General features: G+C 34.9%; 3 protein-coding genes and 3 pseudogenes across 3 annotated transcripts; 2 read left to right on the top strand and 4 right to left on the bottom strand.

Annotated features, from left to right (window-relative positions):
* The window catches only part of LOC120183318, a 13,446-nt pseudogene extending 13,324 nt beyond the window's left edge, over positions 1-122 (bottom strand).
* A 6,512-nt stretch (positions 123-6,634) lies between these two features.
* LOC120183322 (homeobox-leucine zipper protein ATHB-14-like) lies at positions 6,635-12,491 on the top strand. The gene is made up of 18 exons (XM_039188045.1): positions 6,635-7,083; positions 7,874-8,033; positions 8,401-8,519; positions 8,613-8,703; positions 8,827-8,922; positions 9,003-9,116; positions 9,192-9,275; positions 9,484-9,636; positions 9,731-9,805; positions 9,887-9,993; positions 10,160-10,349; positions 10,474-10,662; positions 10,753-10,833; positions 11,024-11,164; positions 11,388-11,734; positions 11,865-11,976; positions 12,101-12,241; positions 12,311-12,491. The coding sequence occupies exons 1-18, from the start codon at positions 6,857-6,859 to the stop codon at positions 12,455-12,457; spliced, it is 2,574 nt and encodes an 857-aa protein (XP_039043976.1). The 5' UTR covers positions 6,635-6,856; the 3' UTR covers positions 12,458-12,491.
* Positions 12,492-19,144: 6,653 nt separating this feature from the next.
* LOC120183349 (DNA-damage-repair/toleration protein DRT111, chloroplastic-like) lies at positions 19,145-50,074 on the bottom strand. Its single transcript, XM_039188065.1, has 4 exons — positions 50,069-50,074; positions 33,873-33,876; positions 21,375-22,245; positions 19,145-19,742 (listed from the first exon to the last, which is right to left on the bottom strand). Exons 3-4 carry the CDS (start codon positions 22,233-22,235, stop codon positions 19,446-19,448), a joined length of 1,158 nt encoding a protein of 385 aa, XP_039043996.1. The 5' UTR covers positions 22,236-22,245; positions 33,873-33,876; positions 50,069-50,074; the 3' UTR covers positions 19,145-19,445.
* Positions 30,339-38,680, bottom strand: LOC120183334 (annotated as a pseudogene).
* LOC120183348 lies at positions 39,196-55,499 on the top strand (annotated as a pseudogene).
* Positions 55,500-56,204: 705 nt separating this feature from the next.
* LOC120183362 lies at positions 56,205-62,756 on the bottom strand. The gene is made up of 12 exons (XM_039188079.1): positions 62,627-62,756; positions 62,402-62,545; positions 62,045-62,227; positions 61,217-61,299; positions 60,889-61,087; positions 60,043-60,164; positions 59,424-59,490; positions 58,116-58,166; positions 57,412-57,464; positions 56,950-57,160; positions 56,626-56,796; positions 56,205-56,354 (listed from the first exon to the last, which is right to left on the bottom strand). The coding sequence occupies exons 1-12, from the start codon at positions 62,699-62,701 to the stop codon at positions 56,292-56,294; spliced, it is 1,422 nt and encodes a 473-aa protein (XP_039044010.1). The 5' UTR covers positions 62,702-62,756; the 3' UTR covers positions 56,205-56,291.
* Between the last annotated feature and the right edge of the window lie 9,333 nt (positions 62,757-72,089).

Below are 72,089 nucleotides of genomic sequence, written 5' to 3'. Positions count from 1 at the left end.
TTGATGATAATAAGGAGGAAGTTACGATTGTGAATGAACATGTTGAACATCCATTATATAATTCATATAACCCTGAAAAAGAAAAAGAATAAGAAGAAGTCCCCGAAGAAAAAAAGAAGAAGAAAATGCCATGGGAGTATAACTGGAATATGCCAGAATTACTTCAGATACCAGAAGAAGAGTTGGTAAAGATAGTAGTTGATTGTTACACAAAAGTTATTCGTATCAAGTAGTTGATTGTTACACAAAAGTTATTCGTATCAAGTAGTTGATTGTTACAACAAATTATCTAGGTACTTAACCAAACATTTTCAAACCAACAAAGAGTATATATGTTAACAACACTTGCTCAAACTTACCAATTTATGTTGTTTATGCACACTTTCAGCACGCGGATGCAGGTAGACAACGTCTCGCATATATCGCTCTAGCCATAAAATGCCAAAATCACAACCCTACTGCACCTCTATCTCTATCTGTGGGAGGTAGAAACTGTTTACTTCCTGTCGTCAAACGTTCCAACCACATGCATACGAGAGGACCACAATCCCCTCTGGCTCCATCCGTTTGTTGTGGCGCTGTCTCGTCTATGATCATTGTAACTTTGAACTTTTTTGGTTTCTTATTTCCAGAATTAGTCCAATAATCAATCGCATCCAAGTATTTAGCCAAATGAGCGCTCCATCCCTTACAAATAATATCTCTCATATCAAACAATGATATGTAATTCAACAATGATATACTATCGTCTTCAGAGATAAGCTAAACACCCTTAAAATATTCAAAAATAAATACTAACCTTATCGACCTCCCACCACGCATGATAAAGTTTAGCTTTTCCATTACCCAACACATATGAAGCGTCTATCTGATCCTTCTAGTGAGCTACGTGAAAAGACGAAGGCATAATAGTCCATCACGTATTTTTTATTTTCTTCAATTTCCTTATTATCAGAAGACATGACATCCATGCATCAATATGTTGTTTTATAAAAAAATACATGTATTAGTGAATTTAATAAATTTTAAAAAAATTAATCAAAATGCAATATAAGAAGAATATAAGACTTACCCCCATTCAAAATAGCCATTGTCTTCAACCCCTAATAAAACAACCCACCAAGACCGAACAAGAAACAAATGTATATCATCGTCGAGTTTGCATATGTCAGCGTAACACCTATGACTCCGCTCGTGTAGATAAAAATCAATTGCGGTCTTAGCCCAAAGGGTATTATCCTTAATTGTGTCCGGTAGTGTTCTCCTCTCCACTTCAGATACTGGAATGGTACTACCGGTAACTGATACGAAAGCCAACTCGAATCCATCATATCGGGCACGTAAGGGGGTTTATCAATATGTCAACATAATATGCTATGTGAATCGGGCTCTTGAACGGTGGGAGGGGCCTCTTGAAAGATAGGGGGCCTCTTGAACGATGACAGGTGAATCATGCTTCTTCTTACGGAGTCTTGGACGTATTGGGGTGAAAGGAGACGTAATGGAACGTGCATGACGTCTGATGCGTGAACCCCGTCGTGCAAGAAATCTACCTTATCGGGCCACTAAAAATAAATTAATACATAAATCAGTAAATAAACAAATAAATAATACCGAAAAAAGGTTATTTGCATTTTTAGTATAATATTAAACAAACTTATCTCATTGCGTAGAGTATGAACCTCGTTCTGCAACGATGCAACAATCTCACGTAGAGCGGCTACCTCATCACGTAAAGTAGATACCTCACCACGTAAAGCACCATTGTCATTGCGTAAAACCTCTACCTCACCACGTAAAGACCGTACCTCATCATGCCATGCACAATTATCGTCACGTAAAGTACCGACCTCCTAACGCAAAGCACTGACCTCATCACGTAACTCCCCTAACTCATCCCGTGGAGGTGGAGAACAGGGAGATAAATGTCGTGGCATCTTTACCGGTCGCCTGTCATGAGGTGATGATGGAGAAGAGGCTCGATGATGTGATGGAATAGGTGATGGCTCTCGTTGTGGAGGTGTATAATCGGCTTGATCAAGTGATGGCTCTGAGTGTCGAGCTGTAGAATCGGCTCTATCAGGTGATGGCTCTCAAAGTGGGGGGTGCTCATCATCCGTGCCATAAAAAAAAAGCTTACTAGCTTGCCACCAATCAGTGGCAAGCTCAGCCTCTGTGTGTGTTTGCCTCTGTAATGGATAGTTGGTCTCCTAACAATATAAAAGCTCAAACAAAGTTAAACGTCTACTAGTAATAACTTGTTTATATATGGTAGTATTTGTGTTAACTTACATCATTCATCGTCGTATATGGTAGTAACTCTTCCCAATCCAACAGCCAGATCCTCCTCCAGGAGATAGCTGTAACACCCTCAACCCGTACCCAACCCGGATACGAGTCCGAGGTGTCACATTGACTTTTCAAACTTTGACTCTTGACGAAAAATCAAGGAAATTTAAAACTTTCATTAAAATAACATTATTACTTTACACAGGTTAACCAAAATAAAACAAAATTGATCAGAGCATTTGTAACATACACTATTCTTACATGCCAACCATATACACGTCAAAAGACATACTTTATCCGTTACTTCTGATCTGATCTTCTAGCAGTGCTGCTGTTCTTGCCACTCTATTTCCGCTCTTCCTGATTCTTGGTACCTACGTGTAAATCACTTACACGCTAAGTCATAGACTTAGTGAGACATATAAATATAATAATAATGCATTCAGTATGAATCTGAACATGTAATCTATCCATTCAATCCTGTCGTATACAATTCAATGTAAACAATAATAATATGATAACATATAACAATAACAATGTAATTACCTTTGATAACCTTTTATAGGCCCATGTACATTTTTGAGAACTCAAGGTATTCGAGTACATTGAGGTTGTGCACTATGTTGTCACCACAACTCGTATGGGTCCCACTAGGGGCTATGAAGTTTTGTCCCGAAGGACCTATGTATTGTATTTGTCCCGAAGGACCACTCCTTAAGAACCATATATATTCCAGTGGATCGAATCTGTCTCAAAAGACACTGTAAATATTCCAAAGGATACATATATGTCCCGAAGGACCACGTAGAACCCTCGACTCTTGGCATGCCAACTATACCTATAACTCTCATATCGTATACCATGTGCATTATTCTTATATTTCATATGTTCATGTATTCATGTCATTTCTCTTGTGATCATATAACTCATATCCTTTACCATGTCACATGTACATTTGAACTTATTCATATATATCATTTATCAACTCATATGAACATATATACTTTATGCATGTATCATAATAATTATCATGTATGCATGTTTATAACTATTGTGATATGAAAATCAACATAGGAATTAGACTTATCACAAGTCTTATTCCATGGTACCATACTTCTAATATATACTCACCTTAGTCTTACTTTGACTCGATTCTAATCCTTCAATTGTTCCGGAACGAGATTATGTTCTAAATCTACATAGTAATACATTGATACATATCAGTATACTAATTGATATATTATAAACTATCGTTCCTTAGGCTAAAAAGAAAGCTATTTCTAACTTTTAATGAAGGCATGCATCAATACATGGTGATCGATGCACTACACCATGTATCGATGCATCCCTTGACAGGTGCATCGATGCACTATCCATGCATCGGTGCATAAATCCTATTCGATGTTTGTATTTTAAGTAGGTGCATCGATGCACTCCTTATGCATCGATGCACTAATTGCATTTAATGTTCATTTATTTAAGAGTGCATCGATGCACATTGAAGATGCATCGATGCACACAACCCAGAAATGATACTTTGAGCACGAAAATCCCTTCTTTATTCTATCATCTCTTCATATTTCATCCCTTTTTCTATTCTTAACTCTTATACACCTATTTAAACTAATCTATACTCATTTATTTCATCTTAAACCCCAAAATCCTATCCTCCTTATGAGATTCAAGAATTATACAAACTTTGCAACATGATTTAATTCCACTTCTAACACTTCATATGTCTTAACTAGATTGATTACAAGTCAAATCCAACTTCCAATTCAAATTATCAACTCTATATCAAAATTTCATTCAATAACTCCAAATCTTTAATCTCTCCTAACTCTTTTATCTTTTGATTTTAAGATAACTTAAGTTTTCCTTAAGCTTAGTTATCATCTAACAATCAAAACCCAAACTTTAAATTAACAAATAATCAACAGATCAGAAAGCTTTCCTTTGCTTGGCTCTCTTTCACGTATAAAGAAAAAGAAGAAAAAAGAAAGCTCTAGAGAAATCTCTCATTTCCCACGTGTATATATCCATACCATATCCCATTTTTAATTCGTTTTTTGGTCAAATGACCCTTTTGCCCTTTAATACCTTTTATAATTACTAGCATCTTTAAGGTAATATTTCCAAATAAATCATTGAACTATTCAATTATCCTACTTTAATCACCAATTTATGAAACTTTACAATTTGGTCACTAACCCGCTATTGAGGATGTTATAATAGCCCTAGGAATATTATTTGAATTTTTTATTGCATATGTCCGCATGCTGGGAAAAGCCTCAAATATTCAAATCTACAAACAATATAATACACAAACATTAGTAATTGTTAAATAATTAATTATAATTTTGGAAACATTATATAGAAATTCTTACCTTAAAGGCCCAAATAAAGCCTAAAAAATGGGCATTTCGGTCCTCAAAGGCAGACAACAACTTTTTCCAGGTAGCTTTTCATAGATATGAACCCCACGGAAACACATTCTATGCATTTAGGTCATTTACCAATAATATTAGGTCCTCAGAAATAGGTTGTATGGCCTCCTTGCCTAAAAAACTGGCATGCAAAAGTAATAAAAGACATACTCGGACAACATCGAGGTCATCTATCCGAGTAAAACCATCTTTAACAAGTAATCTTTTCAAGTCGTCGACGTGTAAACTGGGCTTCGCCTTTGCCAGCTCAGGAAAAACCTGAGATAACCATGATGGGCGGGCGATATGACTAGTGTACCGACATACTTCATCGTGTTCGAAGCGTAGACTAGTGATTAAGAAAAACTCCTCTCGCCCAAAACAAGTATACGTCGGTGGAAAATGAAACCATATCTCTTCATCACCACGTTGTATCCTTTCGAGTAGATTGTTAGTCATGGTCTGAAGAAACAAATGGGTCAACATAGCATCTACACCTGGATGTTGTACTTTCAGCCATGGCCTGAAGCAAGTATCCTCAAACAATTTTCTTTGTACAGGTGTAAGTATTGACGCAATTGTAGTGGATAGGCTTAATTTATTCCTTAGAGTTAATGAAGCCGAAAAAAAATTCTAACAAAAACAATAAACATACCAAGTTAGATATACCAAAAACTACAAATTATACACTATAAACAAACATTATATTAAACAGTGGAAATAAAGCCAAATATGTTTAAAACTAGCACGATATTCACCCAAGTCATTATTCTATCATAGTTCACAAAATGCATCAGATAACATTCCAGAAGTAAGCACTTATATAAATATTTAAAAGGACAACATATATGTTTAGTGCAGGTTCAAGGACAACATAAAAAGTAGTAGTTTATTCTTGAAACTTAAATTCGTAACACTGTGAAGTTAATATTTGTCTTTGTTTTTTGGTTGAAGTAATGCAATTCATTTAAGTTTTAATTTGCAAAAGAATAGTAGTTTCTGAAAATAAAAATCGTAATGCGAAAATGAAAATCGCAAGTTTCAAAAACTATTCTTCTGCAAATTGAAACTTGAATGAATTGCATTACTTCAACCAAAAGACAAAACAAAGACAAATGCTAATTTCACAGGATTAAAGACTAAACAGTTTAGCAGTATTGGCAGTAACTGAATCATTTACTAAGCAATCTAAGTGAAATTGTTAATCTATTATTGAAATTACCAGTAAATTTATCATCAATTTAAATATGAAAAATCTAATAATAATACAAAAATTTCAAAATAAAAATAATTAAAAAAACTAACCCTCGGTGGTTGATTTTCCATTTGTGACCGTGAATGCTTGTAAGGATGGCTTTGAGAGATGGAGATAGATAGATTTCGCCTGAGATGGGGACAAATTTCGTCGGAAATGGGGACGGATTTTCGTCGGAGATGAGTACGGATGTTGCCGTAGAGAGTGAGAGATGGATATGAGACTTAGTTGTGCTTTAGGGGTTTAGGTTATGATTTGCGATTATACTGCTTATATTTGTTTTGCGAAATTAATATTGTGTTTCGAATTCGAAAATAAAATTCGCGTTGCGAAAATAAACGCGCTTTGCGAATTTGACTTATGTGTTACGAATTTGACTTATGTGTTTCGAATAACAAATTCGCGTTGCGAATTAACGCGAATTTGTTGGTCATTTTCGTAAATCCAAAAAAAATTAATTAAAATCGTATATTATAAGAAATTTTCAGTCACTGAAATTATTTTCTCTAATAAAAAAAATATAATTTAATCACTTATTTGGACATTAAGCATTTATTTTACTTTAATCTCTTAAAGAATCTCGAGATTGCTATATTTAAGATAAAGACGTCATAGTTACCCAGGAGTTTCAACCTCTACTTTGTGCTTTGACAGAGGAGAAAAACCCTATACAACTCCCCATTATCATTATCTGATGAAGGAAGAGGAGGCTCTCCTGGAGGAGAGAGCCTACCTGTGATTTTCTAAAACACCACCATTTCACTCTCATTAAAACCAAGCATTCAAAACCCAAATCTTCATTCTTTGTACCAACTCTGGGTTTCTCTTGTTGGCGATCCCTTTCTCTGTATTATTTAAAACAAAAAGCCTTTTGGGGTGTGTTTTTATGTGGGGGAAAATGGCGTTTTCCATGCACAAAGAGCCACTGAATAGCAAGCAAATTGATAGCAGCAAGTATGTAAGGTATACACCAGAGCAAGTTGAAGCTTTGGAAAGGGTATACAATGAATGCCCCAAGCCTAGCTCTTTGAGGCGGCAGCATCTCATTAGAGAATGCCCTATTCTTTCCAACATTGAGCCTAAACAGATCAAAGTCTGGTTTCAGAACAGGAGGTAATTCATTTCATTCCTTACTCCTTTTAACCTTTTTTAGTGTTATTTGAAAAACAAAAAGAAAGATGAACGAGAAACGAACAATCTTCACTGATTTTGTTCTATTTTCGTGATTATATCTAAATTTCTCACCTTTTCCTGAGATTTTTTTATCAAATGTTCTTCAAACCTTTATTTTTATTTAGTAATTTTCATATATAGTTTCTATTCCTTATACACTTATCGTATTTAGTATCTTGTTGGTTAAAATTTTGACCACATGTCCTTCATTGTGCTTGAAGCATCAGGACAGAGTTTGGGATCTTCAAAGAAAAAACTGTTTTCGGAAACACAGTTATGCATAAGCTTTAAAAAGAAAAAAAATTGATCTTAAATTTTCACAACTGCATTTAGTTCTTATTAAGTTTTTTAGAAATATTTTAAAGAAGAGTTTGATTATTTTCTCCTTTTTCATTGGATTTTAATTGTTTTAGTATGTTTATATATTTCTTATTAGGTAAGCTTTTGTATACACATAGATAGGTTTATTTAGAGCTATGTTACTCAGTTTTGGTCGTGGTGTTGAGTGCTGGATACGAGCACGGTTAAATTTTCCAAGTTTTTTTTTCATGTGTTTTGGAAGTGCCTTTATTTCCTCATATCTAAGGTCATAGCTAAATATGAGCTTCTTTCCCATTTCTCTCATTCATCTTAAACATATATACAGGTAAACAGATACAGAAAACGTGTCTTATTTTTAGGAGGATTTGTGGATTTTATTCATTGAGTTTGATGAACTCTTTTTGCTTAGATGCCGAGAAAAGCAGAGGAATGAAGCTTCCCGACTCCAAACGGTGAACCGAAAGCTGACTGCCATGAATAAGCTGTTGATGGAAGAAAATGACCGATTGCAGAAGCAGGTCTCGCATCTTGTTTACGAGAATGGATATATGAAACAACAGCTGCGGACTGTAAGTGTGTCCATCTTTATTATTTTTAGCTACAATTGTTTGAAATGTTTTGGCATCCTATACTTTGTCCAGTACAATGTTTTTTCCCGTCAGCTGTGGCTTTTCATGTTCTTGATACCTTGTTTATATCAAAGCTGCGTATAAAACATTTATCAAACTTCCCCAATCTAACAGATGTACGTCAATTCCGTGAAAAAATAGTCTGATATTACTTAACACCCTGTCAACCTGAACTACTAACGTGTCAACTGTCAACTTTGTTATTTCTTTTTTTTGATATGATTTTTCCTAAGTGTTCCTTCAAAGTACATGACATCACATTACACTTTTCACGAGTTTTTCTTCTTATTTTTATGATTTGAAACAGGCTTCTGCAACGACCACGGACAATAATAGCTGTGAGTCCGTGGTCGTGAGCGGTCAGCAGCAACAACAGCAAAACCCAACACCTCGGCACCCGCAGAGTGATGCTAACAACCCAGCTGGGTAAGCTAGAAATGATGTCTCCTTCAGTTTAAACATGATTATGTCCTTTCCGATTGGTCTTATCTTCTGTGAACTGTGTTTTCTATTTGCTAGTCTACACATAATTGCTGAGGAGACCCTGGCAGAGTTCCTTTCGAAAGCTACTGGAACTGCTGTCGACTGGGACCAAATTATTGGGATGAAGGTACTGTTCGTTATTAGCTTTTTTCTGTTTTATGTAATTTTTGAATTTTTATTTTTTCCTTGATATATTTTGTGCCTCCCCGTTATTTTTGAAATCTAACCTCAGTGTTTATGTTTTACATAGCCTGGTCCGGATTCTATTGGCATTGTTGCTGTTTCCCGTAACTGTAGCGGGATAGCAGCACGAGCCTGTGGTCTTGTGAGTCTCAAGCCCACTATGGTAATGATCCTCCCAAAAATTTCAAAGCCATTGCTGTGATTCATGCGGTAATGTCCGGTATATGATGGATTTTATTACAGATTGCTGAAATCCTTAAAGATCGTCCATCGTGGTTTCGTGACTGCCGATGCGTTGATGTATTGAGTATAATTCCGACTGCGAATGGTGGAACAATCGAGCTCATCTATATGCAGGTACGTTATTGTAGATTCTGCAATTCTTAGTAAGCCATGAAGCTGATTTATGTAAATACTGGTTTGCTTTAACAGACTTATGCGCCTACAACATTGGCTGCAGCACGGGACTTTTGGACTCTGAGATATACTACGAGCTTAGAAGATGGCAGTCTCGTGGTAAGTTATATGCTAGTCTGTATAATTTACCTTTGGTCTCTTACTGTTTAGCAGGATTGAGTTCCTTTAAGACCAACTCGTTTTTTAATAAACCATGTCAAACTTCTTTCCTTAGTGAAATAGCTTGTTCTTCATTTGCATGCTTGTTTTAATCCTCAATGTTTAAGGTGGTATTTAATGTGTTTGTTTTTCTTGTAATCATGAGCAGGTATGTGAGAGGTCGTTAACATCTACTGGTGGCCCTACTGGGCCTCCCACTTCATGTTTCGTAAGAGCTGAAATGCTTCCTAGTGGCTTTCTAATCAGACCTTGTGAGGGTGGTGGCTCTATCATTCATATTGTTGATCACGTTGATTTAGATGTAAGGATGTTCAATTAACAATTCATGATTTTTAGTAAATTGAAACTGATTTTGCTAGTTGCGTTACTGGTTTTAGTACCTCTTTGTGCACTAGGTTTGGAGTGTTCCTGAAGTTCTCAGGCCACTTTACGAGTCGTCCAAAATTCTTGCTCAGAAAATGACAATTGCTGTAAGTTCATGATGGAGACCTTACTTCTATTGATGTGTCTGATATTTCTTTTCCAAGTTTAACTTACTTTGTGTCATGCAGGCCTTGCTGCATATACGGCAAATTTCTCAAGAGACAAATGGAGAAATTAAATATGGTGGTGGTCGTCAACCTGCTGTTTTACGCACTTTTAGTCAGAGACTTTGCAGGTGCGGCACTCACCATGATACTGACACTTCTAACGAATCTATTACCGTCTATATTACAGTTCTATGTCACCAAGTCAAATGGGATGGGACAAAGTGTCCAAAAGTTTTAGTTTTTTTTTAATTTGTCATTTCTAACATTCACTGATTGTTGTTTATATGATATTAGGGGCTTTAATGATGCTGTAAATGGGTTTGTTGATGATGGTTGGTCGCTTATGGGTAGTGATGGTGTTGAAGATATGACCATCATGATAAATTCATCTCCTGGAAAATTTATCGGGTCTCAATACAATGCCTCGATGTTCTCATCTTTCGGGGGAGGTGTACTATGTGCCAAGGCCTCAATGCTGCTTCAGGTGATTTCCATGATGCTGAATATCATTCTAGATAATTCCCTTTCATTGCATTATCTTTGTCTTCTGTCATTACTCATTTGGCTCTATGATGTTAACTTGTAAATCTTGCACTATGGATCTGTAGAATGTCCCTCCTGCATTGCTTGTTCGGTTTTTGAGGGAGCATCGGTCTGAGTGGGCTGATTATGGAGTTGATACCTACTCCGCAGCTTGTCTTAAACCTAATCCTTGTGCAGTTCCATATGCTCGAACAAGTGGCTTTCCTAGTAGTCAGGTCATTCTACCTCTTGCACAAACTGTAGAACATGAAGAGGTGATCATTCTCATCTATTATTTTTCATTTGCAATTAATTCTATTTGATCAATTTTCTTTTAATTTTTTTCTGTAAAATCTTTGCTGTAGTTTCTCGAAGTTGTTCGTCTAGAAGGCCATGCATTCACACCTGATGATGTAGCTCTGACACAGGATATGTACTTATTGCAGGTTAGTGTTGTGATGTGTGAAGTGGTGCTTATTTCTACGTTGCTTGAACTTGGTCAGTTTGATTGTCCGTATGTGTTGGACACAGGTATTTCATGAAAAATGATTTGTCGGTGTGACAGGTTTATTTGCACCCAAGTAGGAATATTTATTTCGGTTTCTTCCTCGCTATTCCTAAAATTCGACATCGCAGCTTTGCAGCGGAATCGATGAAAATGCAGTCGGTGCCTGTGCACAGCTCATCTTTGCACCTATTGATGAATCCTTTGCGGATAATGCTCCATTGCTCCCATCCGGATTTCGAGTCATACCTCTTGATCCCAAGACAGTTATGGTGATATGTCAACCTAATTCTTTGAGATTTTTTAGCATACTCGTACTTGATGTTTAGTTTTTGAAAAAATAAAATAAAACCCGATTCGGAGAAATTCTCAGATGTATGCAACTCGATTATTGTTTGTGTTTGCTTAAAACTTATGCTATATTGATTAAGTTTACTTTCCCATTCATTGTTATACTTATTTTCCTGTCTTTTGTCCACAATTTTTGTATTGTAGGATGGACCAGGAGCAACTCGGACATTGGATTTGGCTTCTGCACTTGAAGTGGGTCCTGGCATCAATCGCCTGTCCAGTGATGGCGAGCCAAACAATTATAACCTTAGGTCGGTCTTGACCATTGCATTCCACTTCACTTTTGAGAACCACTTGAGGGATGATGTGGTTTCTATGGCACGCCAATATGTGCGTAGTGTTGTGGGATCGGTTCAAAGGGTTGCCATGGCTATTGCACCATCCCGTGTTAGCTCGGGCTTGGAAACAAAACCCCTACCTGGTTATCCTGAGGCTCTTCCTGGTTCTCCTGAGGCTCTTACTTTGGTGCATTGGATTTGCCGAAGCTACAGGTAAGAGTTCCGGTTTATGCAATATGATTTTGTTTTTGTCTTAATCTTACTCGATCAATCTTAACACTACCCATATTTGTTATGAATCATTGTTATTTTTGTTGATGAGCCTGTGTTGCTTGGAACTCAGGATTCATACGGGAGATGAACTCCTTGGAGCAGATTCACAAGCTGGTGATGCTTTGCTGAAGCAACTGTGGCATCATACAGATGCGATAATGTGTTGTTCGTTGAAATCAAATGTAATGAACATTCTCTTTTCGGGTTTCTTTTAGATAAATGCATTGGAGCCAAATTAAGGTCGAGTAATTGCGTTTATACATGGCTATCAGACTAAAAGAAGTGGTGGAATTGTTTGTATTTCAGGCATCACCTGTTTTCACCTTTGCAAACCAGGCTGGACTTGATATGCTGGAAACTACACTGGTGGCCCTTCAAGACATAATGCTGGACAAAATTGTCGACGAAGCTGGTCGAAAGATTCTATGCTTGGAGTTCATGGAACAGGTAAAATCGACATTGAATTAAGTGATTGGTTAATGGTGTTATAATTGCTTATATATGCATATGGAGCAGGGTTTTGGTCATCTCCCAGCAGGGATATGTGTATCGAGTATGGGAAGGCGGGTGTCGTATGAGCAGGCTATTGCATGGAAGGTTGTAGACGAGGATGCCACCACTCACTGTCTTGCCCTCATCTTCATTAACTGGTCTTTCGTCTGAGATTTACATGTATCCAAGAATTAAATTATATATATTATCTGGTTTTACTACTCAAGAAGATATACAATATTTATGAATGAAGATATTGGCAGGATTTTGAAATGAAGTGTTTATGGGATTTTATATGGGCGTTTTTGGTTATTTTTGTAGAAATGAAGCCATTTTCCATGCCTACCTGCCTATTAAGCATATAACTCACTCACGGGCTTTTACATCTATGGGGCACATTACATACATACATACATACATACCATGTATGCATATGCAGACGGGACATGTAAAAATACCCTGTTGTGTTAGTGTGTGAGAAAATCGAGGTAATGATTTTTAAAGGAGTCCATGTTTTCGTGCATTGCATTCAATTGCCTACTTAATTTTACTTTATATATATATATATATAGATACATATTGAGGTAAAATATGTAGAAACTATAGAAAATCAGGTATGCTTTCATATCAAAATATTTACAAATTACAACCTTTTTATAGGTTAGATCCTAGAGTTTTTACTCCTATTAAGTTGCATAACAAACTACAAATTTACATTTCAAACTAACAAACTAGAAGCTATCTACAAATAACAAACTAAATCTGCTCAGACTTATCTACTACTCACACTTCCCCTCAAGTTGATAAATATACATTGTATAATCCTACTTGTAAGTACAGTCATCAAAATTTACCTTTAGCAGTGCCTTAGTAAGCACATCAGCTAATTGTTAATTAGCGGAAACTTAGGACAGATCAACCATTGACCTCTGAAATGAAATGCCTATCAATCTCCACGTGTTTAGTTCGATCATGATAAATTGGATTCCTAGCAATCATTATGGCAGATTGATTATCACTAAAAATGCAGAATTTGTCATCTTGACTCAACTCCAATTCTTTAAGTAGTCTCAACAACCACATCCCTTCACACATTCTAAGTGCTAAAGTTCGGTATTATGCTTCAGCACTGCTTCGAGAAACAACAGTTTGTTTCTTGCTTCGACAAGTTACTAAGTTTCCCCATATAAAAGTGCAGTAACCAGTAGTCGATCTTCTCTCAATCAGCTCCCCAGCCCAGTTAGCATCAACAAACACCTTTACAGTCCTATCTTCAGATTTTCGAAATATTAAACCATGGCTAGGAGTAAACTTTAAATAAAGTAATATCCTATGGGCAGCAGCGAGTTGCTTTTATCTAGGATCGGTCATATGCTAACTAATAGCATTAACAAGAAAATATATAGCGGGTTGTGTTAAAGACAAGTATATGAGTTTACCAACCAGCTTTTGGTATTGCTCCTTGTCCACGGGAATCCCCATTTCATCCTTCTTCAACTTCAATCTTGTATCCATCGGAGTAGTTGCAGGCTTACATCCTAACATTCTAGTCTCAGTCAAAAGATCTAAAACATACTTTCTCTGATTACTGATAATCCTTGAACTTGATCGTGCTACCTCCATACTTAGAAAATATCGTAATTTTCCCATGTCCTTTATTTCAAACTCATTGTTTAGTAGCCATTTCAACCTGCCAATCTCACAAACATCATCACCAGTAATAACAATTTCATCTATGTAAACAATTAAAAAAACACGTTTTTTATTAGGTATTATTTTCACAAATGGTCAGCCTGGCATTGCTTATAATTGTAACACCCTAGACTAGTACGACACACAGTCGACCAATTAGGGTGCTACACGGAACCACCGAAGTGGCTAACCAACATTTTCTTACTTTCTCTGACTTTAAAGCAACCATAAAATAAAAATAAAATATAATAAAAACTTTACATTGGGGAGCTCCAAAATAAAATATTTACATTATAAAATAATGCATACCAACTTTAAACTGAATCTACGATCAACTAGACAATAATGTTTACAAATATACATGCCCTTTAAAAATGCTGAGACGTACTCTGATTTGGTCTTCATTCACTATACAACTCCTCGACTGCTCAATCTACTAACCTGCCAACGAAAACATCCGAAGGCTGAGCTAACTAGCTCAACGCCATAATAACAGCTAAATCATACTAACTGTATATCGCTAAAAGGTTCAAGCTATCAAGTCTACCGCTTTTCTTTAGTGAGTATACTGTATACTCACTCTATACTCTATAGTATACATCATGGTGCGACTGAAGATTTTGTATATTGGAGCTCACATACCCCTCTAGTTTACCGAGGATGAGGCCCTCGGAATCTCTGAATCGAACACTACACCCTCGACTAACCCACCCCTTGCGAGTGTCAGGCCTTGGCATTAGTTAGTCAGCTTAAAGTGCCTTATGCACTCCCTAAGGATATATCCAGACTGAATTTATACTTTCGACACTGCTAGCTTTTCTAAAAGAACTCGGGTGTCCTGATCGTTTCCAGAGCATTCAAACAAGGCTAGTCTTATTTCATCATACTTTATCTCATTTTTATGTTTGAATTAATTTTACTATTATTTTCACTTGTAGTCTTATTTGAGAGTAATTATAAGTTTTTGGGAAACCTCACTTGCTTTTATAACTCTTCTTGAATTAAATCCCAAAACATAACCCTGGGTATCGATACTGGCCTTATAGTATTGATACCCTCTCTTCAGTATCGATACCATACCCAAAGGTATCGATACCCCTTCTAAAATGCCTAGAAAGAAAAATGAAGTATCAGTACTCATATGGGAGTATCGTTACTGGGACCTTGGGTATCGATACTCCCTAGAGTACAAGTACTAAAAATGGCTACTAGAATCTGATTTGCAAACCCAGTATCGATACCATCCTATGCGTATCGGTACCAACCCTATAGCATCAATACATATCGATACTCCCTTTAAACTTAATAATTTTTTATATTATCTAAAGAACAATATCGATATTAACTCATACAATATTGATACCCCTGTTTGAAAATGTCTTATTTAGGCTCGAAATGGCCTCTCAAACTTCCCAAACTTCCTACTTAGATGTTTCCCATTTGTTATTAAGTCTTATTTGATCATTAGGGGTCATAAGAAGGCTTTAATACAAACTAACAACATAATTTATGAAATCCACCATGAAAACTTACTAAACATGCCTCAACTAACTTTCTAGCTAAAACACATTTATAATGATTTAAAAATGGTATAAGGAAGCTGTGAGTGTGTTACCTGACTTCTGGGTTGCTAGAATTTCTCTCGAATCAAGTAGGATTCACTTTCTCCTTACCTCTAGCCCTTGAAATTTCTCCCTACCTCTAGCCTTTAAACTTTTTCCCATCTCTTTAGCTAATCAAATATAAGAAACGGGTTTACTAACTTATCTAAAGCTTAAAACAAGGTTAAAGATACTCCAAACAACTCAAATTTACTAAAATAAACTTGAATCCTTTGATTTTCATAACCTTCCTAAAAACCCATTTTTGAAACCATGTTCAAAACTTGATATTAGTGGCTCAAATGGAGCTTGAAGGGTGATGATTAGGATTCTTACCTTGGTTGCTCCAAACTAGACTTGGAATTCTTAAATCTTCTACCTTTGCTTGCTCTTGGAAAGGAAAAAGGAAAGAGAAAATGAGATAGTTTTGGGAAGCTTTGTTTTCACGTGAAAATCACTTGGTTTAAGGGGGTTTTATCCTTTAAAACAAGCCATAGGTAAACTACACTTGTGGTCCATCAACTTTTAAACCCAACTTAAACCACCACTCAGCTTTAACTTTTGGGCCTACCTTAGGCCCAATACTCATAAGAACTGGATTAGGAAATCTAATGGGCTTGACTTACGTGTTTGGGGTTGACCAGAACTACTGACCCAAAATTTGGGGTATTTCAATAACCATCCTTGATAAGTAACTTTGTAAACCGATTAAACCAGGCACGCGGAGACTGTTTAAGACCATGGATAGCCTTTTTTTTAATTTACACACCTTTTGAATCTCTGAAGCCGTTTTTAAGCCCGAATAAATCTTCATGTAAACTTCTTTCTCTAACCATCTATTGAGTAAACATTCTTTATATCTAGTTGATAAAGACCCCATTCATTATTGACTGTCAGACTCAACAGAACACACAGTGTTTAACTTAGTGACAGGTGCAAACGTCTCCTTGCAGTCAATCCCATAGGTTTGTGTGAAACATTTTTATACAAACCTAGCTTTGTACATTTCTACAGTGTAATCAGAGTTATACTTCACATCAAACACGCATTTGCAACAAACAAGTTTATTTCCTTTTGGTAAATCGACCATCACCCATGTGTGATTCTTTTCTAGAGTTTCAAGTTCATCATTGACGGTTTTTTTCCATTTAGGATCTTGTAATGCCTCCTCTATGGTTGTTGGTATTTGCTTTTCGTCCAAATTGATTGTAAAACTTTTAAAAGAGGATGCCAACTTCCCATAGGCAACAAATCTGTTTATTGGATGTTTAGTACACTATCTATCACCCTTCCTTTTAGCAATAGCTAAGTCATCATTATTCTGATCAAGAGAAGAAACAACATTACCTCTGTTTTCTTTGGATAAAACTGGACTGAGTATCAATTCTTGGCAAGTACTAGACTGAAAAATAACCTCCAAGACAATTTTAGGTCTTCTTGTATAAGCAAGGATTGGATCAGTGGAAGCTTGAGTATTTGAAGGAGTTGTTGAAGAAGGTTTAGAATTCATTAGAAATAATTCAGTAGGTGTAGGTATGGAGGTGTTTAGAATAGAAGATGGCGAAAGTTTTGAGGGTACTAAAGGTAAATGAAAATGATTGTAATGTGAAACAATTTCATCATCTTGAATGGTTTGAGAGGGCTGGAAAACACCCATATTCTCCCCCTAATTTTAAGCTAGCTCAAAAATGGAACTTGTTCAAAAAAGGTGAAATCCATGGAAATATGAGTTATGAGAAAAAATAGAATAACATTCGTAGCCCTTCTTTAGTGAAGAATATCTTAAAAAGATGCATTTAATAGATTGAGAATTCACTTTAGATCGAGTTAGACTACAAACACTCGTAAAGGAAGAGGGGATGACATGGGTTTGAAATTAGGATACAGGACCAAAAAATAGATCGAGGGGTTTGAAAATTTAGAACTTTACTAGGCATGCGATTAATTAAATTGGTTGCAGTTAAAAGTTCCTCACCCTAGTAATGTTTTGTAATATTAGAAGAAAACAATAAAGCTTTAGCGACTTCAAACAAATGTCTGTTTTTTTTCTTTTTCAGCAATACCATTTTGTTGAGGAGGGTCAACACAAGAACTAATTTGCACTATCCCCTTTTCTCTAAAACAAAAAAGCTCCTAATGTTGTGGCAAAAGACTCTCTCCATTATTATATTGAACAATTTGTATTTGACTTTAAAATTAGGTTTCAACCATATAATAAAAACGTATGAAGACAGTGACAGTTTCTGATTTTTCTTTTAGTCAGTAAGTTCAGGTACTTCGACCATGATCATTAATAAAAGTGATAAACCATCTACAACCATTAATATTCTTGACTTTAGAAAGGCCCCAAATATCATTATATATTAGGAAAAACTGTTTAGAGGACGCATATGTAGAAGCAAGATAATGGCATTTTGTGTGCTTAGCAAGTTAGCATATTGAACAATGAAAAGTATTTGGTTTTCTATTAATGAATAAATGTGAGAATAACTTGGCTAAATAGAAAAAATTAGGGTGATCCAACTGAAAATGCCATAGCAGCATATCATTAGACTTTTCCGAAGCAATAGAAAAACTAGAGGAAAAAGAACCATTAGGATTATTTGGAGAAGATGAAATCTGCTGTGTTTGAAGAGTGTAAAGTCCATTTGGTTGTCTAGCATTGCCAACCATCCTCCCCGAGTTCGTTGCCTGCAAAATACAAATTTTATCAGTCAATGTGGCTACACAATTCAAATCTTTTGATAATTTACTGATGGAGGTGACATAGAGAACATCATGTAAGATTATGTCCTTATCCACAAAAATCGAACTACTCCCTGCAATGGCAGACAAAGAACCATCTGTTGTAAGAATAGAGGACCGAATATGTTGAAACTGAAACTCATCTTTATTCCCAGTCATGTGATCAAATGCCCCCAAGTTAGGAATCCATGTTGGAGTTTTCGTTTGAAGGGACCATCATGTTGACAAGTAGCAAGATTGGAGGTGACAGGTCCAGAAAATTGACGAAACAACTTTTGAAGTTCTTCAACATGCTGATTGGTAAAGATACTCATTTTGTGACATGTAACAAAATTAGGTCAGAAATACCATCAGAACCCGAAACAGGTTCTGTGATAGAGTTGCTATTATTTGAAGATGAGTCGGACATCGTTAGGTTGAGGAATCGAAACCTAAACCGATACCATGTAGAAACCGTAGAAAATTAGATATATTTTCACAGTATTTTTTCATATCAAAATATTTACAAAGTACAACCTTTTTATAGGTTAGATCCTGAAGTTTTACTCCTATTAAGCTGGATAACAAACTGTACAAATTTAAATTTCAAATTAAAGATAATATCTAATCCTAACAAACTAGAAGTTATCTATAGATAACAAACTAAATCTACCCAGACTTTTTATCGGTTACTTAACTATTTAATTAAAATATTTATATTTATATTTCATTACTGTTAAATATTAGAGAGAACAAAAATGTGATTTGACATGATAATAGTTTAAATCTCAATGGAATCTGTTTTGTTCTAAATGGAAAAAATTCAATAAATGTTCCCCCGGATATAATAACAGTTTAACAATATATCAATAACTTGAAAAAGTAATCCACAGCCCTAATGAAATACAGAATGACGCCTAAACTTAAACTTACGACTACCCCATGCAAAGTGCTGGGGGTTTAGCACTACAAGCATTCAATATGAGACGTCTACATGAAACTCGACCTAATTCAAAGTTCGGATGCTACTAGCATCCATGTCATGATATAAACAGACTCCAGTTCGAGACCTCATTCTCTGCTATTAGCATTACTTGGAAACGTAACAGTCCATTGACCTTCTCTGGGACTTTAATACTGCATCAAGAGAAACCTGGAATTTCCCCCGGCATCGGAGCCAGCTCATTCTTACTAAATCTCTCTTCGTCATAAAAGCAAGCTTTAACAACCCTACCCCCAAAAAAACGACCATCGAGGTCAATTAATGCTTTAGTTGTTTCCTCTGATCTCTCAAACTGAATAAAGATTCTGACGGCTTCATCGACTGGGAAATTTGGCTCTGTTATCTCAAATATCAGAACTCGGGTAACCGTTCCATACTTGGCACACTCGGATCCAACCTCATCTTCTAATTCATCATCTACCTCACCGGGGCCAACCTTCAAAAAGTTAATAGTTAGCCACTCTCACTATTATTGATTGTAGTCATTAAGACAGCAAAAATATATATCCTCTGTTGTCCCATATCCATGTCTAAAAATATGTCAAACATGGATCTATTAAGAAAACCAAAGAATTGGAGCAAATATAGTTCAAAATGACAAGGGACAAAACTAAAGGAAGATTAAATAAAACATAAGCAGCACTGAATTACAGACAAAATTAGGGGATCCACAACCAACATTATCATTTCTACTAAATCCTAAAAAAAAGATACCTTTTATCTCACTAATATGAATCAATGCAATGCAAGCTAATCATCAAGTTCATAAAGCATCCAAGGCTTCACCATAGCTTGGTATAAACAATTGATTTTTTCGTACAAAAAATAAAACCAAAAGAACAGAAACTCTAGCAGTTAACATAAGAACCAGATAGTATCTGCTATTCCTGCAGAAATTCTTGGTGGAAAGAATCAATGCATTTGGTAAAATATTTAATTCATAATTACAGATGCAATGATTGTTCCACTCCATAGTTACTAATAGGACAACCCAAGTTAGAGGACTAGAAACCAAAAGAAAAGAACAAGAAACACTTAATCTTCCTCCTCAAGCAGTCTCTTGCTAGGAGAGCCTATGTGAGGTATATAATTAAAAGTATATCAGATTGAAACAAGAAAAGTCCAGGAGTTAGTGCAATGCGGCAAGCAATGAAAGGACTACAGGGAAAATGACGATAGCTACAATGTGCTATGAGCATCACCTAAGACCAAAGAGAGCACCTTATAACAATATTCAACCAAAGAGTTCAAGTCAAAATTGTATAACAGCAACTTTGGCTATGTTACTAAGAATCTTCATTTTTCTTGGAATACTCATATCCGACACAATGGACATGGCTTGGAGATATTATTTTCCAGAACCCTCCAAATAAATGAAAAACTTGAAAAAATTGTTCAACACTTAAACCTAAGTCCAAGTAACACAGCTAGGAAACACACTTTGAGCAGTGAAGTGCAGGTAAAACAAGGACAAAACTGCAAGAAGCAGCCTCAAGAAATTTACAGTTCAGAAAGGCAATCGTCAAAAACTGCAAGCAACAGAAAGCATAAAAAAAGGATATGCCAGAAATCTATGCTATGTCGACTCTTCATTTTTCACAAAATACCCATATCCTACACATTCGAACATGGCTAATGTGCAACTTATCCCCCAGAACCATCATGGAAATCTTTTAAAAATAATATAACCATGAGTCTGAGCGGCATAGACAGAAAACACACTGTGAGCAGCAAAGTTTAAATTGCAACCAGATATGATAAGTAAAACGAGGACAAAATTGCAGGAATGAGCCTAGAGGAATTTACAGTTCACTCACTAATCACTATGATCAATAACAGAAGCATCAAGAGCTTCAGAATATTAGGATATACTAGGGAGCTATGTACTCCGAGTCTTCATTTTTTCAACATACTCATATACGATGCATTGGGACATGGATTACGGATGACATAGGTGGAAAAAACACATTTGGCAGTGAAGTTTAAATTGCAATAAGATACGGCATGTATGTAAAACATGGATAAAAAGGAGCATCTAAAGGAATGGAGATGAAGAATTAGGCATTACCATGTTCCTAAGCAGCAAAACACGAGTAGGGGGGCCATTGAAACTAACACTCTTAACCTTCTTGTCAGGCTTGGAAGTCTCACTGGCATTCACAATTACACCAGCTCTCCTATCAGTCTTCTTGGCCATCAATGGCGTAGTAATCCCTTGCTCCTTTTTCCCAAGACCCTGGCCTTCTTTCCAGCCCATTTTGGCCATCATTCTTTGGGCGGCAGTCATCTGCCCGCCAGCCCCAACTCCCAGTCCACTTGTCTCCGACTTTCCAATAGTGAAACCCTCAGCTTTTCCCGGCGGCGGAGATGGGGACCTTGGAACCCCGCCGCTCATAGCCGCACGCCTTCTCCAAGCTTCCTCGCCTGAAATATTCAGCCTTGAATCATTTAAATCTCTCTCTCTTTCTCTTTCTCTTTCTCTTTCCCTCTCTTCTCTTTCCCTCTCCCTTTCCTCCTCTTCTCTCCGCCTTCTCTCCAATTCCCTTCTCATCTCCTCCTCCATAGCCTTCCTCTTCCTCTCCCTCCGGTATTCCTCGTAGTCATTGGGCCTGGCCGGATCATACTCTTCTATTACACTGGAAGTGACGCCCACAAGTGCAGGCTGTTGTTGCGCCATACAATCGGTTGACATCGCCGCGGGAGAGGGTGAGATGGAGGAGGGAACGGAATAAGGGGTGGTTTTGGGAACGGGATTTTTTGGTTTGTTTTGAGATCTGAGGATGGTCTGCGGCGGAGCAAAGCCGGAGAAAGGCTTGCGGAGAGTCGGAGGAGCCATCTTCGTGCTGCTTGACCAAACCGTAGTGTTACTGCTCGGCTGGTTATCCTCATCGGACGGCGGCGGAAGATCTCCGTACAACCCACCAAGCATTTTTTTACTCCTTAACTTTTCCCCGTAGAATAACCAGAGATTCAGAAAGCTAAATTGCTATGAAAATTCAATAATAAAATACTACTATATAATGTTTTTGGAATTCAAGGCAAATAAATTAGATTTTCAACTCTGACGAAGATGGGTATCTAGGCGACTTCGTTTCGTTAATTTCTTCTTACTACTTCAATGTAAATTAAATAGGCAATTTGACCTAAATAACACTCCAACAACAACGAAGTATTACATGTCATACACCATTTCTTTAAATATTATCAATCTATCATTTTTTTCTGATAAAGTATAGATTGAGTCACGTTTTCACAGGGTTTTATCTGAACTGACGTTACGGTAAAAAAAACGTAGATCATAAAACGAACATTCGCTATAAAATTTAACACGTACATGGAAGACGCGGATCATGAGGCGGCCTTCCATTATTCATGAATTATTGAGCAATCTATTATTACCTAAGCTAACTTTTTCAATCACCCTCCCCCTCCCTTATAAATACTTCTGAATGCAAACATCAAATCACACTGAAACTACTTTCACATTATTCTTTCTATCAAGCTAAATAGATTTTGTTATAGTTTTTAGAAGATAAAATTATTTTTTATTATATTATATTCATTTTATATTTATTTTTTGACCAAATTTTATTATACTAATTATTTTGTATTATTTTTTACGGTTTTAAAATGGAAGGCGAGATTATATCTCGAGACATTTTTCCAACACGATAACAATATTAAATTATGTTATTTAAATTATTATGATTTTTTAATTTTTTTAGCATTAGTTTATATTTTATTTCGTATATTATTTATTTAATTAGGTGTATTCGGCTATTGTTTTTGCATATATAAGACTCTCATTCTTTCAAGCTCTTAAACTAACAAAATGCGGCGTATTTCAACTATTATTTACCATGATATAGAAATTCGGGAAGATGAAACCAACGTTGTCTTCGCATCAAATCATTCAGTCAGAATATCCTTCAAGAGAAACATCACTCTTGAGGAGCTGATCACTAAAATTTCAAGAAATGTTTATGTTGGAAGTACTAGAAGACTATACTCACTTCAGTACAGATTTCTGACTACACTATTTCCGTTAACTTATACAACATTCGAACTCTCTAACGATGACAATGTTTCTATGATGGTTGATGCTCAGAATCAAAATTCAAACGTTGATACACAAATGTATGTCACATTTATTGAAGTGTTTATGGTTCGTGATATGTAATTATGCTCCCACTATGGGCTGACTCAACAAGTTGATAGCCCAACTCAAGTAATGCGTAATAATTTTAAATCGTCAATGAGAAATCCACATCCTGGTGTCATCCCATCAAGTTCAATAGGGAGACATTCATCAACAACTTGTTACGATCTCCACCGAGGTGGCTCCACGAACAATTCATATGGTAATGTTGAATTATGTTTCGATATAAAAAAATTTAAGGCAAAATTTTTTTGGACTTGAATTGAATTTATTCAAAGTTTTAAAAAGGTTTCAAAAATAATTCAAAGTCCATTAAATTCGGATTTGAGCAAAAATGCTAAAGGGTGTAAAAGTGCATCCATGCACCCTTGCAGTGCATCCATGCACCCTTGCAGTGCATCCATGCACCCCTGCAGTGCATCCATGCACCTGCCACTAGTGCATCGATGTACCATGCAGTGCATCCATGCACCCCTGCAGTGCATCCATGCACCTGCCACTAGTGTATCGATGCACCATGCAGTGCATCCATGCACTCCATTTCGAATGCACTTAGTGCATCGATGCACCCTGCTGTGCATCCATGCACGAAGGTTGCAACGGCTAGTAACGGCTAGTTTATTTGAATTTAATGAAGGGGGTATCAATGCACCTTGATAGTGCACAAATGCACCATGTTATGGGCAGCCTTTTTGAGTAGAAAAATCATCCCCAAACGGCTTCAAAATATCCCCAACGGCTATATACAACATCAAACACATTCCAAGCTATAAATATAAGCTAAGGACACTTGAAGAAGAGAGAGAACAACTATTTAAGCAATCAAACACAAGAGAAGAGTTTTTCATTCTTATTTCATCTTTCTCTTGTAAATATTTTGTTCTTGTGAGCTCAATCTTGTAAACACATACCTTAGAGAGGTTTTCTTGTTTACTTATTTTATCCTTTTGTAAAGGGGAAAGGTTCTATCTTATCCCGTGTAAAAGCTAGGGAAAGGTTCTAGTTTAGCCCGAAAAAACTAGGGAGTTGTAAGGTTATCTCTTTGTCCTCAAAAGAAAGAAAAAATTAGTGAATTTTTTGGAAAATCCTTGGTGAGGAGCTAAGGTAGTGTACGTAGACTTTGGTTTAGAAAGTCGAACCACTCTAAATCTCTGTGCAATTTTCTCTTTTTGAATCTCCTTACTGCCTAAACTCAAAAATCGTTTCGACCCCTCTTTGCAAACCGTTCTGGTTGTCGAATCGAGCTTCCGAAAATCTCAACAATTGGTATCAGAGCCTAACTCGTTAAGAAGTTTTAACCACCTTGAGACGATCCTCGAAGAAGCTCTACCAATTCCCGACAGAATCGAGAAGATGGCTTCCACCTCCGGCTTGTTCCACATAGAAGACTCCCTACCAACGGACAAGCCTCCATACTTCAATGGAGTCAACTATCATCATTGGAAGAAATTAATGAAGGTATTCATCTAATCCAATGATCTTTATGCATGGGAGATAATCGAGAACGAATACTCTTCTCCAAAGAAGAAGGAGAAAAAGCGGAGTGACAAAGAACGGAAGAAAGCTCAACTTAATGCCTAGGCCATGCACATGGTGTTGTGTGCATTTGGTCCTGAAATCTATGAAGGAGTTTCTTCATGTTCAAGTGCCAAGGAGCTTTGGAATAAGCTCGAGGAAATCCATGGAAGCAAGAAAGAAGAACCAACAAATGTGGTGTCTCTAATGGCTTGTGAAGAGCTCGAGGTATCTTCTAACTCAATTGAATTTAATTCATATACGTTTGATGAGTTACAAGATGCTTTTAATAGGTTATATTCGAAATTTGAGACCATGAACTCCAAATATAAGAAAATGATTTCAAAATTTAAAATCGAAAATGATTTTCTTTTGAAAACAAAAATAGATTTTGAGAGCCAAAATGAAATTTTGAAAAAGATTTAGAGCTTTTAAAAATAAAAATTGAAAGTTTTGAAAAAGAAAATTTTGATTTAAAAGTTAAGCTTGAATGCTTAACAAAAGAAAAAGAAATCATTTTAAATAATTCATTTAGTTCAATAATGACAATATGCTCACATTGACATTATCATGGTCACAAGGAACATACTTGTCCTTTGAAGAAAGGAAAATGTTTTAAAATTAGGCAAGTATGGGTTCCGAAATGAACAAGGGGCATTGAAACTAACGTTTAAGGATCCAAAGCAATTTGGATACCAAAAGCTACTTAAATGTCTCTTGTAGGTGCGTGGGAGCAATGGTGATGAAAGTGGTGATATTCAAGATGCTCTAGCCACACGTGAAAACGGAATGGGTAACCTCTAAGCTTAATACTTTTAATTTTGGATATTTGGTTGCTCATTTATTTTTAAGCATGCATGAGTTTTGGATTTAAATGATTATGTTTTGTTTTAATCTCATGTATATTAAAAACAATTAGTATGATGAACATTTTTAATGATTTAATGATTTTACATAATTCTTAGTTCATCATAATGAAATTTTGGTCAAAATGGGTTTTAATGCAAATGATATCTCTCTAACAATTGATATCAATTTTTCAAAAAATTTGATTTTACAAATTTTAAAATTTTGACCTAAATTTAAATGTTTGTGCATGTGATTTAAATGAAAATGATATATCTCTAACAATTGATATCAAAATTTTCAAATGCATAACATTTTTGGAAAACTTTATGCATATGCACTTAATTTCAATAATTAATATTGCATAAAGTATTTTAGACTTGGATGTATTGAATTTCATGAACTACTAACATGTTTGTTATTCTTTGTTGAAATTCAATTTTGTTTAAGTGTCAAGTTCTTAAAGCTAAATTTTGTTTGGAAAGCATTTATTGAGGGGGAGCTTTGATTTTTCATATGAGTTTTAAAATGTCAAATTTACTACTTACTCTCCAAAGTTATTTTTAACTTAAAAGATTGAATTATTTTTTATATAACAAAAAGGGGGAGAAGTTTGGTTTGAAAAATTCAATTTCTTAATGAAAAGGGGGAGCTTAACATTTTCATATATTTTCAAACAATTGGTAACAATTGATATCATTTTATTAACAATTGATATCTTTTCTCAGTAAACATTTTATTAAGGGGGAGTTTTGCCAAAAACAATTTTTCAAATATTTTGTTATATCAAAAAGGGGGAGATTGTTGAATTATGTTTCGATATAAAAAAATTTAAGGCAAAATGTTTTTGGACTTGAATTGAATTTATTCAAAGTTTTAAAAAGGTTTCAAAAATAATTTAAAGTCCATTAAATTTGGATTTGAGCAAAAATGCTAAATGGTGTCAAATTGCATCCATGCACTCCTGCAGTGCATCCATGCACCCCTGTAGTGCATCTATGCACCCCTGCAGTGCATCCATGCACTCCTGCAGTGCATTCATGCACCTGCCACTAGTGCATCGATGCACCATGCAGTGCATCGATGCACTATGCAGTGCATCCATGCACTCCATTTCGAATGCACTTAGTGCATTGATGCACCCTGCTGTGTATCCATGCACGAAGGCTGCAACGGCTAGTAACGTCTAGTTTATTTGAATTTAATGAAGGGGTATCGATGCACCTTGATAGTGTGCATCGATGCACCATGTTATAGGCAGCCTTTTTGAGTAAAAAAATCATCCCCAAAAGGCTCCAAAACATCCCCAACGACTATATACAACATGATAACAGATGCAACTGGATGGTTCGTGTATCAAAGAGGAAGAGGAAAACAATATATAAGAACTAGCTGTATACAAAGGTCCTCATACATGATGTGCTAGAGGGATCAACCAGGACTATCCCAACTTGGACTCCGATATTATCAGTTAAACCATTATGCCCATGTTCAAAGCAAGCTCCCATACAGCTATTGCGGTCTTGATTTCAGCTATACAGTCTCAATATTGGTACATCGTATCCTACAGGAAAGCATGGAAGGCAAAGCAAAATGCCATTAAAAAACTTTACAGCGAGTGGGATTCATCTTACAATGAATTACCAAGTTGGTTTAGGGTAGTACGCAGACTGAATCCTGGGACAATAGTGGGCTTTGAAACTTGTCATGCATACCACAAAGATCGAGTTCTTCATGATCGATGTCAATTCTACCGACTTTTTTGAACTTACCCATACTGCATTAATGTTGTGAAATACTATAAACCCGTGTTTCAAATTGATGTGACATTCTTGTATAGAAAATATAAACAAGTTTTGTTATTGGCAGTTGTCCAATATGATAATTTCAATATTCTTCCAGTTGCTTTTGCCCTTGTTGAAGAAGAAGATACAAATTCTTGGATTTTTTCCTCAAAAACTTACGCTTACATATTTTCACGAGGGAAAAAATATGTGTCATTTCAGATCCCAGAGCTGGGATCAAAGCATCAATGGAGTCTTTGTGTCCAATGTGACAATCACCCTATGTCCAACATCGATATTGTATCTGAAATATTACTGCAAATTATCATGGAAAGTTTAAGAAGAATGATGAGTATCAATTACTTGTGCACATGGGTATGTCACAATGTCTAATTTCATTTCTCGATCATTTTCATTTTTTATGAGAACTTAACAGTAAGTACTACATTTGACACTCAAGTTAAGAACTATTACCTCAAACGTTTGAGTCCATGATTGAAGATATACGAGGAAAAAACAAGCAATGGTACAATAATATTAGCCTCATCAACAAAGAAATGTGGGCAAATGCATACGATGGTGGATATCGATATGGACACATGACGACCATCTTGGCTGAGGCTATCAATTCAACCTTAAAGGGGGCGTCATTTACCAGTAACAACTTTGGTTAAAATGACTTATTTTCGTTTGGGAGCACTTTTTGCAAAACTCAAGGACAAGCTTTAACTTGGATGCAAAACAGTCATACTTATCACCTAAGATTAGTTGCAGATCTACAAAAAAGAATTACTGCATCAAATATAATGTCTGTAACAAGCTTCTCTCAAACCTATTAATTATTTCTTGTCACAAAAATGCCACGACCTTTTCAAATGATTGAAGTTAACTTGTTCAGAGTTAATCTACAAGATAAGTGGTGTGATTGTGGGTTTTTTCAAGCTCTGAAGTATTCATGCTCCCATGTTATATTAGTTTTCTCTTATACCCATCAAGACTATAACCATTTATGGATCCCGTATACCGACTTTCAGAAGTATTTTAGGTATATAAATTTGAGTTCCCCCATAGGTAATGAGAAAGACCTAAATGAGGTTCAGAATTGGCTTCCAATTGTACCAGATATGTTCTTATTAAGAAGATATGTCGTCCAAAATCCACTCGAATTAATTGTGATACGAATATTCGAGAGATATCCAAAGAAAACAAAAGATGTGGGCGTTGTAGAAACCTAGGTCATAATAGGAAAAAATGTACATCTCTTTTATTATCACGTAACCGTTGATGCTGTGACGATGTGATTGTTGTTTATGAAGCCTCAATTTGTGTTATTTCATTTTCGTTTACTTTTCCTTAATGTGTTACTCAAGTGAAAATTAATTAAAAACATTACAAACTAAATAATAAAAACAATTAAATACAAACATTAAATACAAATGCTACAATTCAAACAATTGAATAATAAAAAATTAAGAAACAAAATAAATAAAAAGTCCATAATTAAATACAAACATCAAGAAACAAATAAATAAATAAAAAATACATAATTAAATGAAATCATTAAGAAAAAAAGTCCATAATTAAATAAAAACATTAAGAAACAAATAAATAAAAAAACAAGTCTATCGATGTCTGCGTCTTGATGTGTTCCACAAAGCGGTGACTGTCTATTTCGATGAGGATTTTTTATATAAGTTGCTCTTCCTCCTCATTCTCATCATCATCAGCAACAGCAGTAACAACTACATTTTGTTGATGAGGGACGAATGACAATGTAACACCTCTATAGAATAAGAACCCTGGAGGTGTAAGACTAACCATCCCATTGCTCATAGAAAACTGCAAAAATTGTGAAAACATCTACATCGATGAATGCGAAAGCTGAGCTGAAAATGTCTGTGTTTATGGTGAAGCATTACCCGCCAAATAAGCAGCATATGAAAACACGTTGGATCTAAAAGAATGAGAGTATATCCGTCATGAGGTATCATAAAACCTTGCGGTGGTAGCATCTGAAATGGCTACGGTGGCATATGAAAAGGTTGTGGAATATAAATCGTGGCTACTGTGATGGTTCTGGTGCTACAACTGAGGATGAGTCGGAAGCGTATGTTCTTCATCGACGAGTCGGGGGACGATGATGCTGTGACGATGGACGTTTTTCTTGACGTCGACGAATGCTTCTGCCTCGTGCTTCTTCGGAAAGTAAACACGACTTCCATTCATGTTGAACCACTGATAATATTCATCTAAAACCGAATAATGATCCACATAAATCGACTCCTTACAGGGAATGAGTCCACGTTGGTCCTCCCAGATCATTACCCACTCGATGTGCTTTATCAGCCAGTTGACTTCTTTTTTGCCTCGTCTATCGATGTTATGCATATTGTCGAGATTCCTAGGTGCTTCAAGAATAGATTGTACAAAACCAAATTGGCGGAGCACATGATCAATAGGAGCCACTCGACCATAGCATAACTTATCAGATGGATCACCTCCATCCATACATCTAATGGGTCACTCAAGTGAGGTGAGATACAACGTCTCATTTCTTTAGTAGAATAAGGAGTCCATTGTAATTAAAACAAATATATACAATTCTTATCAAAATAATATTCTAATTATATAAAGATAATTAAAGGTAAAAAATAAAATATAAAAACATACCTTTGTACTAGCCTTTTGATCAATAAGTATCCGAATTTCTTCCAATTTGTTCGATATATTACAATGATCTTTCCTTATAGTTGACCACCTATTCAGTGTAAAAAAATTCATTATATACTAAAAAAACTATTTATATACAAACTCAGTATTGAAATTACCTCAACAATAACGGGAAGACTAACGGGTTTTTCACGACCGGACATAAAAAGGGCATGCGCTACCACGCTCGTGATTGCAGAAGAAGGAGACATCCGCCGATAGCATTTTTTTATTATCAGTTGCTCAATATATTTCTCTACACATAGATGCCAAAATCGTATAGCCCAAATGAATGAGCTGGCAACTCGAAAATCTGCATATGATGCAACCACATACAATGAACTTGGTTGCGAGATTTATCGGGCATCAAGATCCATTATATGAGTTGCAATATGCAAGCCTGAGAAAATATTTGAGCATGTTCCTCAAAACAATCATTGCTCAACCATTAGAAATTTCTAACCAACCATGATAACAATATTTGACCACCGTTGAAATTAAGCGGGATACCTTCAAGATACTCATCGTACAAGGAATAACAATCACCATCCGCCACACCAAAATAACATCCCCATCTACCGAAAGCCCCAAATATAAGGAAACATCTTCCAGCGTAGTAGTGCACTCCCCACACAGAAGATAAAATGTGTGTGTCTCTGGTCTCTACCTCTCAGTCAGTGCAGAAAGAAGGTTGGATTTAAGATTACAGTGCCCTTCATATTTCGCTATGTAACTGAATTTAGCCTCAGGTAAATACGGTCAGATACGACTTGATATCTCTAATTTAGCATGACGAATAACTAATTAAATAAATAGTATACAAATTAAAATATAAACTAATGCTAAAAAAATGAATAAAACATTCACAATAAATAAAATAACATAATTTAAAATTATTATTGTATTGGCAAAATGACTTGATATATGATTATCATCTAAAGCAGCAATCGACCTGCCATTTTGTAACTACAAAAAGTAATAAAAAATTAATACAATAAAATATAATAAAATAATAAACTATTAAATGATTATAATATAATAAAAAATATAGCTTCTAAAAATGATAACTATATTTACTTAAAACTTGATATAACGATATATAGAGGGAATAAATAGAGTGTTTTTTTGTGTGGTATGGTGTTGGATGAGGGGGTATTTATAGGGGCAGGGGGTTGGGCGATATTTAAGGCGGGACAATTGGATTTAAATGCAAGACACTGATTAGGATATGCGTCTTCCGCCACGTGTCTGATTCCTAGCAAATACGTGTTTTACCACCGTGGTGCTAGCTCGGATAGAACCCCACGAAGGCTTGGATTATGATGCCCGACCGTAGTGCAAGTTAAACAAAACCTTAAAAAGACGCACCTCAAGATCCACGCTTTGTCATAAAAAATGTGTTAGATCGATAATATTTGGAGAAATGGTACCTAACAAGTAATATTTAACTATTAAGGTAATTATTTTTATTAAATTTCCAATTAAATACTATGATTTACATATTTTTATACTTCAAAAAAATCAAACCAAATCAAATAATTTAGCTAGTGATTATTTGTTAAGAAAGTATGAGTAAATTTTAAAATATTTATTTTCAGATATAAAATATACTTTTTAATGAAAATTTTCAACAAAAATGATATAACCTCAAATTTAAATTTAATATAAAAATAAATGTCTAAATTATATCTAAAATTGACTTCTAGTGTATAAAGAGTTTTCATTAAAAATATGTGCCTAATATTTTTTCTTACACTTTTAGGTGTCTACCGCTAAAAAATTGTTAAGTAACATGTGTCACGTTCAAATTTAAAAAAAGAAAATTCTATAGCGCTCGACAAACGACGACAAATACCAATAAATTAAATTGTAAAACACTAAAAATATAAGGTACTCAACGTATAATTATATTTTAGCTAAAAATGTAATCGTACTTTTAAATAAATCACAATTTTAATTTAATTTTTTTTAATATTTGTTTTTATATAATTAGTTCAAATAGTAATCTCAATTTATAAAATCCTATTTTTTAAAATAAGCTCTGATTCTCTCATCGACGCTCTGTTGCTGTCGATTTTATCTTTCTCTTTCGATCGAATCGTTGTTGTCATCGTTGTTTGCGTAAACAACTCGTTAAGGTAAGCTAGATTACTTTTATTTTGATTCAAGTTTTGTTTTTCGTCCAAGTTGTCACTAAAGGGTATCAACATTACTAAAAAGGTGCGTTTAGTTTACGAAATATAAGATTATCAGTGGAAATAGGATTACCGGCGTGAATAAGATTACTGAGAATGTTGTATTTTTTGTTTGGTTCGTTTAGCAGGAATGTAAAATTACGGTGTTTGGTTAAAAGAATAAAATATTATTGGAATATATATTTTACCAAATTGTCCTTATTATATATTTGTTTTTTAACAAGTTGAATTCTACTATAATATTATATTAATTTATATATTTCTTTAAAAATTTTAAATTCATAAAATTTTAATTTTTTTTACAAAATTGAAAAAGATAAATAGGTTTAATGAAAGGGTAAAATTTTATTTTAACCCCTGAACTTCATATAATTATGGATTTTTTTGTAAATCTAAAATAGTTTAATAATAAATTTGTAATTTAACCTTCGTAGAATTTTATTATTCAACGATAGAAGAATGATATTTTTGAGGAAAAAAATTAAGGGCATTTTAGTCCAAAAAGCCGGTAATCCTACAATACCTAAGGGAATAGGTAATCACATTCCCGATAATATACCCCAAAATACCATTGTTAGTAATAAAAGATTGTCGGGGCTGAGAATGTTGGCCAACCAAACGAGAGAATGAGATTTCATTCCCCGATAATTCCAGATTACCTGAACCAAACACCCCTCAATGCCATATAAAATGCCTGGCTTAAGTTATTTGCCAAGGCTGTAACATCATAATCCCTATTCTGGTAATCATCACTATCTCTCCTGTCTTGTAATGTAGTCGGCCTTCTGTTAAAATTGATCAAACCAAATAAAACTCGGAGAGAAGAAATGTCATAAATAATATATCAAACAAAAGAGTTAGCAGGTAACAACTTGAAGAATCTTTCTATGCATTTTCCTTTCAGTGTCTCCATTTTTTGGCTTGCAAATCAACAATTCAAGTTGAAAAGACTCATCCAAAATCATGCCCAACACTCAAAATCATTCATGTTTCCAGGTTTGGTGATTGATTTTAAAAAGAAAGGCAAGTCGTTCAGTGATAAAAATATTAAAACCAATATCCTAAGCAGATCATAACTTCACAAGAGTTCATTTATAACCATCCAGCGATAAAGAAAACCGACCAAGAACACACCCAAGTGACTACATTAAAACAAATGTAATAATTATCCAGAACAAATATACACTGCTCAGAAAGATTAATAATCAGTGTACCTAAAACATTTTAACATTTCAAAAAGCTTTCAAAATTCAGTTTAAGGGTTCAAAGAATCATTCTATTTTAGAGTTGAAAATAGGACTCCATATGTGTATACATACATCACCCATGCTTTTTCTTCTCTCGTACCATCTGTTTACACTTCTAATTCTATATATAACTTGCCCCTCAACCGACTCATTATAAGAGAGTAAGTTCTAAATATAGGCTAATGGAGCAACCGAAGAATTTCAAAGCTCCTAACAATTCAGACAAATAAGTTTGCCATCATGAACAACTTGCATAGGGATACTGACCAGAAAAATAAGGCTTATGCAAAAATTATTTTCAAATCCAACATTATATTGATCTCCAACCAATAAATTAATAACCGTTCTTCTAGCTTGTTTAATTTCATTAACCTTCATCCATGCCATTTCAAAACAATAGTGTTTATTGATAATATTGCAGAACCGTTCTACTACAATACTATCACCCTTCTCCAACTATAGTAAGTGACCATTTAGCAGGTTATACATTTATGTCAATGGGGATCAACACAGCCATAGGGACAATGGCGATATCAAGGTTCTACCTTGCAGAATTTTAGTTCAGTCATGCTGAAAATTTCAATTCATACAGAAATGGCAATTGTAGATGACATCCGCATAAATGTGAAATAAAACAACAGTCAGAGAAAGATGACATACCCTCAAGCCCACTGGTACACATTTTCAATAACATTACGCTTTGATAGAACATTCTTCTGCCAATCAATCCATTCACTATTTTCCTGTCAAAGAAAAGCAATTAAGAACAAGGCCATTGAAACGGGAAAAAACATTTTGCATCTGGTATTCTGGTAGCAATTGATAAAACTTTTCGGTTTTCCTCTTAGATCAGCCCAGAGTTTAGAACTTGGAGATCTCCAGGTTCAAAGCTAGGGTAAACGAGAGGAGTTAATGACATGGGAGAAGGCTATCTCCCAATACTTGAGCTTTTTCAAAGTTGACAATAACTTTTTCTACCGGCGACAGTGTTAAAGTAAAATGGTAACTCTTTTTCCTTTATACATAAAAAGTTACCTATTACATCAGTTTTTTAGCACTTCCATAATTATAATTTCATGAAAAAATTTCTCATATTTTTCTGGAGGTTTGCAATTTGGTATGTATTTTGTTTCAGAATCCCATTTCTTTGTCCTCAGCTGATAGAAAGTTCTTAACCTAAATATTGTTTATAGTTCTACATTTCATGCAACTCCTGATTATGGATGATTAATGTTCGTCCCAAAATCAAATGCAAATGCAGAATTCTTATTGAATAGATCGGATGTTAAATATCACTCAATAGGAGAAATCAAGGTCTGCTTCTGATTCTCAAATCAGAAATTTAAGACATTTCAAGTTCAATTAAGTGTTGTAAATTGCAAAACTACACATAACACCGAAAAGTGAAAAGTAACTAAGAAAATGAAATGAAGGCTGTAGGAAAGATTTAAAACCTGTAGATATGCCTGAATTTCACCATTGCTATTTCCAAGCTGAACAAGTTTGTTACATATACGAGTCAAGTGACCAATATTCCCTATCTTCGGTGGTGCTCTACCTTCAGCACTAACTGTTGGCTGCAGGAGATTGGACCAAAGGAAAACCAAAAACCAGTTCAGCATTAAAATAAAGATGAGAGCGGGCAGAAGGTAAAAATTAACAAGTTCAAACAATAAAAATGTAGAACAAAAGAATAGGCTACAGAACAGCTCCTCCAATAAGATGGGATAACTACCATATTTGGATCAGAAGCTAACATGCAATTCTTTTCGGATTCAAGTATTTTTTCCCAAAAGGTTACATTCACGAAGAAGATTTTCTACAAGTGGAACATTTTTGCTCTCTAAACATGACAATATTATGTTCTCCACAAGATGATGTAAGAAATTGTTGTATGGATACCTGCATACAGAACCAGAAGGAATGAAAAATAGGATCCAATCGGCAAACATATCACTGAACAGAAGGAATCTTAAACTTACTCAAAGAATAAGTTCAGAATTCTTTGCACAGCACCTAGTTGAATCAATTCCTTTTCAGCAGCTTCACTTCCAACCATCAGCAAGACTGAAATAAGCTCTACAATCTGGAGAATCACATGTAAATTATAAATAATCCCATCAGGTTTCTTGTTGTGCAATTAGTGATCCATGAATAGACCCGTAAGAGGATTGGTATAGAAATTATGAAGTTCCCATCAGCTAAAGCTGAGTCATGCAGGAACCAAAAAGGAAAAGAAAGATTCAATCCTCAAAATCCACAGAAAAAGTAACTTTAAAAACAAAGTAACTTTAAACGGTGTTTCCCAATTGGGGGCTGTAACTTTCCATAAGTTGTTAATAAGGTTGTCTCTGATGATGAAATATCCAAAAGCTTCAGCAAATTACCTGCAGCATGTTGACATGATTTATTAGTTCTCCTGTGAGATAACATTGATGTATAAGTTCAGTCAAAATGAACTACTTAAGCATCTTAATAAATTATGAAGAACAGACAGGTCAGAATCCCCAAAGTACAAGGCTACAAGCCATATTTGTTTCCGGAAGAGATAAGCATCTGACACATTCAGATACATATCTGACATAAAGGGACAGATCCGAGAAATGGAAGGGCATGGCAGTGAAAAGGACAATAAACTGTAGTAATCCTTGATTGGAAAGAGAAGCTGTGTTGTGGATTAGATTAAATTGAATATGCAATACAACTACAAGAATAAGCATACAATTGAAAAGTTCATATACAATTTTTTGTTGCAAATTACTTGTATTTTTATCTAAATTAATGAAACAATTTTTTATTGCTGTATCCCACGGTATTCTATCCTAATTTTTTAAAGCTTTTCATATCAGCTTTTCCAAATTGTGTCATACCAAGTCCCTAATTTTTTCCAGTGATTCCTATGTCATGAGGAAATAGTGGGATGCAGATGCTTTTTCTTCCTTTCCCTCTAGTAGTTGAGAATATGCTTCAAAAGAGTAACTCTAAGTGGAATATACATATAACAAGAAATCATATGCTATGAAAATAAAGCCACTGTAACCTATTCAGTTAATTCATTTTCCAACTACGAACAAGGTGAGTCTGCAAAAGGATTTTGTCATGCAGCTAATAGTAAATAGAAGAGATGGATTCACCTAAATTCTCCAGCATGCCTTCAACTGTCTTAGGGTTTGCAGATATTGTTGCACCTTGAGAGACTTGGTGGTTGTACGGGCGATAAACACCCAATGTTAGAGTCTTGGGATCTAACAAATATATGGACAGTCAAGGAATTGACCAAAACAGATTTTGGTCTCAAGTCTTCCAAAGCATGACGAAATAATCTTCCTATGAAACTTCAAGAAAGCACCGGAAAAAAACACCAGAATTAGATAATTTATAAGTCGCCAAGTCGGAGAACACTTTTAGCAAATCTAATAGAAAAAATGAGAGGGAAAAACAACACTTACTTTGGGCCTGAAATTTTGGCAGCAAGACCAGGAGGAGCAAATCGTGTTATAGCGCATAAGGTTTCAGCTGCATTTGCATGTACCTCAGCAGAATCCTGTAAAATACATTTTAACAAATTTCAATGAAGACAGACCCACATTTCAAAAACAATAAATGAAATAACACCTTAATCACATGCCCTTGATAAAAATGAACAGTTTCACCTTAATCACATACCATCTCTATCATTCTTAAATTGGTATTCCTACATATGAACTACGTGAATAGAACATGAAATTCAACACAAGGAATAGTAAGTTTTAAATACTGTCAAAAATGTGAAGTAGAATAAGATTTAATAATTTGTTATTTCTTCCGCGCATTTTTACAAACATATCTTAGTGTGAGTATACATTAGTAGTTCCAAAAGTGCTCTGAAGTAGAAGACAAGAAAATGTTCGCATTTTATCACTTCAAATATAAGCCATTATTTGATGCTAACATATTTTCAACCTAAGGCTCCTCACTTGCATAAGGGTGGAACTGTGGAAGGAATAGAAAGTGTCAAATACTTGGACAAAATCAGAGATAAAATCCTAAAAAAAAGGAAAAATAAAAATGAGAAGATAAAGCCAGGGCACAAGTTAAAGAAAACATCCACCTAGCCCACACATAAAGGTGAGGAAGAGAAGTAACAACCACATTTTACCAAAGTAGAAGAAAAGTACGTATTTTGGTATGCTCAAACAGTTAAAGGCACTTAAAGTGCTGAACTTGTCCACAATAAACTCCAATATATTTGTATCCTCTATCCATTGCATTGACTCCATGTAGTTAGTGTACATATGCTCATCAGCACCAATCAGACGTATTAAAACCTGCTGAATAAAGAATTTTCTCACAAGCTAACTAAAATCCTCTCAGTAGGGTCAGAAGTGGCAATCCAAGGTCAAATTTTATTTAATTCATCCCAAACAAAAATACTCTGATAACATTGAATTTGGTAGATAAACCACATGCATAAGAAATCCCGATTAAATGAGTGCAGAGAATAAAAAGGGTAAAAGAACCAAAAGCTTTTTATAGGTCCATGTACGTTTGTGTGGGGGGGGGGGCGAGAGAGAGAGATGCACTAACCTCCATTATGGAAGTTATGCCAATCGGGTCAACTACCATCTCAACAATTTCCTGATGACCCTGCACAGCATCGGGAAGGAAGCGAATCAAGATCAATGATATAATGGTAACTACAAATCCAATTCACAACAAGACCGGACAGAGCATTACAAACAAAATAAGCACCAACAACTGCAACACAACCACGTAGGTGATGCTAGAAAGAACAGCGAACTGCCACCAAAATTCAGCAAGCTGATATTTAGAATCCTCTTCCTAATGAGGGAACATATATATTTTAGGGGGAAACCATGAGTTTCCTACCAATTTGGAATGTGCAACAGGGAAAACACCTCCAATACTTAAACAATCATGGACAAAAGGTTAACAATACTACAGGTATTCAATTGAACTTAAGGATTGAACTATATTTGAAGTTGATTTTGAGTGTCTAAAGATATTTTTGCTCAAAATTAGTGTCCAACATTCTTCTTGTTACAATTTTAAGTGCACACCACTGCCACTTTGCATATATCTTGGTGGAGTTACGAATCATCCCAAAATTTCAATTAAACTCTATCGAATCAAGATTTATTTGTTTAATTAATATTTTTGAACATATAAATGTATATGTTGACAAACTTTAAATGAATTTGTTGATGAACATTTCTACGAATGTTAACCATATATATTCGTAAATGCTAAATGAATCGAATAAAAACACTTTAAAAATAAAAAATAAACACAAACATAATATTAAATTTTTAAATAAATATGAACCTAATATAAATACTTTAAAAAAATAAATAAATTGAACTTAAGGATTGAAATACATATAAAATTAAATTAAGGTGTTAATGCGTTGATCGGACGAGTGGGGTAGAAATGCATATATATAGGGTTTGTCCTCTCCTAATTTTCTACATCTCTAAAAGCTTTGATCTCTTTGTTTTTGTTCCCGTAATCAAAGGAAAATGGAGGCGATCGAAGAACTGTCGGAGCTTTCGGAAGCGATGAGGCAAGCGGCGGCTGTACTAGCCGATGAAGACGTCGACGAGACATCCTCGTCGACCTCTAAACGCCCATCCACTTTCCTAAACATCGTAGCTTTGGGAAGTGTTGTATGTTCCTTCATCCGATTATTTCTTTTTAAGCTTTTGAAGCTCTCTGTTGGATTTCCAAGAATTTTCTATTTCATTTATATGCTAAAGATTGGAATCTTTGGCTGCTTTGGATGGCAACGGAAAGAAATGAAAGCGAACTAAATTTGTTAATTTCTTTATGGATAATTTTCATGTTGGGTTCAATTTGATTGATTTCACCTAGGATGCGATACCTGTAATAGGACGATAAGCTAATAAGTATATTTGCTTTCTTTTTCGTTGGATTGATAATGCTGATGTGGTTGAGAAAAGCGAGATTTGTCGGGGAAATATGAGAGCAACACCATGGCTAATATTATATTTATTTTTCGAAAGCTGCGCTTTTACTCTTGCTGTTCAAACTTGAGGGAGTTTATTAATTGCTAATTTTTTTCATTAATTTGAACTCTCTTTTATTTTGCTTTTCTATACTCAACGTCACAGCCTATAACAGTTATGGATACCTTAGGTGTATTGATTCGAGTATGAAATATATTTTTCTTGGAAATTTTAGGATTACATCAATTACCTGCTGCATTTCTATGTTTTTGTCTTCAAAAGTTTACGATGAAATCTTGTATTGCTACCCACTGCCTATTTTCCAGGCATTTTGTGCCTAAATTGTGATAATATAGGCCAAAGTCAAAACTTTCTTTACTGTATGATATTGGTTAGCTTCTCATTTTGTGCCTTGATTGATTATGTTTTCCTTTTTTAGTTCTTTAGTACTGCAAGAAGCATAACTAACTGATTATTAATATATTATCCATGTTAAACGTGTGTTTATTTAATCACAGGAAGTATCTTATTGATTAAACCTTCCTAAAAACGGATGAAATTGCTAACCTGCATCATAATTAACCTGTTTCTGTCCCACGCGGGATGTTGAAGTCTCTTTTTTGACTCAATTGCTTTTAAAATTTTGATTTCCCTTTTTCTGAATGTACCAAATAGGGGGCTGGTAAATCTGCCGTCTTGAATAGTCTAATTGGACATCCTCTTCTGGTATGTTTATTTCTTTTAGGCTTTTTCATTTTGTTGAAGATTTTTATTTTCACATGACTTTGCTTATAATAGTAATTATTGACAGCCAACTGGTGAAAATGGTGCCACTAGAGCTCCATCAGTGTTGATTTGGCTAGGGATAGTTCTTTAAGCACTAAATTAATCATCTTGCAAATTGACAATAAATCTCAACAGGTTTCTGCAAGTAAGGTCTCCTTCCCTATTTCTGTTGTTTCTTTTTCATTTGTGTGGTACAGTGTTGCTTGTTCTATCCTGGAAAATACATCATCATTCATCATGCACTCTGCATATTGGTCTTGTGTCCTCTCTGACCTCTTTTCATCTTTCAAATTGGTGCACCATAGGTGCACTTCGGCATTCTCTGCAGGATAGGCTAAGCAGAGGTTCATCAGGCAGGACTCGTGATGAAATATATCTGAAGCTCCGTACCAGCACAGGTTGGCCTTCATGTTATTGAATTGTATTATCAATTCTAGTGGTTTTAGAATATGTATAAGAAAAATCTTTTCTGTCAGAGGTTGATGCCTCAATTGAATTTTTCTTCTCAGATGTTTTTAAGATTGTTTTTCTTTTCAAATGATACTGTATGACTTCATTCTTTTATGTATTAGTGTGCCCTATCAGAACTGAATTTATTGATGCCAATGGATGGATTGTTTATAATTACATACGGATTTTAGTCAGAGTCCTAGCTAACTTTATTTTTTTATGATGACCTTTATGTTTCTTCATTTTCCTTCCTCATATTAATAAAACAGCACACCTGATAAAATCTTTATTTGGTTTATTGAATATTATCATCCATGAAAATTGATCTTTGAAAAGAAAATATTATATTCTGTAGAGAAAATGGTGAATGTTTTATTTTGTCTAAAAACCAATAAAAAAATCATTGTTGTGTCATAGATGAACACTTTATCAGGGAAAACACATTTCATGAATGATTTTAAGCTTGCCTTCCCCTTGCCTCCTTTTCTCACTTGAGCATGCTTATGATACATTCTTTTATATGTGTGTGCGTGCGTGTGTGCCTGTGTGTGTATTCATGTCCAACATAAATCTTCTTTTTTACTTTCTAGCATTTTTACATTTTCTCCCCTTTTTCCTTGACACAGCCCCACCATTAAAGTTGATTGATTTACCTGGACTGGAGCAAAGAATTATGGATGAATCATTGGTGAGTGGCTGAGTGGTATTTTCTCCTGGTTTTAAATTTTAACAATAGGAAATTCTAATGTGTTATCTATTCCTTGATTGTCATTTTATTTACCAGTTTTTGAGATGCTTGGTTGATTAGTTACTAACAAATTCTGACTTTTCTCCTCAGCTCCGTGAGTATGTTGAACATAATGATGCTATTTTGCTCGTTATTGTTCCTGCTGCTCAGGCACCAGAAATTTCATCATCTAGAGCCCTCAGGATAGCAAAGGAATTTGACTCAGAAGGTGGGAATTCTTGGTGCTTGCTTATTCTAATTAATCTTTTCTCCAGGCGAAAAAGATAAAAAAGAATACTTTTCACTTTTTTTTTTCCTGGATTCTAATAGTTTACTGTCAATTCTTAATTGATTGTAGGTACCAGAACTGTTGGCATTATTAGTAAAATTGATCAGGCTGCTTCTGACTCAAAAGCCCTTGCAGCAGTTCAGGCTCTCTTGTCAAACCAGGGGCCACCTAAAACTTCTGATATCCCGTGGGTTGCTCTAATTGGTCAATCAGTTTCCATTGCTTCAACTCAATCTGGAAGTGCTTCATCTGACAATTCTTTAGAAATGGCTTGGAAAGCAGAGAGTGAAAGTCTAAAATCTATTTTGACTGGAGCCCCTCAAAACAAGCTTGGGAGATTAGCTTTGGTTGATGTACTTGCTGGCCAGATACGTAACCGTATGAAACTCAGGCTTCCAAATCTAGTTTCTGGGTACTTGCTTTCCCCCCTTTCTTTATGTTCCATGCTTACTGTTAAAGTGAGTAAGGAAGTCTGCTAAATTTCTGCTCTCGTTTGGTTTACTGCATTCTAATACTGCCTAGAAAGTAGAAATGCTGGTTTGGTAGACCCTAGTTTGCTGCTGAATTTTTCTATTTCAACTCCCAAGGTTTAATGAGAGAGTTGCCAAAGACAAGTGCCAATGTTTTGCTTTCTGAATTTGTGCAAACATATATTTGCCTCTAAGATAAACATTGTATTTAAAATGTCTTGGTTGTACTATAAAAGGTATGTGTACCACCCCTATTCAGCTTAGTATGATATTAAATTGAAAATTGTTATCAGTTCTACTGTTGTAAAATATTAGCTTATTAGATGTATTCACAAAGATAGCGGCATGATGGGCAAGTGAATTATCAACGTTGAGGTCCTGTTCTATTATTATATATCACATATATGTGACATTGATAGTATCGCACCAAAACCATGCATTTTGAGTATGATCAGTCCTAATTGTGGTAACTCTTTTGTATTGGTCAGAATCATTTTCCATTTGGGTTCATACATGTTTTCCTTTTTTTTTTTTGATAGGAATAGGAAGCCTCGTTAAAACCTCCCTCATAGTTGACCCTTTCCTAATAGAAAGGATCAAGTAGTGGAGGGAGGAAAAGAGTGCCTCATTTTATTACCAAACCAAAATACATAAGACTTAACAATACAGCAGATGATTTTACATTAGACTTAACAACTTCTGCTACTTCAAGAACCTACAGCCATAGAAAAATGAACTATAACTAAAACATACAATCAACCGATCCCCTGCTTTGCTAAACTATCTGCCTCCCCATTACAAGACCTTGGAATTAACCTAATTAAAACCACCTTTTCAGAAAGGATCACCAGAATTTCTCTAACAAGAGGCAACATGAAAACTGGTGCCAAAGACGGGGTGTGAATCCACTCCACTGCTGACTTACAATCACTCTCAACAACCAATCTACTGGCAGCAGACCATCTTGAAGCTAGAAAAATTTCGATACCTCTTTTAATAGCCTTTAACTCTGCAACTGGTGGGGGACCTTGACCAATATTCTCTGAAAAAGTCAAAAGAGTGCAGCAATTCCAGTCCCTTAAAATGCCTCCAATACCTCCAATCGAGTCATTTAACCTAACAGCTCCATCAACATTCATCTTTAAGAAATCAACAGGTGGAGGAAGCCAGCCAATAACAGAATGATCTTTAGGTTTAGGAACAGAAATACCATCAGCAAGTGATGGATCCCCAATTAGCAGATCTTCCTGAATAGGGAATTTAGGATACTTGGCTAGGAACCATTTAGATAACCTAAATCTCACAAGGAAAAAGAGAGACAGCCTATCAAGGTTTAAACCTTCAAACACAATCGCATTCCTTGCTTTCCAAATAGACCAAAAAACGACTCCCGGGATAAACTTCCAAATCAATGAATTCAACCTCAAACTCCCCCACGAATTAAGTAAGGAAGGAGGGTCCTGTGGTAGCACAATAGACAAGTCCCAGAAGCTTGCCAGTTTATTCCATAGTTCCCAAACTACAAAACACGAAATGAATAAGTGTTGCACAGATTCCTCATGTTCCTTGCAAAAAGGACAGAGTATATCTTCTTCTAATGACATTCCTCTTTTAACTAACTCCATTTTAACTGCAACCTTCTGATGAGCTAACTGCCATAGGAAAGCTTCTACACGAGGCGGAGACAAACCCAACCACACCCCTTTTGACCACAAATCAATACCCCCAACTTCCTTACCAAGAGCTTTCCTGCACGATTTCACTGAGAATAACCCATCACCACTTGCTGACCAAGAGAGAAAATCTTCAACCGAATCAGTAAGTTTTATTTCCTTTAATTTCATCATCAGATCCAACCATTGTTCCAATTCCCAATCAGACAAATTCCTCCTAGTAATAATGTTCCACTGCCAACCATTCAACTCAAAGCTTCCAAAATCAGCAACCCTACCCCATTTGTTAGTTGAGAGTGCAAAAATTCTAGGGAAAAGAATTTTTAAAGGAACCCCATCCCATGGATCAATCCAAAAAAATATGGACTTACCATTGCCTACATGTTTTCCTTTTTAAATATATATTATTTCTTTTAGTGAAATTGTTAGAATTCCTCTTTTTTTTTCCTTTTTTCTTTTTCAAAACTTATATTCTGTTGCAAGTTGCAACAAAAATTTCATACTAAACTTGGTTTTTAAATATATACATTTTTAAAATATTCCATATTCCATATTCCATATTCCCAGACCCCTTTTTTAGGTTTGTAACTCTTCCTTTCTTAACATGCCAGGCTTCAAGGGAAGTCTCAAATAATCCAGGATGAATTAAGGAGGCTTGGTGAACAAATGATTAGTACTGCCGAAGGTACGAGAGCTGTCGCATTGGAGCTCTGTCGGGAATTTGAGGACAAATTTCTGCTACACATAATGGGTGGTGAAGTGAGTTATTACTTTTTGAAGTGAAATGCTCCTCACTTTGCAACAGAAGGCTAAAGAACTATCTGCAAAATTAATCTTTTTCAAAAAGAATCTTTTTTAGATGAATCTATGAAGTTTGTCCCTACATGTAAGTTGATAATCCTCTGTTTGTTTTAATTCTGCCCCCAAATATTCAGGGAAATGGTTGGAAAATTGTTTCTAGTTTCGAGGGCAGTTTTCCCCACAGGATTAAGCAGCTTCCTTTGGACAGACATTTTGATATAAACAATGTCAAAAGGGTAGGTTCTATATCAATTTGCCTTCATTTTCGTGCCTTGTTAAGTTGCTATGTATCAGTCGTTTCTTTAACTTCGTATTGTTATTTTTCTCTCAGGTTGTTCTAGAAGCAGATGGTTATCAACCCTATCTGATATCTCCAGAGAAGGGTTTAAGATCTCTGATAAAAGGAGTCTTGGAGCTAGCAAAAGAGCCATCTGTTCATTGCGTTGATGAGGTACATATATATTGTGGCTCTGAGCCTATGCTTATGTATAAAGTTTTTCTTCATGTTTGTTTCCTGTTTGTTGCATTTTGCTGAATATATTTTCTACCAATCCAAACATAGGCCTTTTATGTTTTCTGAATTTGTTTTCTCAAAGTTTTATGAGTGCTTGCCCAAGTTTCTGCTACTATTTGATAGGTGAGGAAATAAGGTTTTGTTCTATAGATGTGTTGGGGATTATTCCTTAGCAACCTAACTATGAAGGCAAGGCACCAATAACCTAATTTAACATCATGTATTTGTTTGATGTTTATGTGGATATAACATTATGCTGTTAATACAGTGATCTGGCTCCAAAAATAGTCAGTTTAGCAATAACCTTAAGGCATAAATTGATTGGAAATACATAAAAATGTATACCAAGTTATACATCTCAGCGTGTTCTATAATACATTCATTTTCACTAACAATTAAAATGTTATTGTTGGAACTTTCTCCTGCGTGACGAATGCTATTGAAAATTTTCAAGTTATAGCTGCTGGAAAAGAATTTCCCTTGTGTGATATTCACATCAATGTGTTGTTTTCTCTCTTTTTTCTATTCCTTTTGGGTGCTTGTCAAAACAGGTTCATCGTGTGTTGTTGGATATCGTTAGTGCTGCTGCAAATGCTACACCTGGTCTAGGGAGATATGCTCCTTTCAAGAGAGAGGTAATAATGCATTGCTTGTGTTAATATATGCTTTATGGTTGTTTAGACAATGCATGTGAAATACTTTCTTTTCCTTTAAAAATTAACCAGGTTGTGGCAATTGCAAGTGCTGCACTTGATGGTTTTAAAAGTGAATCAAAAAAGATGGTAGTTGCACTAGTGGACATGGAGCGTGCATTTGTTCCCCCTCAGCATTTCATTCGCCTGGTGCAGAGGCGGTATGCTAAGATAATTTTTCTTTACATCTAATGCAATTTTTTTGTGTGTGGCTTTCTGGGTTCTTTCTTCAATAATTGAAATAACTTCTTTTGTTTTCTTTCCTTAACCATTACTTTTCAATAGAATGGAGAGACAACGACGAGAAGATGAGGTGAGAAACCGGTCCTCCAAGAAGACACCTGATGCTGAGCAGGCAATTCTTAACTGAGTTTGGACTTTCTAAGTGTCTGTGATAGATATTTTATAATAATAAGCTTATTGGTGACTACATTTCTCTGATAGACTGATTGCTTTCTTCATTTCTCTTATTAGGCAATTGGTCTTCAAACCGGTGGACAACAATCTGAAGGAAACTTAAAATCGTTGAAGGATAAATTAAGCAAGAAAGAAAAAGATGTACCGGAGGGATCAGCCTTAAAGACTGCTGGACCTGGTGGTGAGATAACAGCAGGTTAGTTATCAAACTGATCATCTGGAAAATATTATCTTGAAATTTATTGTTTAATCCACTATTTGAAGTCATAGCCTTGAACTTCTTCCCTTTCCTGCAATGCCATTGCTAAATGGTATTCCTATTGATTGAGTTGTTTGATCAGAAGAGTTTTGTGCTAGTGGAATATCAAATTTAAGGCAGTGATCTGCTAAATAATGAACATATCTCTGACTTGATGTATCTCTCAGGAGCAGAACCACAATATGTAAGCAAGGGAACTTCACCCTCCTGAAATTCCCAAAACAAGCAGGTTTTAGTTTGAATCTATAGAACTTTATGTCTATTTGGCAAAATTGCTCTCCTGAAAAAGGCAGAGATGGTTTTGAAATTCTAGAAACATCAAAGGTCAGGATTTTAGCAATGGATATAGAACACTTCACATGTAAAAACACTATCTTCATTTTTGTAGCAAATTTACTAGTCTTTAAACTCATAACAGTGCTACTCATAACCTGTCAATAGTACCCGTTATGAAATGTTCAAACCTCACAACCCCCTCAGATGGCTGCAAACATGTATTCATTCGACCTTTATGATTCGATAGGTAGAAAGGACAGGAAACTTATCATCTAATATTACGCTATAAAGTACGAAATGAATTTTAATGACTAGATTATCAAGTTTTCCATCCTTCCTACCAGTTAAGTTTTGTTTTTGTTTCACAGAATCTTCTAGTTTGATTTAGCTGGTACGAAAGGTGGGAACAGTTAGGAGGGATAAATGTGTAAACAAGCTTTTTCATGTACAAATACTATGCAAGTTTGATTGCAACTATTGGCCATTTATTGGGCTTATTTTGGTTTAGCATCAATTTTTTGTTTTACATGCAGGGTTTTTACTGAAGAAAAGTGGGAAAACAAATGGATGGAGTAGGCGATGGTTTGTTTTGAATGAGAAAACTGGCAAGGTTACTGTTTTGTGCTTCAGTTAATTTTGGTTGTTTCTATCTTAGCGTGGGAGTGTGTGTATAGTTGATAATCCATATTATTTTTTCTTTGTTCAAGTAATGTTGCTTAACGGTTATTTTTGCTGCAGCTTGGTTACACAAAAAGACAAGAGGAAAGACATTTCCGTGGTGTCATTACATTGGAGGTATGAAGTTGATGTTCGGATCTCCTCTTCCTTGCATTTGTGAGCCCTAATTTACACACACATGTTTTCTGATTGTTGAATCTTCTTCATTACTGAGAATCTCTCCTTTTGTGATTATAGAAATTAATTTTTGCGTCAAATTTTAATGATGCAACATGTAAAATATGCATTCCTTATTTTCTCCGTTGCTTTCTCTTTCCAAGTTGCTTTATATGTTCTGAAATAATTTGAGAATAGTTATTGATAATGAAAATATTCAATAATCAGAACACATGATAAATTTGAATAACTATCACCAATTTTTGAATGGATTTAGGAAGAAGAAAAAGTCTTATTTCTTCTCATAGGAGTACACCCTTTTAACATAGCAGAAAAAGAATAAAAAGGAAATAATCTCTAATAATTAGCCTATCCCTAAAAATTAGTAATTAGATTATGGCTAATATTTACAAGGAAATTCCTAGAACTAAGGTAGAAAATCTCCTTAATTTAAGGATTTCCAACACTCCCCTCAAGCTGGAGTGTAGATGTCAATAGAACCTAGCTTGCCCATAATTTCTTCGAATCTTTTTCTACTCAAGCTCTTCGTTAACACATCTGCTACTTGTTGTCGAGTAGGTAGATATGAAACACAAACTTCTCCTTTGTTAATTTTCTCCGTAATAAAGTGGCGATCGATTTCCACATGCTTGGTGCGGTCATGGTGTACATGGTTGTGAGCTATACTAACTGCTGCCTGGTTGTCACAGTTCAGTATTATAGGTGTTGTATAGGATAATTTTAGTTCTCCCATTAGTCGTCGTTGCCACATTCCTTCACATATACCTTGGGACAGAGCTCGATACTCAACTTAAGCACTGTTGTGTGCCACAACCGACTGCTTTTTACTCCTCCATGTCACGAGATTACCCCAAACATAGCTTCAGTAACCACTTGTGGAGTGCCTGTCATTAACAACACCTGCCCAGTCTGCATCAGTGTAGACTTCTATGCTTTGATTTACATTTTTCTTGAAATGCAACCCCTTACCAGGAGTACCTTTAAGTATCTCAATATCCTGTAAGCAGCTTCCAAATGTTTCTCCCTAGGAACATGCATAAATTGACTAATAACTTACTCCAAACTCTATGTCTGGACGAGTGTAAGAAAGATAGATAAGTTTTTCCACTAACCGTTGATATCTCCCCCTGTCTACCTCTTCTCCATCCTTATCAGTTCCTAATTTAAGGTTGGATTCCATGAGAGTCTTGGTTGGTTTTCAACCCAACAGTCCGACTTCAGAAAGTAGATCAAGAACATACTTTCTTTGAGAGATTGAAATACCTGCCTTTGACCTTGCTATCTCCATTCCAAGATAATATTGAAGATTCCCCAAGTCTTTAAGTTGAAACTCAAGACTTAAGAATTCTTTTAGTCTTTCAGTTTCAATAGAATCATCTCTTGTCAATATTATGTCATCTACATATACAATTTGAATACAACACTTCCCATTAGCCGAGTGTTGTAAAATAAGGTGTGATTAGCTTGACCTTGAATATAATGTCTACTCGTCATGGCTTTGGCAAAACGATTAAACCAAACCCTAGGGGATTTCTTTAGTCCATACAAAGACTTCTTCAACTTGCAAACTTAACCCTTGCTTCCTTCGAATTCGGGCAGAAAATCCATGTAGACTTCTTCGTTAATTCTCCATTGAGAAACACATTCTTTACATCCAATTGGATCAAAGGCCAATCTAAGTTGACAACAATTGAGAAGAGCACTCGAATAGTATTTAGTTTGGCCACTGGTGCAAATGTTTCCTCGTAGTCCAACCCATATATTTGATTGAAACCCCTAGCCACAAGTCTAGCCTTGTATCGATCAATGCTCCCATCTGGTTTAAATTTCGTAGTGAAAATCCACTTACAACCCACAGTCTTCTTCCCAGTAGGTAGTTTAGATATTTCCCACGTTCCATTGTCTTCAAGAGCCTTTATTTCTTCCAACACAACTTGCTTCCATTTGGTTGACTTAAGAGCCTCTTCTATGTTATTTGGAGTTTCTACAAAGTCAATATTAGAAATAAAGGCATTGTAGGATTTAGACAAGTTCCTATAGGATACAAACCAAGAAATGGGATGTTGAGTGCAGCTTCTAGTGCCCTTTCTTTCTGCAATTGGAAGATAGATGGAAGGTGAAAGAGGTGAGACTTCTTCCTCAGGACAATCTTCAGGTAAAGATGGCATTGGCACTGCTGTTTCAGTCTCTGGCAGTTGATGTTTCTGAGTGTATACACGAAGTTGGTGAGTTTTTTCTTCTTGTTTTTCAGGAGGAGAGGGTTGTTTTTCTTCATTAGTATGGTTAATCACCCTTGTTTCTTGTTGTTGCACAGTGGAGTCGAGTCAAACAGGGTCCAAATCAGGAATTACAGTGGCTGTAGGATTTTCAGCGGTTTTTGTAGTGGTGGTAAGACTGATAGAGTCTTTAGGTATAATGAGAAGGTTGTTCAAGGTCTCATCTTCACTAAAATCTCCCCTGAAGATGAGAGTCTGAAAATATGGCTCGTTTTCGAAGAAAGTAACATCAAGTGACACAAACATTCGGTGTAGGGTTGGAGAATAGTAGTTGTACCCCTTTTGTGTAGGTGAGTATCCAAGAAAGACACAAGTGTGGGCTCTAGGATCAAGTTTAGATCGGTTAGGTTGATGATTGTGGACAAACGCTTTGCAATCGAAAGTTTTGGTTGGGAGATTAGGAACACGAAACAAGGGAATTTTTTTTAAGAGTATGTAAAGGTGTTTGAAAGTTTAATACCTTTGATGGGAGTCGGTTTATAAGATAACAAGCAGTGAGAACAACTTCTACCCATAAATAATTCGGTACACCCATAGTAAACATAAGAGCACGAGCCACAACTACAAGGTGTCTGTTTTTCCTCCCTGAAACTCCATTTTTGTTGAGGGGTGTCGGGACAAGAACTTTGATGTATGATTCCTTGCTCAGAAAGATAAGGGCTTAGGATATAATGAAAATACTCTCTCCCATTATCAGTTCTAAGGGTGTGAATTTTGGAATTGAACTAAGTTCGAATCATTGAATGAAAGCTTTGGAAGACTCTAAAGACTTTGGTTTTTTCTTTGAGGAGATAGACCCAACAAACTCTAGTGTGGTCATCAATGAATGTTATGAACCACCTAGTCCCTGTGACACTTTTTATTCGACTGGCCCCCTATAGATCACCGTGGATTAAAGAGAAAGGTTGAGATTGAACGTAAGGTTTCAAAGGATAAGGGGCACGAGTATGTTTAGACAGTTGGCAAACTTCACAATTCAAGGAACTTATTTTCTTATTTAGAAATAGCAGAGGAAACATTTTCTTCAAGTACATAAAATTAGGGTGTCCTAGTCTACGGTTCCATAGCATGATAGATTCTTCTTTCAATGTAGATAAGGCCATCCCTTCTTGTGAGTTGTTTTTATTCTAAATATAAAAGCCATCATCAATTTTAGTAGTGCCAATCATCTTCCCACTGAACCACATAACCGAAAGCAGAAAATTTAGCAAGTAATTTCTCATCCTTGGTAAGCTTGCTAATTGAGAGTAAATTACACGAAATATTTAGAACATATAAAACTTTATCAATGGAAAAATTTTCAGTAAGTCTGATTGTTCCAATTCCAGCCACCGGCGAGTAAGATGCATCAGCTATGTGAATCCGGGAGTGATCATAACAAGGTAAATATGGGTGAAACAAACTTAGATTACCTGTCATGTGGTTGGATGCACCCGAATCTAGTATCCAGATGGGTTCATGTGTAGTTCTTAAGGCAGTACCTTGAATAGCTAGTGACCCACTGGCTGTAGGTGTCCCGAGGAGTTTATGAAGAGCCTCAAGTTGAGTTTTGGTTAGCCGAACATCCTGGGCATCTTCTTCAGTAGTAGATATCATTGCTACCTTGTTTTCTTTCTGATTTTTTCAGGGATAACCATGGAGTTTAAAACATTTCTCTTTGGTATGTCCAACCCGGTTACAGTGGCTACACAATGGCCTATTTAAACCAGAATCAATTCCAACCTTGTACCTTTGAGACTGTGGGCCTTTCGAAATAAGGGCAGTGTTCTCGGAAGGACGATGACCACCTGTGGTCAAAGGTTTTTGTTCTCTTGTGTCTCCCACCATAATAAGACGTCGTTTCTCTCCCCTCCTTACTTCAACAAATGCTTCTCCAATGGTTGGTAGTGTGGTTCTGCCTAGTATTCGTCCTTGGACCTCATCAAGATCACGATTTAGTCCTGCTAAGAATTGCTAAGAACTCATAGAGACTCTCTTTGTTAATATGATCCATGAACTTGGTGGGTTCCGAGCCCCCGCCCCAATCAGCTTCATAATACATGTCCAACTCCTGCCATAAGATCTTTAGGTGGTTGTAATATTGAGTGACTTCAAGTGCTCCTTGCCGAATATATTTCAACTTTAATTTGATCTCGAATACTTGGGAAGCATTTCCAAGATCCGAGTAATTCTCCTTAATTGCATCCCACATTTCTTTGGTAGTTTTGAAAAAAAGGTAAGTTCGTCTTATATTACCTTCCATCGAATTTATAAGCCGCCATGACCATTGAGTTGTTAAGCTCCCAAGTTGCATAACCAGATTCTGTTGATGCTGGTCGGGGAATGTCTCCATTGAAGTACCCAATTTTTCCTCGGCCACGAAAAACCATAAGGACAGATTGTGACCATTGCAGGAAATATTTTCCATCTAATCGATGATTTGTGATTGTAAGAGAGGAGTTAAGGTTAGTTTGAGGGATTCTTTGGCTGTAATTTTGAGTAATTTGTGAGATCTCAGTCTCAGAGAGGGTTTCATTGATATCACCCATGAGAGAAGGAAAAAGAATTGTTTAGGAAGAGAGATGAGAGACAAATGAGTAGGATCGAGTGAATCCTATGGCTCTCGATACCATGAACGGATTTAGGAAGAAGAAAAAGTCTTATTTCTTCTCATAGGAGTACACCCTTTTAACATAGCAGAAAAAGAATAAGAAGGAAATAATCTCTAATAATTAGCCTATCCCTAAAAATTAGTAATTAGATTATGGCTAATATTTACAAGGAAATTCCTAGAACTAAGGTAGAGAATCTCATTAATTTAAGGATTTCCAACAATTTTGATATATGGTCTGGAGTGTCCTTAATTCCTTTCTTGGGAAATCTTGAGGATGTAGTCCTCAGTTCACCTGGTTCATTCAAGATTTTTCTCCTGAGTGCTCCCCACTCGGAGGTATTGATAAAGAAAGAGAGCTCCATTCTGTATCAATTGTAATTTGCTTCAGTTATATTTTAAAAAGAAAAGACTATTGTGTGAGGGGAATTTTGGTCTTAGCTTACATGTAGGAATCCTGATATTGTTGATTGGGATTAGAGAATTGTTAGCTTCTATATTGCTTTGATTTATAGATATGATCTCTATAAAAATGTTCATACTGAAATATATAGGCTTTTCATCAATATCAATGCCCGCTTCTCTGATTCTTTAATCATCAGGAATGCAATATTGAGGAAGTTGCTGATGATGAAGGTGGCTCATCCAAAAGTTCCAAGGATAAGAAGGCAACTGGACCAGAAAAGGAACCCAGTTTTGTATTCAAGATAACTAGCAGGATTCCATATAAGACAGTTTTGAAAGGTTTTACAAGTTCTATTAAATTAATTTTGTTGTTCCTATACCAATTTGCTTCTTGATTATATACTTCAATTTTATTTTGCAGCTCATAGTGCTGTTGTGTTGAAGGCTGAGAGCATTGCAGACAAGACTGAGTGGTTAGAAAAGTTAAAAACTGTTGTTGAATCTAAAGGAGGTCAAGTTAAGGTTGAGTCCAGCCCTCCTATGAGGCAAAGTCTATCTGATGGTTCACTTGTGAGTTGTTTTTTCTCCTTTGATTGAGCGAGTTATTGGTTAATTCCGGTTAGTTTGGGTTGCTTGTGGAGTTTGGTAGTTCTTTATTGATCTTAGGCTATTTTGGTTTAGATTGGTTTTTTGCTTATTTGGTCATTCATCAATTTTTAGCTATGAATCAATCTTTGCTAAAAAAAACTGCACAATGTGCAGCTGGACCGGCAAAAATACAGGATTTGTATCTGTCAATTTTTTTTTTTATTATCAAGCATAACTCTTCAACATTACTCATGTTCCCCTTGCAGGATACAATGGCAAGAAAACCTCCTGATCCTGAAGAAGAGCTTCGGTGGATGTCCCAAGAAGTGCGTGGATACGTGGAAGCTGTTCTTAACAGCCTTGCTGCCAATGTTCCAAAGGCCAGTTTATTCTGCTGAATGACCTTCTATTGTTTTTTGCTGATATATCATTTCTAATCATCTTTTTTTTTAAGCAGGCCGTCGTTCTTTGCCAAGTAGAGAAAGCAAAAGAAGACATGCTTATTCAGTTATATAGCTGTGTTAGGTCAGTACTATTTATTTCACCTAGTTTACAAGCAGTAAAAACACACTTTTCATGTGTAAACTATGCCTTTTAAGATTAATCTGTCATTCTTAGCGTGAACAACAAATAACAAAAGCAGACACTCTTATGTCTTATTTTTGTTCTTGCAATTGACATCCATGCATGGCTGTTGAAAATTGTTCTCGTCATTTTTTAATTTTGGTGTACATATTTTATGGTCTTTGTTGTCTTAGTCTCTTTGGGGGAGTAACTTCACTCTTTTATGCTTTGGTGGTCAGTGCCATAAACGATCGTAGGATTGAAGAACTGCTATTGGAGGACCAAAATGCAAAACGCAGGAGGGAGAGATACCAGAAACAATCTTCTCTTCTTTCGAAACTTACAAGGCAACTTAGCATCCATGACAGTAGAGCTGCCGCCGCCTCCAGCTGGTCTAATGACAGTGCAGCAGGTATTATTTTCTTGATTCGGTTTGTGTAATCAAATGATGCCTGGTTCTGCAAAGATGGTTGCATGCACATTGTTAATGCTATGTGCCTGGAATGAGGCTCGGAAACAGTTGTGTCCAATATGAGTATGTCCAATTTTTTCATGTTTTTAACGCATTTGGAGGATTTTACTTTTCTATTGGACACCCCGTTCTTTCAGGGAAAAAACTGATGAATGGGAGCTAACATAGAAATTGATGTGAATTGCCCATGGCATGCTTGTTTTGTGTTGTAATGATTTTTTGACTCAATACCTGAAATACGATTTTTCTTCCCTTTCTTGTGAGATACAGAAAGCAGTCCACGGGCAAGTGGAGCCTTGGCAGTTGATGACTGGAGGAATGCATTTGATGCTGCTGCAAATGGACCTACAGGTTCGGGTAGATACGGGTCGAATGGTCATAGCCGACGGTATAGCGACCCAGAACAGGATGGGGATGAGGGTTTAGGTTCAAGATACGGGAGACGTAGGACACCAACTAGGTTGCCACCTGCACCGCCACAGTCTGGTTCGTCTTACAGATACTAGATAAGAACTTTTAAATCACTTCCATTCTTTGCTGGACATTATGATCTTTGTTGGTCGAGCATTTCTCGAGCTTAGATGATATTGAGTAGCATTTGTAGAGTTTAGTTAAGATTGTTGGAAAAAAGATTGGGTTGAAAAAGGAAAAGAAAAAAGCTCTTCTGAAGGAAATTTTGGATAAAATCATCCTATTACTAAAACTATACAAACGATTATATATATTTTGATCTATATTAACATATACGCTTATAAAATTTTTGTTTGGGTTGGATTTAAATATGATTATAAAATTTGAATTCCTAATAATTCTTGCAATTTTCATCTATTAAATTAAATTTGAAAGTTCATATTGAGCTGGTTGGTGTAAGGACAAAGATTAGTGTTAAATTTAATGAAGGCGCAGGAACTTTACTTTGAGAAGTAAATTATGTTATCGGCCACTTATTTTTCAATTAATTATTATTTTTATTTAGGGTATAAACTATACCGTAGGTACTATTAGTCCTGTCCTTTTTCGGTTATTTTATTACTGTCTGTATAATTAATTACTAATGTTATATTTAATTTTTTTTATTAATGTTATATATATTGTTCTATTTTAATCAACAACAGTTAAAAAATTAACAGAAATCATGATATAATCAGATATAATAATATTTTTAGTTCCTACAATTTACATATTCTATTGATTTGATCTTAATTTATAATCTTATAACTTTTGAATTATTATCAAATTGGTACAATTTATAAATTTTGGGGACCAAATTGTTATTATATATTTTGAATTAGGACTTGCTGACCAATTATGTAAAGTCTTTATTTAATTCTGGAATAATGCATAGATATTCCCAGAACCATTTGGAGTTGACTCAGTGAAGTTGAAACAAATTGCAACTTCTTTCCATGTTTATCATGTACGATGGCTTCAATGTATTTTCACGAAAATTACAGCACTCATCATTGGTGTATGCCATCCTTAAAGGGACCAGAATCATGTAATAGTTCCATCACAACCCCAACCTGCAAAAATAGAACTAAAAGTAAGTAAAACTGTTCCTTTTTTTTTTGTTTCGGTCTTTAACTGGTTAAATCGTTTTTTACCGATTTAGTTAACGGAAAATTTTATATTATCAACCGGACCGGACCGTCTCTATTCAACCAGCTGATCCGATTCAGTTTCAACATCACTTCTACTTCCTTTATAAAGTGGGAGTCGATGCCATTTTGATTTTCATAAATAACACAATAAGAAACTATCATCACTGAAGGTACCATCAAGTCTTTTACATACCTGATTTGATTCTCGAACCAGAAATTCCTCCAAGGCCTTCTTGAAACCTTCATCGATAAAGTAATGACAGCTATAAGTCGGCACTGGCATATAACCTCGCTGAATCTTATGCTCACCCTGAGCTCCGGCCTCGACTGTGCTTAGATTCAACTCGATAGCCGCTTCAATTGCCTACGATAGCAAAACGAAAAAAAATCATAACCATGCTTCATAGCTTATAGACAAATGAACTACATTAATTGAGCCGGGGATACGAGTATATTTCTCACACAGGGGATACAAGAATCTTTGTCTTCAAAGGATGCTTCAAGCAAAATAACAAACCTGATAATAACATGCTTCAAAGTGCAAGCTCGGGTAATAAGCTTCAGGGTGACATCCCCATAAGCGTCCATATATAGTATCTCCACCGATGAGATTCAAAGCTCCAGCAACAAGCTCGTCCCCTTTTTCGGCAACTACAAGCAGCACCTCGTCGCCCATCTTCGATCCTATCTCGTGAAAGAAATCTCTTTTTAGGTACGGACTGCCCCACCTATAAAAATTGAGACTACACATCATGCATCTTACAGAAAAAGGATAACTAATGAGGGTATGGCTTCTTAAGAAAGAAATCACATTTGTGTTGAATAATCTAGAACGTCGCTCCAATACATGGGGATATGACTTTTTAAGGACTTCCCAGATACATGGGAAAACCCATTAAAAAATATACTCGTATCCAACATGAGTACGAGTAACATAGATCTAGATTACTTAAAATTCTGTAAAAAGAAAAGAATCAACTTATTATCAGTAGTATTCCGGTAGAACTTGTAGAAGGAATCCCAGTGATTGGCCTGTTAAGACAGCCATAGGAAAATGTAAGTAATGCTTGCAACGGTTCCCTAGCCAAATAATTGTAGCCAAAGCAGTGAATAATTCAAATCCCGCGCAGCTTGAAAAGGGTGAAGCAAAAAAAAATCAGAATCCCATTAATACCAGCCCATGAACAAGTACATATCCAAGTACAAATACTGCATCTAAGGCCCATGCTCATGCACACAACATGTACATAGCCCAACTAAAACCAGATGATTCGAATGATGCCATATTCTACTTTGTTCATTCAATGATATTCAACATATCCTCGAGCATTGACATATGGAATACACATAAGGCATAACCCTACTACTGTCTTAACCTATGTAACTCCAACTCTTCATATATATATATATTGAAGTATTTGTGCCCTACAATCATATCCAAGTATGTTTTGAGCATACGTATGAGAGACAACCAAACTCATCCTTTAGTCTGAGTAACATAAATTTATTTTGCAATGCAAGCCAGCATCTTCATTGATCCATGTGGAACAGTGGAAGGCTCGGCAAAACTATAAGACATGCTCAGGGGCACGTCCAAGGGTATATTACAAATACATGTATGATTGAAGAAATAGTCAGCATATATGTTTGAAAAAATCGCTTGATTAAAATAATGGTACCTACCTTTATTTCATAACCTCTCAGCCGTTTCATTCTTAAGTTCTGAGCAGGAATCTGCAAATGAAAAAAAAATCACTAAGATAAAAAGCAAATTCACAAAAACAATGTCCTTCAATGCAGAAACATCAGCGGGCTCTCATGTGTTTCTGACGAACACAGAAGACCTGCTTACTAAAGCCAAATAGAAAATAAATATACCTACCGAGACTTTTGAATTTGTTCGATGACATTATAAACGCGACACTTTTAAGAGTTTCAAAGATCTAGAACTAACATATTTCTTACAAGTTACAATCCTTCATTATCATGTTTCTATGTGATATTTATACCAAATAGAATTTACATCCCCAGGAGTAGGGGAGCAAAACTTGACTAGAAAAAAAATTGAATTTTTTGACTCGACTTGATATTAAAAAACTCGACTCGTAATTTCATAAACTTGACTAAAAAAAATTCAAATTCGAGTCAAGTTATAAAATAGGACTCGAAAAACTCAAATTTTTTAGTAATTAGTGGATTGGTTTTCAAACTCGAGTCGAGTCCCTCAACTTTTCATAATATATGTATATCGCATATGAATATATATATATATATATATATATAGAAAACTGTTTAAATTTGACTCAATTAGTACCATAACATTATAAATGTTTACAAGTAAATTTAAACAGAAACTTGAACAACTCGAATCAGTTTTCATGAACTCGAATCGACTCGAAAAAAAATTCAAATAAAATTTGAGTTATAAAATAGGGATCGTCAACTTGAATAACTCAAAATTTTTTTACTCAACTCCACTTGATCGAATACTCACCCCTACCTCAGAGATGCTATTTTGCTTAGATTCAGGTATGAGTGTTAAATACCAGTACATGCCTGTCATTGCTATGGTCGGATTTTTCTAAATTTCTTTTGTATTTGGAGTTGAAGGTCATAGCTCATACTTATGTATTACACTATTATTTCGTCGGAACAGGATAGATGTGTATAACGCAGCCCAAAATTCAGTCGACGTAACAGCAAATTCAGTTATAGCTCTGGATAAAATATAAAACACTAGAGGGCATTTACTCGACCACTAAGAAAAGGAATACCATCATCATTGTTAGCACCATCATATGCATGGTGTTGATTTTTATGCATTTAAATTCTTAAATGTGTACTATTTGAAAAAAATTCACTAAGATAACGTGAAATGTTAGAAGTCTTGAGGCGTTCTCAATGCTCCAACACGTTCACAGATCTCATATCTTGTCACTAGAGATTTAAGGACATGGTTATTAAGTTGAGCTATATGAAAAAGATGCAGACCTTCTTGCGCTCTTGACGAATATTTTTCCTTTTACTTTGCTTCATGTCCATCAAGAACTCATCAAAACTGAGGCATGAAGACAAGCATTTGCAGTATTTTTAATATTTATATATTAGTATGAAGAAAAAATAGTTTCTTTCAATTAGAAAGGCAATAGGTAATAAATGTAAGAAAAACAAACTTCTACTCCACAAGTTACATACCAAACAGATAAAACAAAATAACAAATACTATATCACGGAATTTCATCCATTGATTATTTTTATGTTATGTAGCGTTTCTTTAAGATAATGCATTGTTCTAAACTAGTTTAATTACTTTCATTTCTAAGATGGAGTGTCAAGTTCTAACATTTATTGAGTCCTATGATTTCTAGCATGTTACATGGTTTTATATTTCAACTACTACTCCGGAAACATACAGAATAAATTTCATTTCTTTGTGATTGAATATTTTATCATTTATAAGCAAAAAAATCAGCCAGTTGTAGAATTGATCCAAGATTGCAACATCAAGTTATATATATAGAACGTTGATAAGACTACAACTATTAAGTGTGTACTTAAGTAAAAGGTGAAGTTTATATCACAATTAAGAAAAAATTCTGGCAGCACTAACCTTTTATAGTTGCGATTCTTCCAGTGGTATTGCATTCCCATCCTCTGTTGGAATCCTTTATCCTTCAATTTGTACCATTCAGCTTCAGATAGAAAGGTAATGTGCAGAGAAGACACTTGAGACTGTTAGAAGAAAATAAATCATATTAACAAGGCAGCTAAAACGAAAACCAAATACAAGATTTTCATTCTTGGGGTTGTAATAAATACAAGTCGCAGTTAAAAGTTCAATTTGTTGCTTAAACGGTCATAAAGAACAACAACAAATGGGCTGGGACTAGGAAGCCATATATTGAGATATGCTCACGATGCTTTTGCCAGCATTGGCTGGCTTGTTCATGCAGATTTCTTCCTCCTATAATTCTTCACCCATTAATGGAATTTAACTGTTTGTTTCAATTGAAGTTCCATATTCTCGTTTCCGGTAGGTGGGTGGGTCGGTAAAAGTCATTTGTTCAATGAAGCTGGTACTCTAGATTTGCTTTGCCTCTTTCGGTTCTTTGGAACAGTGAGATAATTTTTCCTTATTTCAGGCAATCTACAGCTTCAGCAAACTAATATAATAATCTCCTAGTCCTAACCATTTCTAATATAGATCTCTTCATCCGCTCCAATCTAATGTCAGGATCTGGAATAACACAATGAACACTCTGGCATTTCTTAGAACTTAAACTGTCACATTGATGTCTATTGCATTAATGACGATATGTATTAACCAACCAAACCTACTAGATCCCACAATGTTTTATCTGGCATGCTTGTCAAAAAGTGGTTTGTTATAAATATGAAAATCTGTGTTGCGTTGACTCCTCATTTCTCATAAAGTATGATTTGGTTTATGCACTACCTTGGATGTCAGACCCTTCAGCGAAGACACTATAATGTCGAAAACTTGATCTTTGAATGGTGTATCCCGTATTAAAATCCTAGGACCAGTCACTGGAGTGAAAGGCACACAACACTGGAACTTTGGGTAATATCTTGCTCCAAAACTATAGTATGCATCAGCCCAAGAATGATCGAAAACAAATTCACCATAGGAATGGCTGCAAACGGAAATTAAAAGAGACTATAAACTAGAAAACCAACAAAATGGGTAAACAAAAGACTTTGGGAAACATAGTAAAGAAACTGCAAGATGTTCAGTGTGGAGGATAGAATAATAGATGTTAAACCTTTTAAGATAGAGAGGAACAACACCTAAAATATTTTCAGATTCATCCTTAGCAACAACATGGCTTGGCATCCATCCTGTTTCCTGAAAATGAAATTTTACACAGAAAATTAAGATATTTCAGATAATTCAGAGTTTAAGGTTATGTGCATGAATTATTTAACTTATATCTTGTACATAGAAACAAATTCTTTGTAAACAATTACAATGGCATCAAGACACTGTTAAAATATATAAAAGAATTCTTAGGTCGTTTATGATGAGGATAGCTAGCTAAGACTCCCACCATGCAATTCCCAAGTCCTTTAGGCTCATCAAAGAATGATTGCATATCAGGTTAACATGGTACTAAGACTCGAGAAGGAAAATTTATACAGCATCACTATACCATAATCTTGACATCTTTCCATTCTATATGTTCAATTTTTTATCCAAATGTGTTAGAGATCAGACTGGCATGAATCGGACCCATGAACACTTTTGTCAGTAATCACTAGAACTAGCCCTATTTCTACTACAGTTTAGGATCAGGTTCATGAAGTTAGAATGGAAGGGCTCCTCATTTAGGTTATTTTCTTGGTCATAACCAATTCAACTTTCACTTTGCTCAATTATATTATACAGCTATCATAAGATTTCGAAACAAATATGGTTCAATGCAACACGTCATGCAGAAAACTATTTCGGTCTTCGGAAAATAGGAAAGGAAAGAAGAAACTAATGAGTCTGAATTAAAAGATAGGATAAGAACTGCATTTCCATAAAATGATAGAAAAGAACTTCAAAATTCGAGAAAGAACTTATTATGGATGTACTGAGTTATGATAACCTTCACAGCGCATCCGGTCTCTTCCAAGCATGAAAGGAAAGCATGACTAAGAAATGGGTTAAACTTTTCGGGACCGGTAGCATCCAGAGAGCACGAATCCCAATCGTGTGGTGAGACATCCAGAATCGAAGAAATAACCGATATCGATACCTTCTTGCCTCTTGCCTGGCTCTCTTGAACTCCCTGGAGTTGGAAATAATGTCAATCAGCTGCAGCATCCGTATTAGACATGAACATGGAAACATACTCATATCGGACACATAGACATCGAAGATAAAAGCGATACAATAAACTACTTAAAACAAGCAGGTAATGGCAAAATATGTAGTTTATACAAAGATAATGAGATAAGAACACCTCTGTTGTTGATTCTGTCAATGTGAAATCCCCCAAAGAAGAATCCGAAGGTTGATGCTTCACAGACTTCTTTGATCCCCAGAACAGTGAAGTGATTCTATATGACTGCGTCGTGATTTCGATTTGCGAAGATGCTGCCTTCGCCTACAGTTTCAATAATTTCACCCTATGATTACATAAACAAACAAACAAACAAATAAATAAACAGAAGAAAATTGAACTGACAAAGTTGGAAGGAAATTTGCCGATGAAAGGCGAAGGCTTGCAGTAGCTGATTACTGCTGCTGATGCTGCCGCCATGCCCAAAGTCTGAACACGATGCAACTATGCTCCACATTTTTTAACTTCTAAAATATCCAGTCACTTATTTTCATAAATATGGTTCACTTGCTGACACGTGGGCCAATCGTTTTATTTATTTAATAAAATTTTGGGAACACTATCTATTTAGTACTTAAATTACCGGTTTTGATCTGTTTTAATACGTAAATTTTTATATTTAAAAAAATCTCATACTTAACGTTTAGTTTTTGTTTCATTTTAATAAACTATCATTAAAAGCTTAACGAATGGGTTGATGTGTCATAGTTCTGGTGGACGAACGACCAATCCGAACGATGGACAATGAGAAAATGATGAGTCGACCAACTTATTTCGGTTTCAGGCCCACCGGATGGTGGACCATGGAGATTGGAGGATGCAAAAATCGAAGAGTTCATCTTCGATTTGAGAAGATTAAGGCGTTTTTCAATAAAACGAATGTCGAAATCGCGTTCAATTTGTTGAAAAATTACGGATAAAACAAAACTAACAATTAAATATACTTTAAAAAAATGAAAATGTAAATACTAGAACGTATTGAAATTAATAGTTTAAATATTAATCTCATAATTTACCCTAAAATATTGAGGAAGTCTCACGTGCGACAGCCTAATATACGACTAAGGAAAGATGTTATCGGTTTTGTTATTATTTTTTTAACAAAACCGGTAAAAAATTACCAGAAACATCATTATTTCTACCGTTTTTGTTATTATTAGGCTTTTTACCTAAGGATGGGCATGAAATTCGAACCCGACGGGTTCCAAACCGATCGAGTCGGATTTTAAAAAAAAAATCGAGTTCAGGTCGGAGTCAAGTTTAGGGCTAAAATAATCCTACATGACCCGAATAGTTAATGCATAATTATGAATTAATTTTTTTTTACTTTCCCTAATCCTACCTAAATGGTTAATGCATAATTATTAATTAATTTTTTTCTTTCCCTAATCTTACCCGAGCATCTCCTTCAACACTTTGAACTTCAAACGCTTAACATAGTGGTCAGAGCCATAATTCCCTTTGTAAATTCTCCACCGAAAGTTTGAGCCACTGAACCACCGACGCAAGTGCAACGACTCGCTTTCCGATTTATCTACTTCAGCCTTCATGTATCTGATATCTCTATATCTCTTCCTTTGTTAAATTCTCCAAGCAACAAAACAAATACTACATACTAGTTGAATGAAACCCCTTAGTCGTGTTTATTAAACCCCTGCCCTTGAAGTCAAATTGGTAATCCAAAAGACTGTAATTAAACCTTGCTTTCTTTTGGCTTTGCTTTTTGTGTTTGTTACTAAGTAGGCAATTTGAATTTGACTATTTGTGTCATGTTTGAATTTTACATACTAAATCTGGACTCTTTTAGAATATGTTTCACATGCTGAATATATTAATTTATATTGCTGAAGCTTCAATAAATTTGAAGGAATATACTCCAATCAGGTGTTTCCCTGGATTTTAGTGTTGGATTTTTTTGGGTTAATTTGAGGTTAGACGTAAGAGTTTTTTATGTTTATGTTATTGAAGTTATTAAAGGAAAGGAAAGGAAAAGAGAGGTTCTTAAAGGAAAAGAAAGGTTCTTAAAGGAAAAGAGAGAAGAAGAAATCATATGTTATTTCCTTGTTAGATAGCTAAAGTAAGAGAAAAGAAACACACATGTATTTGGTTAAATAGTGGGACTTCTGGGAAAAAGGTAGGGCTAAAATAACCATTCATATATTTCTTGCTCCACTTCTCTTCGAATACATGGTTATTTGGCTATTCACCAATTTTAGAATAAAATTGCAACATTGGCAAAACAAGGCGAAGATGATCTCAAACTTGAAAAGTTAGTATTGTTCAAAGAAGTTGCACAGCTACACTTGGCAGTTTCAGTAGATTAGCCGTTACTAAAATTTTAGATATTAAATAAGATATAGAAATAATATATTTTTATTAATCTAATTATTGAAGGTAAATTGATTATGCTAGTCGGGTCTATTTTTTATTAAATAAAAAATTTAACTGGGTCGGGTTTTAATAAATAAAAATTAAATAGGTTCGAGTATAGTCGGGTCAGGTTTTTAAATTGTCTATCGGGTCGGGGTCGGGGTCGGGTCGGGTGAAATTCTAATTTCGTCGGGTCAGGTCACGGGTGGAGAACCCCTTCTTCTCGGGTCGGGTGGACCAAAAACGTAACATCCCAAACTATGGGTTAGTGATTAAATTGTAAAATTTCAGAATCTGGTGATTAAAGTAGAATAGTTCAATGATTTATTTGAAAATATTTCCTAAAAGTTGTTAGTAATTATTAAAGGAATTAAAGGGCAAAATTGTCATTTGACAAGAAAGATATTTTTTCCCTTTATATTAATGAATCACGTGAGGGAAGGGGAAGAGTTATCTTCTTCTTCTTCTTCTTGCTTCTTCTTCCCCGTGTGCTCAAGCTCAAGCCAAGCAAAGGTTAGTTGTTTGATTATTTGTTGATTTTAAGTATGGTTTTTGATCATTAGATGATAATTAAGCTTAAGGAAAGCTTAATTTGTCTTAAAATCAAAAGATGAAGAAGTTCTGAAAGATTAAAGAAAATGAGTTTTTAAGTGAATTTTTGGAAAAGAGTTGATAAGTTGATTTTGAAACTAAATTTGACTTGACATAAACTTAATTAAGAGATATGAAGTGATAGAATTGAATATAGAGTATATTGAAAATTGGGTATGATTATTGATTTTTATATGGAGAATAGGATTTTGAGGTTTGAGATATGTGATAATGAGTAGAAATTGGTTTAAGTATGTATATTTGAGTTAAGAATATGAAAGGGAATGAAACATGAAGAATTGAAGCTGGAAATAGTGAATTTTCGTGCATGAACAGTGATTTTTGGGCAAAAATTTATAGATTTCAATAGGGGTATCGATACCCCTAAAGAAAAAAAATGGAATTTTAGTTCATTAAATTAGATTGAGTTATTAACATCAAGTTATAAGGTTTGAGCTTTTGATAATCGTCTCAAAAATTATGTTTATGTAGATATTGAGCCTAAACAAGTTCCGGAACAATCAAAGAATTAGGATCAAATCAAAGCATTAGGATTGAATCAAAGCAAGGCTAAGGTGAGTGCAATTTAATTTGTACTTAGGTTATTGAACAAACATTGGCTTACGATGAGCCATTGACGGAGTTTTTATGGTAAGAAGTAACTTCTAAAATGTTATGTGATTATTATGTGTGCATTAGTACATATAAATTAATGTATGTTATTATATGTTACATGATTTACATGTTTACGTGAAAATGCAACATGTGATATATGTTATATGATATGACATGCGAGTTTACATGAACAAATGAGAAATTATATAAGCCCTATGAAACGATCTACGTGAATACATGCACTTGTGATACATGTGATACGATATGAGATATATGGTTACACATACATGTGGTATGTGACAGAAGAGAAAGCACAAGTGATATGAAATGTATAAATGATAATGCCCATGTTATATGATATGAGAGCTAGTGGTATAGTTGGCATGCCAAGAGTCGAGGGTTACCTATGTTCTACGAAACATATGGACAGTTTACCTATGTTCTTCAGAACATATGGACAGTTTACCTATGTTCTTCGGAACATATGGACAGTTTACCTATGTTCTTCGGAACATATGGACAGTTACATAGGTCATTCGAGACAAATTTCATATGCCCCTAGTGTGACCCCATACGAGCTATGGTGACAGCATTAGTGCACAACCTCAATGTACTCACATACCTTAAGTTCTCACTGGTATACATGGGCTAATAAAGAGATTAAACAAATATATTGATTGTGAGTTGTTATATGAAATAAATTACATGATTCATGTATTGGTTATATGAAATGATATATGATGGGTATAAATGATAAGTATATGATTATATGATAAAAGTTATTAATGATAATAATAGGATAATGATAAGGAAAAAGATAATATATATGTACATGTGTGGATTTAATATATGAATAGAAATATGATGATATATATACATGTATGCATTTTGATATATGAAATGTTTTATGGTTTTTATTATATGTTTTATATGTCTCACTAAGTCAATGACTTAGCGTGTGATTGTTTCACACGTAAGTTCTGAGAAGATGAAGATTGATAAGAGTTATACAAGACAGGCCAATTTTTTCTTTCCAAAGATCAGATCAGAAAAGAATTAAACAGTATGTATTTTATAATAATGATAGTGGTTGGCATGTAATAAAGATTTGAATCTGATATGCTCCAAATGGTTTTTAAAATAATATGATTGAGTTTTTTTTATATTTTAAATGTGTATATATAAATGGTAAATTTATACGGATGAAAACTAAGATTTTTATGAATTTATATGTATTTTACCGAAGCTACTGTAACAGTACTGTGGCAGGGGTATCGATACCCCTGAAGCAATCTGGAAAATTTTTAACATTCAGTACTGTTCACAGTATTATTCACTACTGTATATGGTACTGTTCATTGTATTGTTTATACCGTATAATACTATTCATAAAAACGTATATGTTCTTAAATTGGTTATAATGAACACAATTAAACAATATATTATCATATTTTCTTAATATATGTCCAAATGATCTATATTTTGTTAAGAATATTATTTTAAAAAGTCAATGTGACATCTCGGACTCGTATCCGGGTTGGGTACGAGTTGGGGTTTTACAAAAAACCCGACCCATGCCCATCCCTATCTTTACCGGGTTTGGTAATGTATCCGGTAGAAAAAATAATGTTTTAGGTAGTGTTTTACCGGATATATTACCAAGCTCGGTAAAGCGCTCAATAATGTTTTGGGTAGAAATAATAATGTTTCCAGTCATTTTTGACCCGTTTTGTTAAAAAAATAACAAAATCAATAACGTCTTTCCTTAGTTATATATTAAAACAGCCGTACGGAATAACTTCCCTAAAATATTTTGCTCAGCTTGAGTTTGGAATCTCTTTCTATCCATCCAAAATACGAACTAAGAGATGACATTACAGTTATTCAGGATCAGAATTATAGGTGGGGATGTCTAGAGGTGGGTATACAGGCTACCCGCCCGTTTAGCTCGCGGGCTAAACGGGCTTACATGCGGCCCGTTAAATAAAAATAATTTTAAATACTTTAAATGCAATAAAAAATAATGTTTTAACTTACTACAAATTTAAAAATGATCGAGCAACTTGAAAAGGAAGGTAGCACCGTCAAAATAATAAATAATATTTAAATTTTATTTTAAATAGCCAGAAATGATTATAAAATAATATTTTTTTAATTTTTTAATCATTAATATATATATATATATATATAATATAATTATTTAAACTCAAATTAAAAAAATAATATTCACTTATATCACCAAATTGAAAAACAAATAAGACAATAACCACATTATACTTTTATAAAACATGATTATTCAAGGCAATAATATGAAGACACAAAAGTGTCTGAAAGCATAAATTCAAACATAAAAATTCAACAAAGTCAAACATTATACAAATCTAACAAGAAAAATGTCAAGTGGTCCTAATAATTGTATTTTATGGATACTTTAGAGAAAAAGACTAAAATATAATATGAAAATATAAAATAAAATACTTACAGTATAAGAGTAAATTTGAAAGATACAATTATACTAAAATTGATAAAAATATAAGTCATTAATTTGTTAAAATATATTTATTTTGTAAAAGTCTTTAAAAGTTGAAAAAGTATGTTTTCAATTTTTTCTTTTACTATTCTTTCTTATTTTTAATCCAAATATTACGTGTCATATGATATATTATTAGAATATCACGTGACTTTTTATAATTAAAGAATAAAATATTTCATGAAAAAAATAAAGGTCAAAATTAAATAAAAAAATCTTTAAATACCAAAATGATAATGATGTATATTTAAATGAAAAAAAAATCAAACAGCGGTAAAATTATGACAAACGCCCTAACAAATTTAAAAACTATAATAGTTATAAGTAACATCATATTTATAGGTAATTTGTTTTCTTTTTCAATAAAATTCTTTAAGTTTATTTTCTCTAAAATTTTATGAATTTTAAATTAAGCGGACTTTAGCGGGTTTCACGGGTAGCCCGCGGTTATACCCATTAAACCAGGGAGTTTAACGGTCCGGGTTAAAATGCCCACAATTTAAACGATCTTCAATTTTTTAGGCCCGAAGCCCGTACGGGTCGCGGGTTAAACGGGTAGCCCGCGGGCCTTAGCCCATATACCCAGCTCTAGGGATGTCACCCCACTTTGATGGTATAATTACTTTTTAAGTCGTTGGTAGTTTTGAAACCATTACAATTAAGTCCTTATTCCTCTAAAAAAATTATCGTATAATTATTTTTATTACACTGTCAGTTTTAAATTAATAAAATTAAATCTTGACCTCAAATTTATTTGGTTTAATTATTTTTTAAGACCTTTGAATTTTAAAATTAGTGAAGTTGCACCCTTAGTCTCTTAATTTTTATGGTTAATTTAATTTTTAAAACCCAATTTATTTTAAAGTTAAACAGTTTGCTCCTCCTGGCTCCTTCCCTGAGTTATTATTGGTCCGGTAAATTTAGAATTTCCTCCATAGCTAAAATAGAAGGCATTTTAAAGCCTATATTAAGCTCCCCCACCAGGCTAAAACCTACCACTCCATCCTCTGTCTTCTTGTAACCAAGCTCCATTTTTGCTCACTAACTCCTCATTAAGGTTTCAATATGTTTCTTCAGCTTTCTTGGAGTGAAAATTACTAGTCGTGTACTTGGACTGGAAATTTTGATGTTATGTAAAACATTAGTACTATGCCAGTACTATTATTCAAATGGCTGTTTGTATCCCAGGAAATAATAGTTACTTTTTAACTTAAATTGGAATACTGGATTCACTCCCGTATAATTCAATGAAGTTCTATTGTCAACCAGTTTCAGTTCTGCTCATCTAGTCTTGTTTTGACAGATTTTTGTGCTCTAAGGAAGGATGTTGAATCAGCCTCGGAATCGTGTGCAGGAGACTAAGCATCTGCTGCTCTGCAGCAACTAGAAAAGGAACTTATGATTTTAAAATGGAAACTCTTTGGGCACCGAATGATGCAAAAAAGAAGACAGATCTGCTCAATGAATTTAAAGGGAAGGTATGAACTTAAAATGAAGGTAGGAACTTGTAGTTGAAGAATAAATTTATTTTCATAGGTCTCTGGATTTCCTTGTATTTGTTGCATTGGACTATTTTCTTATCTGATATACTGTCTCTTCTTAGGGAAGAAAGATTACTAAATTAAGTTTGATGAAATTGAAGAATGCCCTGCATGTAATAAGGGTAAGAAAACATGCTTTCTTGGACACTGTGCTTTTTTATTTTCTTTTCCAATTAAGCATTCCGGGAGAGTTGATTGTCTTTAAGAGATCTTGTCCAAAGTGGCTCCTTTTACAAGCATTTGTAGGAGTTTCTTTGGTGACCCGAAGTAAAATTGTAGTTGCATATTTTCCCAAACTAATATTTTGATGAAGATGTGCCATACTGGAACTTGGAGAAGTACCACTTCCTTAATATGCCTTCTCTATATAGCGAGCTTTGTATCGTACAATGGCTGCAGGTTGAAGATGCAGGAACTATAGTTAATATAACAGAGGAGATGGACTCCATAGATGCTGCACTTCTGGAAGAGGCTATCAGTGTCATCGAAGAACTATACAAGGCATTGGGCAAATTTGAGTTGACTCAACTTCTTTGGTCCCTATGATGAAGAAGGTGCAGTCGTCCCTATAACTGCTGGTGCCGGCGGCTCTGATGCGCAGGTATCTTTGTTTTTAAAGGAACATGAATGATTTTTGTTACTGTCCTGTCCAAGAAAGGAATGATGTTCTACATGCAATATTTGTTAAAAGTTAGTAGTTTGGAGTTATGGTACAGACTTTGATCATGGGGCTCACAGCTAGTAGAAAACAGTGAAAATGTTGAGATTCACTCGGATGAGAAGTTCATACAGTATTCTAAATATTTTTCAGATATTGGGGTTTAGTCTACTTTTTCTATATCAAAATACTAATCACAACTATATCCCACAACATGAAATTATTGTCATCCATATTTAGATTCATGGTAATTTATAAAAGAATAATCCTTTCAAAACTCCACACCTGTACCACATAAAGAGAACGAGGTCAGACCAATAAGAAACAGAAGACAATAATAAGAGACTGATATCTACACTAATTTAAAGAATGAGGATTGAGGAGCGTATTTTCTTTATAAATAGATTAAAGTTTTCACTTCCGTCAAACATTAATATTATTGAGCTAATTATTTTTATTTATTGGTAGTCTCATGCTAGTAAAATCACCAACATTTCAGAAAATTAACGGACACTTAAGAATCAGTAATGGTGGTTCTTGTTATGAGAGATTATTGTCTATGTTTATTGTCTATGTTTTCATTGGTTAAGGCAATAATAGTTTATTGTCTATGTTTTTTATTTTGATTTTTGTTTAGTCTTAATAGGGTTTTCATTTTCTATTCATTTTACATTATTCCTTCCTTTTTTTTATCGGTATTATGAGAGATTCTAACAGTCATATATCTAGTTTCACTTTTGATCATGACTGTGTTTCCATTACAATTATATCATTTTCTTAATCCTCACTTTTAGTATTTATAGTTTTATTATAGATTTTAGTGATTATTGGATTGTTGACACAGGTCACATCTTAATCATTTAACATTAAAATGTCTACATTCTTGCAATAGATAATTCTAGAAATACTATTAAATATTATAAATATCTAGATTATTTTATATAATCTAGAATATTTGTAAGACATATCTCCTAAATGATAATTATACATTTATCTAGAAATTACATTGGATTTTAACAGTTATCATGCAATATTTGATAAAACTCGGTGGTTGTATTAGTAATTTGGAGTTGCATGATACAGACTTTGATCATGGGTCTCACAGCTGGTTAAAAACAGTGTGCTGAAATTCAATCGGATGAGAAGTTCATATAGTATTCTAAACATTTTCAGATATGCTTCTTCTATATCATAGTACTAACCACAGCTAGTCGCTAGATCGCACAACATGAAACTATCGTCATCCATAATAAAAGAATAAATCATTTCAAAAACCCTGCACCCGTATTACATAAAGAGAAGGAGAAGGCAAGGTCAACAAGAAACGGAAGACATTTACACTAATTTGCAGAATAGCGAACATTCTTTCTTTGTGAATAGATTGGAGTTTTCAATTCCTTCAAACATTAATATTATTGAGTTAATTCAGTTTATTTTTTGACAATCTGATATAAGCACAACGTTGAGGAAAATAACGAACAATAAGCAAAGGGAGAAAGACAA

This window comes from Hibiscus syriacus, unplaced genomic scaffold, assembly GCF_006381635.1.
Source record: "Hibiscus syriacus cultivar Baekdansim isolate YM2019G1 unplaced genomic scaffold, ASM638163v2 tig00112758_pilon, whole genome shotgun sequence".
Classification (NCBI taxonomy): Eukaryota; Viridiplantae; Streptophyta; class Magnoliopsida; order Malvales; family Malvaceae; genus Hibiscus; species Hibiscus syriacus.
The sequence above is the reverse complement of the archived record's forward strand: the minus strand, read 5'-3'. Positions and strand labels throughout refer to the sequence as shown.

Coding starts and splice junctions, on each gene's coding strand:
- LOC120183362 (XM_039188079.1), bottom strand. CDS start 62,701: ATGGCGGCAGCATCAGCAGCAGTAATCAGCTACTGCAAGCCTTCGCCT. Junction 61,300..62,044: donor AGACCGGATGCGCTGTGAAG/GTTATCATAACT, acceptor TTTCATTTTCAG/GAAACAGGATGGATGCCAAG. Junction 56,797..56,949: donor TTGAAGCATGTTATTATCAG/GTTTGTTATTTT, acceptor TTGCTATCGTAG/GCAATTGAAGCGGCTATCGA.
- LOC120183349 (XM_039188065.1), bottom strand. CDS start 22,235: ATGCTTGGTGGGTTGTACGGAGATCTTCCGCCGCCGTCCGATGAGGAT. Junction 19,743..21,374: donor TTTTGCTGCTTAGGAACATG/GTAATGCCTAAT, acceptor AACTTTTTGAAG/GTTGGCCCCGGTGAGGTAGA.
- LOC120183322 (XM_039188045.1), top strand. CDS start 6,857: ATGTGGGGGAAAATGGCGTTTTCCATGCACAAAGAGCCACTGAATAGC. Junction 10,350..10,473: donor AGGCCTCAATGCTGCTTCAG/GTGATTTCCATG, acceptor ATGGATCTGTAG/AATGTCCCTCCTGCATTGCT. Junction 10,834..11,023: donor AGGATATGTACTTATTGCAG/GTTAGTGTTGTG, acceptor TCGACATCGCAG/CTTTGCAGCGGAATCGATGA.